Here is a 66,523-nt window from a genome sequence, read left to right as displayed (position 1 = left end):
ACTGTGGCCATTTTGAAATTTTGCAAAAGAAAAAATAAGGCAAGACCTTCATTAGGATATAAAACCTCTCCCTAGTCCCCAAGAAGTGAGCCCCAGTTCTTGAGCCGGTAGCCGACTATGTTCCCTCTTTGTCTGGCAAAGAATAAAGCTGCTTTTTCTCATGTCTCCAAAGCTCTGTCTCCATATATCTTTTTTGGCCTTACTGCACAGAGAGCCAGGATTTTGGCATCACTGTCCCTGACATATGTGAGGGTCTGGGGCAAGGGTGCAAATGGAGACCCACATATCATTTGTCTAAATAAGTAAATGGGACAAACTAAAAAATATTTAAATAAAAGATATCCTACCTTCCTACCTTGTCAAATTTAAATTCACAGCAACAAAATCAACCACAAAACTTCATTATCATTTGGATGCAGTTGCTTTTTGTTTCAAGATCATGCAGCAAGATATCTGGAAAGCATTTTCCTGGAGCCAAAACAGTGTTAACCTTAAGAGTGGATGTTGGGGCTTGTGTTGAGCCAGCATTGGGCTTCCCTAGTGGCTCAGACGGTAAAGAATCTGTCTGCAATGTGGGAGGCCTGGGTTCGATCCCTGGGTCAGGAGGATCCCCTGGAGAAGGAGATGGCAACCCGCTCCAGTACTCTTGCCTAGAAAATCCATCCCATGGATGGGGAAGCCTGGCAGGCTACAGTCCGTGGGGTTGTAGAGTCAGACAGGACTGAGCGACTTCACTTTCTTTCACTTTGGGCGCCAGAAGTGCCCTGGTGTTCTTCCCTTGCAAAGCAGCCCATGTGGCCAAACAGTCCTGCAGCTCCCTATGGCTGGTAAAACTAGGTTTATTTAGATATTCCTCTTTTCATTTCTGTGTTCATTCATTTGGAAATAGAATGATAATCACCCGTTCACATAGTTCATTCTTAACAATGTTTTCTGTAGTTTAGAGATTTCATCTGGGTCTCTTATTCAATCAACAAGAGGCTCAGCTCTTCCCAAGAGTGCAATAAGGAGTCAGCTGGTCATTTCAAGGCTGGATGTGGGGAAGGATTCGCTTCCAAACTCACTCAGCCGGCTGTCCACGGGCCTCAGGGACTTCCTGCCTATTGACTGAAGAATTAATTTTCTTGTCACAGGGGCTTCTTTGAAGGACAGCACACAATATGGCAACAATTTCCCTCCAGGGGAGTTAAAGCAGGAGAGCAAGCAAGAAGGAAGTCACAGTCTTTTTTGCAACTTAACCTCAGAAGTAAAATCCCATCACTACTTTTGTACTGTGGTAAAATATACATAACACAAAATTTACCATTAACCCCTTTTGGGTGCACAGTTCAGTGGCATTAAAGGCATTCACACTGTTGTGAAACCATCACCTCTACTCATCTGCAGAACTTTCCATCTTCCTGAATTGAAACTCTGTCCTCCTTAAACAATAATTCCCCACTTTCCCCTCTCCCGGCCCCTGATAACGACCATCCTGTTTTCTGTTTCTATGATTTTGGCTACTCTAGGCACCTCACTTAAGTGGAATCATACAATATTTTCTCTCTGTGTCCAGCTTATTTCATTTAGCAGAACATCATCAAGGTTCATCCATGTTGTAATATGTATTAGAATTTCCAAAAAAAAAAAAAAAAAAAGGAATTTCCATTCTTTTTAAGACTGAAAATAATATTCCACCGGTAAGGACATATCACATTTTGTTTATTCATTCATCTGTCGATGGACATTTGGGTTATTTCTATATTTTGGCCATGGTGAATAATGCTGCTATGAGCATGAGAGTGGCAAATACCCGTTCAAGTCCCGCTTTCAACTCTTGTGTTATGTACCCAGAAGTGGCGGAACCATGTGGCAATTATATTTTTAGTTTTTTCAGGGACTACTCTTCTGTTTTCCATAGCAGCCACACCATTTTATACTTCATCAGCACGATACAAAGAGTTGGACACGACTGAGCGACTGAGCCGTGCCGGCAGTCAGCACCGCAGAAGTGTGCCAATTTCTCCACTCCTTGGCCAACACTTGTTATTTTCCGGGACTTTTGTTTTTGTTCTTACAGTAGCCTTTCTAATGGTTGTGACACGGTATCTCACTGTGTTTTTGGTCTGCGTTTTCCTAATGATTTGTGACGTAGACCATCTTTTTTCATATACTTATTGGCCATGTGTATATCTCTCTAGAGAAATATCTGTTCAAGCACTTTGTCCATTTTTGAATTGGGTCATCTTATTGTTGTTGATTTTTAGGAGCTCTTCATATACTCTGGATATTAATCCCTTATCAGGTACGTGATGTGTAAATATTTTCTCCCATTAAATGAGTTACCTTTTTACTCTGTTATGGGTATCTTTTGGAAACCATTAGGTGGCATTTGCAGGGGTGGGGGGGAGTTGTTTCTGAGAAACTCTAGTCCTTTATGTCTTGGCACAGAGGGAATTCAGTGAGAGGCAAAGTGATAGATAAGATGGTTTATGAGAGTAGAATGCTCGTGAGGCTGACAAGTGGGTGAACGAGAGGGTGCCACACTGAGAACTTACTACAGTTTTCAAATCAAAGGAAAAGTGGGGAGAGAAAAAAGACCACTTTCTTCCTCATTCTGGAGTAGACATAATGCTTCCACCATCAGCTGCTCCTCCAGGTTGGGCAGAGGAGTTTTCTTGTCCCTGCATGGTCAAGTCAGGACTGTCAGGATACTGTGGAAATATTATTTCAGGTCTCAGTACAATGGGGGTCTTTACTTTGAAATGTCACCTTTCAGGGCTTCCCTGGTAGGTCCAGTGGTTAAGAATCCACCTGCCAATTTGGGGGGCACGGGTTTGATCCCTGGTCTGGGAAGATCCCACATGCCTCGGAGCAACTAAGCCATGTGCCGCAACTACTGAAGCCCTCGCACCTAGAACCCATGCGCCTCAAGAGAAACCACTGCGATGACCAGCCCACACACCACAATGAAGAGTAGCCCCCACTCACGGCAACCAGAGAAAGCCCAGGTGCAACAAGGAAGACCCAGCACAGACAAATATAAAATAAATAAGTGAGTGTCACCTTTCCATTAACTATTGTTTTTTATGTGTGCAGAGAGCATGTCCTGGGAATCATTAACTTTCTGAGCTCACTGGGCAGGATGTGGGTCTCATGCCACATTGTTTTACTGTTTGAGGGCACATCTCAGGCTTCTGCTGTGTGGTTTTGTTGCTAAGCAAGCCTGCTTGGTTTTGTGGTTAAGTAAATCTGTTTTCTTAAGTGATCATTAACTTACAAGGCTCACCCATGTTTTTTCTAATCACCTACTTTGTCTCTTTACTTTGTCCCTGTCACTTTGAGGTTCACCTGTTTTTAGTTTTCATAAAGTTCAATTTGCTTAGTTTTTCTTTTATTATCTGTGTCATAATCTAACATGTTTTTGCCAAATCTAATGTCGTGGAGCTCTTATTTCATGCTTCCTTAAAAGTTTTGCCTCTTTTGTTTAGGTCTTTGATGTATCTGGGTTATGTTTTGAATATGGCATAAAATGAGAGTCCAAATTCACTCTTTTGCATGTGGATATTCAGTTTCCTTGCACATTTTTTGAAAAGATTGGCCTCTCCCCATTGAATGCTTTGGTACCCTTGTTGAAAATCATGTGACTATATATTTGAGGGTTTATTTCTAGACTCTCTATTCTACTCCAGTGTTCTGTATGTCCATGTTTATGCCCTTTCCCCATTGTTTTGGTTACTGTAGCTTCGTAGTAGTTGTTATGCCCATGTCCGAATCCCCGAGCGGAAGAGAGAAGGCTTCCAAGACAATGCAACACACAAAGAAAGGGAAGTTTATTGCTGACTCGAGTCAGGGCTCTTGCCGCAACCAACGCGGTGGTGCGGGGTCAAAGAGCCCCGGGCCCAAACGGTTACCCAAATTTATAGGGTGCGCATAAGCAGTTGGTGGCTGGCTTGAGCGGATTGGTTACCTGTTTGCAAAGTAATCTTATTGGCCCAAACCTTCACGGGCTTTTTTTCAAACTTGAGCGTTTGCAGGCTTTTTTCAGCTTTCCCTGATAGGTTCCCTTTTGTTTGCTAGGCGTATATTGATTGGCTGGCTCCAGGTGGCCTGATAATCATGTTACCCCGGGAAACCAGGCCTACTCCTGATCTAGGCTGCCTGTCATGGCGCAGCCTCACAGTAGTAAAATCAGAAAATGAGACATCCAACTTTGTTATCGTGTTTTCAAGATTGTTTTGGCTATTTAGGGTCCCTAACATCTCATTACTTCTGTTATATTCTGTTTGTTGGAAGCTACTAAAAGTCACTGAGTCTGGTCAACCATCATGAGAAGGAAATCACACAAAGGATATAAATAGTTATCCCTGAGTATCTCCAGGGGATAGGAACCAGGATCCCTCTCAGATACCAACACCTGTTGATGCTCAACTGTCTTGCATAAAATGGTGTGGTAGTTGCTTATAACCTAGGCACACCTTCCTGTATACTTTAAATCATCTCTAGATTACTTATAACACCTGATACATTGTAAATATTAGGCAAGTAGTTGTAAACGCATCGTAAATATTTTAAATAGTTGCCTGTGTGTGGGCTAAAGTCCCTTCAGTCATGCGCATCTCTTTGCGATTCCATGCCCACCAGGTTGCTCTGTCCATGGGATTCTCCAGGCAAGAATACTGGAGTGGGTTAATTATACATAATAGCCTGCCTCAGAGGACCCTGCCCCTCTGCTTGACTGTAAACTAAAGTGCCTTTGTTCAGCTCAAGGAGAGATAGTTTGTCCCTGCCCACCTGTGAATAGAAGAGATTAACATATGCCTTCCAAAGGCTGGCCACTCCCTTGCAGATGTTTTGCAAGACTGAAGACCCCTTCACTTTACATTCCTACTGTCTCTCACACTCTATTCTGCCTTTTGACTTTAGTTTCCCATTGCTTCTTTCTCTCTGATCTATAAAAGAACCTGGCATTCAGACCCCGAGAAGATGGTTGCTTTGAGGCGCTAGCCTGCCATCTTCTTGGTCAGCAGGCTTTCCAAATAAATTCATTTTCCTTGCCTCAAACACCTCATCTCTCAGATTCATTGGTCTGTTTTGCAGCGAGCAGAGCAAGCTTGGACTTGGTAACTACTAGAGTGAGTTGCTATGCCATCCTCCAAGGATCTTCTTGACTCCAGGGTTGAACCAGCACCTCTTAAGTCTTCTGTATTGGCAGGCAGGTTCTTTACCACTAGTGCCACCTGGGAAGCCACATACATGTACACATTCTCATTTAATCCTGACAATAACCCTGGGAATCTCTAACTCATTAGACCTAGTTTGTACCCGGATGGTATTAAGTTTTAAACAGATGAAACTGTTAGGGGAAGCACGCTGACTGAAACCACCCACCCTGGCCAGGCCCTTTAGTAACCATTCACATGAGTTGTTCTATGACAGGAGATCCTGGTAAAGAATACAGAACTAATAAGCCACCACCAACCGGAAGAGTTCGGGAAAGGTCAAAAGGAGACATCACGTGTCTGTCCACTTCCCAGAATCCTTCTCGCTAGCATCCATCTTGGCTGAGCGATGCATGCACCACCAGGAAAGACTGAATTAGAATGACTGGCTAAAAAAAAAAAAAATGATTGGCTAAAGACAACCCGGAAACTAATCCCATCACCATAAAACCCAAGGCTGCAAGCCACTGGCAGAGCAGTTCTCCTGGGTTCCCTGACCCTCCTGCTCTCCACCCAGGTGCCCTTTCCCAATAAAACCTCTTGCTTTGTCAGCATATGTGTCTCCTCGGACAATTCATTTCCGAGTGTTAGACAGTTTCGGGCCCTGGAAGGGGTCCTCCTTCCTGCAACAAAACATTTACCTATGCATCACAGTTACAAAATGATGGGGCTGAGAAGCTGAAGTTGAATGGTTCTGTGAAGACCTACAAGGCCTTCTAGCACTAACACCAAAAAAAGATGCCCTTTTCATCATAGAGGACTGAAATGCAAAAGTAGGTAGTCAAGAGATACCTGGAGTAACAGGCAATTTTGGCCTTGGAGTACAAAATGAAACAGGGCAAAGGCTAATAGAGTTATGCCAAGAGAATGCACTGGTCATAGTAAACACTCTCTTCCAACAACACAAGAGAAGACTCTACACATGGACATCACCTGATGGTCAATACCAAAATCAGATTGATTATATTCTTTGTAGCTGAAGATGGAGAAGTTCTATACAGTCAGCAAAAACAAGACTGGGAGTTGACTGTGGCTCAGATCATGAACCCCTGATTGCCAAATTCAGACTTAAATTGAAGAAAGCAGGGAAAACCACTAGACCATTCAGTGGTTGACCTAAATCAAATCCCTTACCATTAAAGAGTGGAAGTGACAAACAGATTCAAGGGATTAGATCTGATAGACGGAGTGCCTGAAGAACTACGGGCAGAGGTTCATGACATTATACAGAAGGCTATGATAAAAACCATTCCCAAGAAAAAGAAATGCAGGAAGGCAAAATGGTTTTCTGAGGAAGCCTTACAAATAGCTGAGAAAAGAAGAAAAGCAAAAGGCAAAGGAGAAAAGGAAAGATGTATCCATCTGAATGCAGAGTTCAAAAAATAGCAAGGAGATGTAAGAAAGCCTTCCTCAGTGATCAGTGCAAAGAAATAGAGAAAAACAATAGAATGGGAAAGACTAGAGATCTCTTCAAGAAAATTATAGATACCCAGGGAACATTTCATGCAAAGATGAGCACAATAAAGGACAGAAATGGTATGGACCTAAAAGAAGCAGAAGATAGTAAGAAGAGGTCTTAATGACCCAGATAACCATGGTGGTGTGATCACTCACCTAGAGCCAAACACCCTGGAGGGTGATATCAAGTAGGTCTTAGGAAGCATAAACACATAAAGCTAGTGGAGGTGATGGAATTCCAGCTGAGCTATTTCAAATCCTAAAAGATGATGCTGTGAAAGTGCTGCACTCAATATGCCAGCAAATTTGGAAAACTCAGCAGTGGCCACAGGACTGGAAAAGGTCAGTTTTCATTCCAATCCCAAAGAAAGGCAACGCCAGAGAATGTTCAAACTACTGCACAGTTGCACCCATCTCACATGCTAGCAAAGCAATGCTCAAAATCCTCCAAGCCAGGCTTCAACAGTACGTGAACCGTGAACTTCCAGATGCTCAAGCTAGATTTAGAAAGGCAGAGGAATCAGAGATCAAATTGCCAATATCCACTGGATCATAGAAAAAGCAAGAGAATTCCAGAAAAACATCTACTTCTGCTTCATTGATTACACTAAAGCCTTTGACTGTGTGGATCACAACAAACTGTGGGAAATTCTTCAAAGAGATGAGAATACAAGACCACCTTATCTGCCTCCTGAGAAATCTGCATGCAGGTCAAGAAGCAACAGTTAGAACCAGATATGGAACAACAGACTGGTTCCTAATTGGGAAAGGAGTACATCAAGGCTGATATTGTCACCCTGCTTATTAAGGTTCTATGCAGAGTACATCATGAGAAATGCTGGACTGGATGAAGCACAGCTGGAGTCAAGATTGCCGGGAGAAATGTCAATAACCTCAGACATGCAGATGGCACCATTGTTGTGGCAGAAAGTGAAGAGGAACTAAAAAGCCTCTTGTTGAACGTGAAAGAGGAGAGTGAAAAAGTTGGCTTAAAACTCAGCATTCAGAAAACTAAGATCATGGCATCTGGTCCCATCACTTCATGGCAAATAGATGGGGAAACAATGGAAACAGAGGCAGACTTTATTCTGGGGGGCTCCAAAATCACTGCAGATGGTGACTGCAGCCATGAAATCAAAAGACACTTGCCCCTTGGAAGAAAAGTTATGACCAACCTAGACAGCATATTAAAAAGCAAAGGCATTACTTCGTCAACAAGGGTCCATCTAGTCAAGGCTATGGTTTTTCCAGTAGTCATGCATGGATGTGAGAGTTGGACTATAAAGAACGCTGAGTGCCAAAGAATTGATGCTTTTCTTTTTTCCATTTATTTTTTATTAGTTGAAGGCTAATTACTTTACAATATTGTAGTGGTTTTTGCCATACATTGACATGAATTAGCCATGGATTTACATGTGTCCCCCATCCCGATTCCCCCTCCCGCCTCCCTCCCGATCCTATCCCTCTGGGTCTTCCCAGTGCACCAGCCCTGAGCACTTGTCTCATGAATCCAACCTGGGCTGGTGATCTGTTTCACCCTTGATAGTATACTTGTTTCAATGCTATGAATTGATGCTTTTTAACTGTAGTGTTGTAGAAGACTCTTGAGAGTCCCTTGGACTGCAAGGAGATCCAAACAGTCCATCCTAAAGGAAATCAGTCCTGAATATTCATTGGAAGGACTGATGCTGAAGCTGAAGCTCCAATGATTTGGCCACCTGATGCAAAGAACTGACTCATCTGAAAAGACCCTGATGCTGGGAAAGGTTGAAGGCAGGAGGAGAAGGGGATGACAGAGGATGAGATGCTTGGATGGCATCACCAAGGCATCAAGGAACATGAGTTTTAGTAAACTCTGGGAGTTGGTGATGGACAGGGAGGCCTGGCATGCTGCAGTCCATGGGGTTGCAAAGAGTCGGACGCGACTGAACTGAACTGAGAGTCAAACTGTTCAATTCCAAACTGTTGTTTTTAGCCATTATACTCTTTATGTCCACTTGGCTGTTTCAACAGCTCAGATGAATGTGAAATGTTAGCGGTTATAATTTAGAGCTTAAATTTACCACTGGCTAAAGTCTTAGATGACTGTTCATGAGTGGGAGAATGAGCTCTTTAAGTTGCATTTAGCACTAGTCAAATGAATCCTATTTTGGTTCAGTGTCAACTTGTTAGGGAAGTTCGCTACTCACTGTGGAAAAAGACTGACAAACCCACTAACACAAACAGGTTGAAGAATTTCCTTCTTGCTCCACTGGGAACGATTTAGGTTCTCCAGGCTTCTATAAGAAGAACCTCAGCCTGATGGAAGCTTGTGCACATGACCTCGGGTGGCCTGGGTTCCCAACCAGAGATGGAGGCTGGGTCGCGGCAGTGGAAGCACCAGATCCTAGCCCCTAGACCAGTGGCCAGTGACAAGGGCACTGGCCCTTTGGCTTCACAGAGAAGAATTTCCACAAAGATGGAAAGTAGTGAAGCAAATAAAGTATTTGTCAGGAGGAAAAAGAGTACAGAATGTGTGGACAGACACGCGGGCAGGCTCCGGGAAGAATCCCTGAGTTGCTGAGTCATGCCCTCATGGCAGTTTGAATTACTTTGATGGGGCATTTCTTCCAGGTTTCCTTTGGCCAATCATTATGATTTGCCCGGTTCACAGTCCATATTTGGTGCATCTCAGGATCCTTTCCTGTGTACACACGTATCTCTTAGCCAAGATGGATTCTACCACAAAGGCCTATGGGTAGAAAATCCTCTGACATGACTCCTCTTTGACTTTCAAGGAGCCTTTTCTGCGAATGTTTGGTTGAGGGGGTCTCTAGACTTTGGAATGAGACATACGTGGTCTGTGCAGGGTTCAGCCTCCTCCCTTAGTTGCCCTGCTATTCTTGTCTTGGAGTTTCTGCCAAAAGAGAATGAATCTCCAATTGCTTTGCCCTGGGGAACCCATCTGCCTCCTGCCTCAAACCTAACTTCATGGGCAACTGCCTGGAAATATCAAATCTCTCTCAAACTTACCCAGAGTTTCTGGGTCAGGTCACACACAAGATAACTTTGAAAAGACGGATTTCTACAGAACCTCTGAGCCTGAGAGGATTCTGCTTTCAAATAACTACCCCCACTCCCACCTCCCCCCAGTCAGATTTCTGCTACTTGTGAATGGAAGACCCTCTTCCTTCCCTGAGAAATGTGTTCCTAAGACCCTCTGCTTCTCTTTATTCCCCTTCTTTTGAGACCACCTCTGCAAACTCTCAGAAAGAAAAGGATAGGTGGAGTTTTAAAGCCTAGAATAGAAAGCATGATTTCGAAGTGTTTCAGGAACACTGAGTTGTTTTTTAATGTGTTTTGAAAGGTGTTCTTGTTTTCATTACATTTTAATGAGCAAATATCATGACCTGAGTGACTCAGCTTATACAAGGCACCCACTCCCTCTATGTCTATTTCTGAGCTCCAGTTCAGTTTTTAGAACTGGACTGAATGTTGTGTGGGTGCAGAGATGAATAAGACATGGTTCTTGCCTTTAGGGAGTTTTGACAGCAGGAGTCAGAAACAAGAGCAACTGTGTACACTATATAACGCAGAACATGAAAAAGTGCTCTGAGGCAGCTACAAATAACTATAAAAAGGTTTCTGCACCTTTGCACACAGCACAGCTTTCATTTGCAGAAGCCCTTTCACTTACTTTCACAAGCACTCCGTGAGTTTCACCCCACCCCACTGGGTCAACACAACGTTCAGAGCACAAGCTCTGGAGCTCAATGGCCTGGTTTTGAATCTCAGCCCTGTTACTCAGGCAATGCACAAACCTGGGCAGGTTACTTAATGTCTTTGAGTCAGGTATCCTTGGTAAAATGGAGATGATTATCTCTATCTCACTGGGGGGAATGAGGGTTAAGGGAAGTGGTGTGTTTAAAGGGCTCAGAGTGGGACTTCACTGGCGGCCCAGTGTTAAGACTCGGCCCTTCCAATGTAAGGTGTATGGGTTCGATACCTGATCGGGGTATGCTGTGAGGCATGACCAAAAATATTAATAATGATAATAATAAAATAAAGGGCTCGGAGCCCAGGAGGTACAGAATACTTAATAATATTTACAGTTTTCTTAATAATATTAGCAGCTACAGCATTTCCGTTCTATAAGGAAGGAACTAAGGTTTAGCTGACTTGGGCAAACTGACTTACCCCAAGTCATTCAGCTACTGGTCGTGGGACAGGGCTTGAACCCAAAAATTCTGACTCCAAGCCCAATGCTCTTTCTGTTGTTCAGTAGCCCCAAAGTTATGGGAATTTAGAACCTGAGCCGGGGTCTGGGACAAGGAGCCGGGGGCCGGGGGTGGTCGTCCACTTGCCCTGCTAGAACACAAAGGCATTCACTCACTCAGGAAGTCATTCATTCACACATCAAACATTTGTTGAGTGCCTATTATGTGCCAAGCACTAAGCCAGTCCCTATTCACCTAATCTTCATGTCAGCCCTTCAAAGTGAAAGTGAAGTTGCTTAGTCGTGTCCGACTCTTTGCAACCCCATGCACTATACAGTCCACGGAATTCTCCAGCCCAGAATACTGGAGTGGGTAGCCTTTCCCTCCTCCAAGGGATCTTCCCAACCCAGGGATCGAACCCAGGTCTCCTACCTTGCAGGTGGATTCCTTACCACCTGAGCGACCAGGGAACACTTTGAAGCCAATGCATTATCCCATTTAACAAGTGAGGTAACTAAGACTCAGAATGGTGCAATGATTTGCCCGGGGTCACACAAATGAATAGAGAAGCAGAGATTTGAACCATGAACTGCCCATCCCAGAGCCTGTGCCCATTGCTTACACCAGGCTCCACTCCCAGCTTCAACACAACCTGGTCACCTCTAGGTCACCTGATCTGCACCTAGGTGAGCCTCCTTGCCCTTCACTCCCCGAGGGTAGGTCAGTAGCTGGGGAAAGGAAAATGGGAGACACTGGGAAGACACTCTAAGTCCTGGGCCAGCCAGAGGTTCTGACTGCACAGCACAGGATTGGGATTCCTGCCTTTATTCACTCACCTATTCACGCACGGCAAATAGGGTTTATTTCGGCCAACTCCAGTCGACAGTGGCAGCCTGGAGTGCTGCTCTCTAGAGGACTGTGAGCGGCATTGGGCTCAGCGGGAGTAAGGACGTCGATCATGTCTCTTTTCTTATGGGAGGATACTAGGACGCAAGCAGCCTGAAGGCAAAGGTTTTGCTTTATTCACTGCTATAACACCAGCATCTAGAATGGGCCCCAATAGGAATTAGGATCTTGATAAACATTCACTGAGGGACTTCCCTGGCAGTCCAGTGGTTCAAACTTTGCCTCCCAGTGCTGTGTGTGAGTTCGATCCCTGGTTGGGCAGCTAAGATTCCACAAATGCATTATGGTCAAAAACACAAAACAGAAAACAGAAACAGTATTCTAACAAATTCAATAAAGGCTTTAAAAATTATCTACACCAGGGCTTCCCGTGGTGGCTCCATGGTAAAGAATCTGCCTGCGAATGCAGGAGACATGGGTTCAATCCCTGATCTGGAAGGCTCTCACATGTAGCTAAGCCCCTGAGCCACAACTACTGAGCCCAGGAGCCATAGCTACTACCGAAGCCCACAAGCCCTAGAGCCCATGTTCCACAACAAGATAAGTCACTGCAATGAGAAGCCTGTACACCGCAACTAGAAAGTAGCCCCCACTCGCCACAACTAGAGAAAAAGCCATGCGGCAACAAAGACCCAGCACAGCCAAACACCATTCCAGGCACAGAGGGTGTTGCTGTTATTGTTGAGTCTCCAGGTCATGTCCGACTCTTTGTGACCCCGTGGACTGCAACACACGAAGCTCCCCTCCCTCACCATCTCCCAAGGTGTATCCAAGTTCATGTCCATTGAATCAGTGATGCCATCCAACCATCTCATTCTCTGTCATCTCCTTCTCCTTCTGCCCTCAGTCTTTCCCAGCATCAGGGTCTTTTCCAATGAGTCAGCTCTTCGAATCAGGTGGCCAAAGTATTGGAGCTTCAGCTTCAACATCAGTCTTTCTAAAGAGTATTGTGTTGATTTCCTTTTTGATTGACTGTTTTGATCTCCTTGCTCTCCAAGAGACTCTCAAGCATCTTCTCAAGCACCTCAGTTCAAAAGCATCAATTCTTCAGTGCTCTGCCTTCTTTATTGTCCAGCTCTCACATCCGTACTTGACTACTGGAAAAACCATAGCCTTGACTATATGGACCTTTGTTGGAAAAGTGATGTCTTTGCTTTTTAACACACTGTCTAGATTTATAGAAGGGACCAAAATAGACATAGATCCTTGCCTTGTGGAGTTTATACTTTAGGGAAGAGAAACAGACAAATGAAAAACTAAGTCAAATATACAGTGATGTCAGATGATGATAAGTGCTTTGAAGAAACACAAGTCGAAGTGAGGAGAAAGGAAATCCTGAAATAAGTAGATTTGCCTCCTGGCCTATAATAACCTTTGAAGATTTGAGTCCAGGGCACAAAGGATGGTAGACCTGATCTCAGCCAAATCACAGAGTGCCTTCTCCCTCCTTCCTAGAGAAGACTATGCTGTATTTTCACACACAATGTCATATGGATATATGATCCATATTGCTAAGTGTTGTGAGATTTTCTCACAAATGAGAACGTATTTATTGAAAAGTTTAGTTCTATGCCTTGACTCCTTCTAGGTCTAACCAAATCCTTTCTCCTATAGATCTTCCCTGCTAGGTAACAGGTCCTACTTCTCAATCTGTTTTTATTTTTTTTCTTACATGGTTATATCTGTCAGTCCAGTTAAGTTCAGTCACTCAGTCGTGTCTGACTCTTTGCAACCCCATGGACTGCAGCATGCCAGGCTTCCCTGTCCATCATCAACTCCCAGAGCTTACTCAAACTCATGTCCTTTGAGTCAGTAATTTCATCCAACCATCTCATCCTCTGTCACCCCCTTCTCCTCCTGCCTTCAATCTTTCCCAGCATCAGGGTCTTTCCCTATGAGTCAGTTCTTCACATCAGAGGGCCAAAGTATTGAAGTTTCAGCTTCAGCATCAGCATCTGTCAGTTAGCTGGTAGGTATTTACTTGTCTGCTTATATGTCTAGAACTGTGTACAGTGAGGCTTCAATACTTGGAGGTTGTTTTTATTTTCATTTATTCAATGAGCGCTTACTAAGTACCTACAGAAAGTCAGAGTTGGGTGGTCCACTCCATCCTCTAATGTTATAGGGGAAGCACCTGAGGCTCCAGCTTGTTCTAGGTCACACAGCCAGGATGAGGCAGAACTAGAACTTGAACTAGATCCAGTCTTGCCTCCACTGTTGCTTCTTCAACCATCCAGGTGTTCCCCACAAACTTTTGCTTTGGGACTGCTTTCCATATTTTCTCATGGGTCCTGAAAGCTACTGGGAAATTATTTATGACACGTGTTAGAGATGGTAAGAGACTTTATTTGTGGTGGGGGGGCATCATGGCAAGTGTAGGGACCACTGCAATGGACTGGTTGTTTTTTTTTTTTTTTTTGGCTGCATTAGGTCTTCATTGCTATGTGTGGGTTTTCTCTAGTTGTAGTGATTGCAGGCTACTCTTTAGTTGCAGTGTGCGGACTTCTCATTGTGGTGGTTTTTCCTGTTGTGGAGCCCGGAGTCCAGGCTCTAGAGCTCGGGCTTCAGTACTTGTGGTGCATGGGCTTTGTTGCCCGAAGGCATGTGGCATCTTCTTGGAACAGAGATAGAACCAGTGTCTCCGGCATTGACAGGCAGATTCTTAACCACTGAACCACCAGGAAAGTCGTTGCAATGGGTTTTTGCAGCAGGAGAGAGACTGGATGCAACTCTGAATACCACATGGCTGATAGGGCCCACATGGGGTCTCATTGATAAGATGGCTCGTTATGTCGACCTCGAAAACAAAGAATAAATCACAGTGATCTGTGAGACTGACCAAATTGTCCAAGTGGCATTCTGTTATCCCACTGGTACCTATCTTCTCAAAGCTGCGAGACCACCAGACTCCAGACCTCCGGCTACGTGACCATCCCTTCAGAGAATTTTTCATTGGTGGGGTATAAGAAGGACTCCGTCAGAAAGGGAGAGTGCTGGTTCTCCTTAAGAACCAGTCCCCCTCTCTTTTCCCTCCAGTAAATTTCCTTTTCTTGCCTGACTGTCCGGCTCGCTCTCTTTTTCTCTGCACTCACCTTATAATGAGCAAGTGGGGATTTATCACCAAGGGGTAGAGTGGGTGTGAGTGGATGGAGAATTACCAGGAGGAAACATCAGGAGGAAGGTGGGGGGTGGAGGTTCTTGCTAAACTGATCCAACAGGATTCCTGCTGAAGTCCAGTCAGGGTGACCAAATATCACCTGGGGATGGTGGAGGATGAGCAATACAATTAGATATGGAGGGAGATGGGACATAGAGGATGAGGGATTCTAGCTAAACCAACCTAGCAGGATTCTTGCTAACACCGGACAGCACAGAGATGAACATGAAAATCCAAAAGCTGAAGCCTAATTGAAAAGTTCCGGGGAGCCTGAGCAGAGTTTGGTCAAGGAGAGAATCTACGTTGCTACTCAGTTTCCAATTTAAAACCGTGAAATGTATGTGTGTATGTGTGTGTTAGTTGCTCGGTCCTTGTCCGACTGTTTGAAACCCCATGGACGACAGCCCACCAGGCTCCTCTGTCCGTGGACTTCTCCAGGCAAGAATACTGGAGTGAGTAGCCATTTCCTTTTCCAGGGGATCTTCCCGACCCAGGGATCAAACCTTCATCTCCTCCCTTGCAGGTGGATTCTTCACCGTCTGAGCCACCAGAGAATCCCCAAATCATGAAATAGTTTAGTCAACTTTCTTTTCTTCAAAGGTTCAAGGTAAATGTATCGATAGCTTCTTGAGTCAACCCTGAGTCAGGAGTGTCCAGCCAGTTGGACCCTTCGGCATCTGCCCAGAGTGGAAACTGCCTTTGCTGACCCTAAGGTTGCTTCATCACCAAGCCCAGCCAGTCATGTGGTAGGAAGCACCTCCCTCTGACCCATTTCCCTGGACCCCTGCACGGAGGCCCCATAGCCTCCTCTTTGTTCAAGGAGGGATTCTTTCTGCTCCTCCCCTGCCTTTGGGCTCATTCTGTCCTCAGCCTTAATTCTCCTCGCCGTCCTCCACTTCTCAGAATTGGGAAGTGAAAAGCGAGTTCTCTCCCCTCCCCCCTTCTGCAGGACATTACCCCCACCCCACCCCCTACAGGCTGCCTTCTCCTGTCCCCGCTCCTCGTGTCTTGCAGATCCCTCCGTGTCAGCACCTGGACCCTGAACGAATCTTCTGCCTTTTTGACTCCTCCATAGACCCATAAGCATAACTACTAGCTAAATGCCAGATAAAAATATAACCATTTATGAAAAAAACAAAAGCAGGTTGAAAAGCGGGACTCCTGACCTAGCAGGGAGGATCTACAGGGGAAAGGATTTGGTTAGACCTGGAAGAAGGTGATGGTGTCTGCTCAGTCGTGTCTGACTCTTGTGACCCCGTGGACTGTAGCCCGCCAGGCTCCTCTGTCCGTGGGATTTCCCAGGCAAAAATACCGGAGCAGGTTGCCATTTCCTTCTCCAGGCGATCTTCCCGACCCAGGGATCAAACCCACGTCTCTTGTGTCTCCTGCATTGGCAGGCGGGTTCTTTACCACCGTGCCATCTGGGAAGGAGTCAGGAGCATATAGAAAAGCAGAGGGAGAGGGCATTGCAGGCTGGTATGACAGCAGAACCAAAGATGTGGAAGCAGCGATATGCAGGCAGGTCAGAATTCCAGACCTGGACAGGGGGTCCTCTCAGGGGTGTTTTTTGTTTTTTTAATTGGAATATAGTTGGTTTACAATGTTATGTTAGCTTCTACTGTACAGCAAAATGAATCAGCTATATATATATATATATATATATATATACCTCCTCTCTTTTTTGGAGTTCCTTCCCACTGAGGTCAGCACAGAGCACTGAGCAGAATCCTCCGAGCTCTGCACTAGGTTCTCATCAGTCATCTGTTATATGCCTGGTATCAATAGTGTATATATGTCAATCCCAATCTCCCAGCTCATCCCGCCCCCTTCCCCCCTTTGTTGTCCATACATCTGTCCTCTACATCTCTGTCTCTATTTCTTTTTTTGCAAATAAGATGACCTACACCATTTTTCTAGATTCCAAGTGTTAACACATGATATTTGTTTTGCTCTTTCTGATTTCCTTCACTCGGTATGAGAGTCTCTAGGTCCATCCACATCTCTGCAAATGACCCACTTTTTCTCCTTTTTATGACTGAGTAACATTCCATTGTATACCACATCTTCTTTATCCCTTCCTCTGCTGAGAGGCATTTAAGTGCCTCTGTATTCTGGCTATTGGAACTAGTGCTGCAGCGAACTCTGGGGTGCATGTGTCTTTTTGAATTATGGTTTTCTCTAGGTATATGCCCAGTGCTGGGGTTGCTGGGTCATATGGTGGTTCTGTTGTCAGTTTTTAAGGAACTTCCATACTGTTCTCCACATTGGCTGTATCTATTTGCATTCCCACCAACAGTACAAGACGTTTCCCCTTTCTCCACACCCTCTCCAGCACTTATTGTCTAAGAAGGGTTTGCAGATTTCAGTTTGTGACCCATTTGTGGATGATTAAAAAGTATGTTTTTGGCTACAAATAGCATTTTAAAAATAAAACAGAGCAGATTCAAAGAGAGTAAAGGGGATTATTACTGTTACATGAAATTGATATTGTAATTTTATATGCAGTATGTAAATATTATTGTTTTCTGGGTAGTTGGTTATTTAAATAATTAAATTACTATTTAAGTACAGTTCTTCTCTTTTACTAATGCTTGCTATTAACAGCTAATGGAAAACTTGGAATATCTCAAAGACAAATATCAAGTCTCAAATTATCCAATAAATGAAGTAATGATGTTTTGACCAGCAAATTCAACCATGGGAAGGAAATATTAAGGATGGTGGTCACTTGAATCTGTGTATCAAGAATTCGGAGAGGAGGAGCACACTCTGCACATTCAACAGCCTCACCTGATCTTGGCTTATAGAGATCCACGCAGCTAATAAGTCATACAGTCTTCACCAGAGCAGGGCTCCTGGAAACAAAAGTCCTGAAGAGATGTCTGCCTCTGATTAAATCAGTTTAAGATGATCTTGCGTCATTCACCTTTATTTCCCTTGGAAAGACCCACAGAACTAAAGCATATTGGGGAATAGGAGGAAGGTCAGCTGGGTCAGTATGGTATCATGTCCTGAATGCTAATCTTTTTTTGTTTTTTAATTAATTTTCATTGCCTGTTGTTGTTGCTCAGCTGCCAAGTTGTGTCCGACTCTTTGTGACCCCATGGGCGGCAACACAGCAGGCTTCTCTGTCCTTCACTGTCTCCTGGAGTTTGTTCAAATTCATATCCATTGAGCTGGTGATGCATCTAACCATCTCACCTTCCGCTGCCCTCTTCTCTTTTTGCCTTCAATCTTTCCCAGCATCACGGTCTTTGAGTTGGCTGTTCACATCAGGTGGCCAAAGTATTGGAACTTCAACTTCAGCATCAGTCAGTCCTTCCAACGAATATTCAGGGTTGATTTCTTTTAGGATTCACTGGTTTGGTCTCCTTGCTGTCTAAGGGGCTGTTAAGAGACTTTTCCAGCACCACAATTTGAAAGCATCAATTCTTCAGCACTCAGCCTTCCTAATGGTCCAACTCTCACACCAGTATTGTCGGCAAAGTGATGTCTCTGCTTTTTAATATGTTGTCTAGGTTTGTCACAGTTTTCCTTCCAAGGAGCAAGCATCTTTTAATTTCAAGGCTGCAGTCACTGTCTGCAGTGACTTTGGAGCCCAAGAAAATAAAATCTGCTTCCATTTTTTCCCCTTCTATTTGCCATGAAGTGAAGGGACCATATGCCATGATCTTAGTTTTCTGAATGTTGAGTTTTAAGCCAGCTTTTTTACTCCCCCCTTTCACCCTTATCAAGAGGCTCTTTAGTTCCTCTTCACTTTCTACCATTAGAATGGTATCATCTGCATATCTGAAGTTGTTGATATTTCTCCCAGCCATCTTGATTCCAGCTTGTGAGTCGTCCAACCTGGCATTTCACATGATGTACTCTGCATAGAAGTTAAATAAGCAGGATGACGATGTACATTCTTGTAGTACTTCTTTCCCAATTTTGAACCAGTCGGTTATTCCATGTAAGGTTCTAACTGTTGCTTCTTGACTGGCACACAGGTTTCTCAGGAGACAGGTAAGGTGGTCTGGTATTCCCATCTCTAAGAATTTTTCACAGTTTCTTATGATCCACGCAGTCAAAGGCTTTAGCTTTGTCAATGAAGCAGAAGTAGATGTTTTCTGGAATTCTCTTGCTTTCTCTATGATCCAACAAATGTTGGCAATTTGATCTCTGGTTCCTCTGCCTTCTAAACCCAACTTGTACATCTGGAAGTTCTCAGTTCACGTACCGTTGAAGCCTAGCTTGAAGGATTTTGACCATAACTTTACTAGCATGTGAAATGAGCACAATTGTTCAGTAGTTTGAACATTCTTTGGCACTGCCCTTCTTTGGGACTGGAATGAAAACTGACCTTTTCCAGTCCTGTGGTCATTGCTGAGTTTTCCAAAATTTGCTAGCATATTGAGTGCAGCACTTTAACAGCATTATCTTGTAGCATTTTAAATGGCTCAGTTGGAATTCCATCACTTCCACTAGCTTTGTTTGTAGTAATGCTCCCTAAGGCCCACTTGACTTCACACTCCAGGGTATCTGGCTATAGGTAAGTGACCACAATATTGTGGTTATCCCGGTCATTAAGACTTCTTTCGTATAGTTCTTCTGTGTATCCTCGCCACCTCTTCTTAATCTCTTCTGCTTCTGTTAAGTCCTTAATATTTCTGTTCTTTATCGTGCCCATCCTTACATGAAATGTTTCCTTGATGCCCTCAATTTTCTTGAAGAGATCTCTAGTGTTTCCCATTTTATTGTTCTCCTCTACTTCTTTAAATTGTTCATTTAAGAAGACTTTTATTTTTTAAATCTCTTCTTACTATTCTCTGGAACTCCACTTTAGTTGTTTATATCTCTCCGTTTCTCCCTTGCTTTTGTCTTCTCTCCATCCTTTTTTAGATTTCTTTTCCCATGTAGGTCATTGCAGAGTATTGAGTAGAGTTCCCTGTGCTAAACCGTATGTCCTTATTAGCCATCTATTTTATATAGAGCAGTGTGTATACGTTGATTCCAATCTCCCAGTTTATCCCTCCACCCTGTCCCCACCTCCCATAACCATAAGTTTGTTTTCTCCATCTGTGACTCTATTTCCGTTTTGTAAATAGATTCATTTATAACCCTTTTTTTAGATCCCACATACAGATGATATCATATGACATTTGTTTTTCTCTGTCTTACTTACTTCACTCAGTCTTTAGGACTGAGGACTTTAGGACAGTCTTTAGGACTATCCATGTTGCTGCAAATGACATTATTTCATTCTTTTTTATGGCTGAGTGTAAATGTTACAAATGTACTGGGTCATAATGCAAACTGAATTTTTCATGGGTTACAGTAAAAAAAAAAAGTTAACTTTTTACCAAACCAGCCTGCTCATTTCACAGATGAGAGAACTGAGGCTGCAACTGAGGAGCAGACACAGATCTCCTCACTCTCGGTGCTCCTTCTCCACAAACCATCCCACACCTGGAGCTAAGGCAGCGGGTAGAACTCAGCTCTTAAACACTACGGCTCCCATTCTTTTTACCAACCTGGGAACACTCCTTACTTATTCATTCAACACATACTTGAGTACTGGGCGTTCATGCCAGGTACTGGGATAGTATGACGTTTATGATGGGAATGTAGGATTTACTACTCAACGCTGGTTTCTCTTGAGTTAATTTTTACATTTTTTGTTCCAGTTGGGGAAATTGGAGGACAATTATTCTGATTCTTGTTAAAACAGTGAGGAAGATTTAGTTCAGGAATATTGTGAGAGGAATGTTGTAGCAGAGGAGAGAGATGGGACTCAACTTCAAATACACTAAGTTCCCTACTTATGAACAGGTTCCATTCTGAGAGTGTGATCATAAGTCCAATTTGTTCATAAGTCCAACAGTTAGCCTAGGCACCCCACTAACACAAGCAGCTATGTAGTACTGTATTGTAATAGGTTTATGATACTTAGCACACAAACAATACATTCATTAAAAAACACACAAAAATAAGGAAAACATTTTTAATCTTACAATACCTTAAAAGATTGAAGCTGAAATTCCAATACTTTGGCCACCTGATGCAAAGAACTGACTCACTGAAAAAGAGCCTGATGCTGGGAAAGATTGAAGGCAGGAGGAGAAGGGAATGACAGAGGATGAAATGGTTGGATGGCATCACCGACTCAATGGACATGAGTTTGAGTAAAGTCCAGGAGTTGGTGATGGACAGGGAGGCCTGGCATGCTGCAGTCCATGGGGTCGTAAAGAGTTGGACTCGACTGAGCGACTGAACTGAACTGATACCTTAAAAAGTACAGTAGTACAGTACAACAGCTGCTATACGGGACTGGCACCGAGTGGACAGGGAAGAAAAGTTACCGACTGGATAAGGGAGAGGAGGTAGGAGATGGTAGAGACGAAGGATCGTCAGCAATAGGAGACCGAGGGCAAGCTGCAGTTTCCCTCACGCCCGACATCGATGGCATGGGTTCTGGCTCCTTGCTGGAACCAGCTGCATGTTTGCATCTTTGAAAGTTCGCAACTTGAAGGTTCATACATAGGGGATTCACTGTACAGCAAAGGCAGCTGGGGAGTTAAAGCCAAGGAGCAGGGTGGGGGTGCCAGTGGGTGGAAAGTTACTAGGAAAAGTCTTTGAGGGCAGGGGGATTCTTGCTAAACTGATCTAATGGGGTTCTTGCCAAAGGCTGGCCAAGGACTGAGACATCACGGTTGGGCGATGAGGAATTTGATTGGATATCAATGATGGGAGGATGATTTAGCCTGCTTGTTTGCTAGGACTGGGCTGGGCAGGCCTAAGGCAGGCTAGGGGCCAACATCAAGGCCAAGTTGAAAAGGGGACTCAGAGGAGACCATCTACAGTTTTGTGCAGGAGAGAGTCTTAGTAACAGCATCTGTATCCGCCTCATTTCTCTTGTGTTTTCACTTGTTCCTGATATATATATGTGGCTTTCCATTTTTTGCATACAGTTGATAGGTGGTATTAGTACAAGGGAAGGGCTTCTCTGGTGCCTCAGACAGTAAATCATCTGCCTACAAGGCAGGTCTCGAGACCCAGGTTCCATCCATGGACTGGGAAGATCCCCTGAAGAAGCGAATGGCAACCCACTCCGATATTCTTGCCTGGAGAATTTCATGGACAGAGGAGCCTGGTGGGCTATAGTCCGTGGGGTTGCAAAGAGTCAGACACACCTGAGTGACTAACACACACACACATTAGTGCGAGCAAAAACTGAAGTTCAAGGAAATTCAGTAACTTGATCAAGGTCACACGGCTGTTCGGTGGCAGAATCAGGAATAGGTCCACCTGCTTCAAAGTCCAGAAACAGTGGACTGCTTAACCACCGTGCTGCCCGTTGCTTCTCATGGCCAGAACCCAGCTGGAAAATGAAAATGCAGTCCTCTGCTATTGAAGACGCCAGCCACCCACAGGTCCTGGTTGGGAGCCCAGATGTCATGTGCCTGCTGTCTGAGCCCAGTGGTGAGAGACGAACGGAGGCTATTATTAAACTCTTTCTGGTTCCTGAGTCTGGCAGTCTCTGATCTGCCCTCAGGCCCTGTCGACATTGTTATTTATAGAGCCGATAGTTTCTGCTAGGGCTGGGCTGAGAGCCAGTGGAAATACCCGTGTGCTTCACCTGGGCACCAGAGCTCAAAGTTTGGCTCCAAACTCAGGTTCTATTGACAGACCCTGTAATTCATCTCTTCAGCTATCCTCTATCTCTGTTCCCAAGACCCTCCATAGGCACTGAGCCCCTCAACACCTCTGGCCTGGATCTGTGGCGGCTGAGAGAAAAACACAAAAAAGCTAGCAAGGGGGACTTCCCTAGTGGTCCATGTTCCCAATGCTGGGGGCCGAGGTTCGAGCCCTGGTCAGGAAACTAGATCCCACACACCACGCAACTAAAGATCCTGCATGCTGCAACTCAGACCCAGTGCAGCCAAATAAATAAATAAATAAAAATATTTAAAAAAAAAAAGAAAACGAAGAAAGTCTCCCTGGCTCCCTGCAGTGGGACCAGAAGGGGGCATTTTTGTCTTCTCCCTTATATATATTTTAAACTCCCAAAATGTCTGTGGTGACCATTATTACTCTTTTAGAAGGAAATGGCAACCCACTCCAGTATTCTTGCCTGGAAAATCCCATGGACAGAGGAGCCTAGTAGGCTACAGTCCATGGGGTCACAAAGAATCGGACACGACTGACTTCATTTCATTTCATTTGGGTGAGTTGACTGTTTTGAGCAGCCCCCAGCAGTCTATGACTCACCATTACCGCACTTTCCTCCCAGGTAACTGATTGATTGACGTATTGAATTTCTTTTATCCCCTTTCCTCCCATGCCTTCTTCTGCACCATGCCGCCTCCATGACTACAGGTAACCTCTCTCTCTTTTTATTTTCCCCCACAGGTAACCTCTCTTATGTACCTTTTAATTTATATTTATTTATGGCTGTACTGGCTCTTCATTGCCACGCTCGGGCTTTCTCTAGTTGCAGCAAGCAGGGGCTGCTCTCTTGTGATCTGAGTTTCTCCTTGGGGTGGATTCTCCTGTTGTGGAGCACGGGTTCCAGAGTGCACAGGTCAGTAGTTGTGGTGCTGACACATTGCCCATTGGCACGTGGAATATTCCAGAACCGGGGATGCAACCCATGTCCCCTGCGTTGGCAGGCAGATTCTCAACCACTGAACCACCTGGGAAGTCCTCTAGGGTACCTCTTTAGTCACCAAGTACCCTTGACTTTAAATGTATCCTTGTAAAATATGTTGTTGCGTGTGTGTAAGTGTGTTTTAGCTACAAAAATAGTAGGCATGCCACACATCTTATTCTGCTTCTCTTTTCTAAACTTGCATATAAATGAACCTTGTCTGTGACTTCTGTCTACTTTCATAATCAGAAAAAAGGCCCAATAAATAGTCATGGTGGGGGCTGATGGATTTCAGGGATAACTGTGAATGGATATGGAGTCACACGCCCCCTTCTTTTGAAATACAAATCCCTCGGAAAAGGGAAGAATAGGTACCCTCAGCAAGGGGATGTGTGTGCACTCATCTATGAGAAGTTACCAGTTATGCTCACTGAGACGGGCCAGAGAGGGAGAGGTTGGGACAACATGGAAATGCCAGAACCAGGAGGGTCCTCGGGCAGAAGTTGTCAATTGGAGGCACACAAGATAGATCCCGCCAAAGACATGTTGTTTGTTTAAACACGTTTGATTTTTAAAAAATCAAAGAATTCCAGATTTGAGGGATCTCTTGAAAAATCATACGGTTTGGCCACCCAACTGAACTCATTCCTTCAAGGAACAATCAGCAGGACTTCCATGGTGGTCTAGGGGTTAAGAGTCCACTTGCCAATGCAGGGGACACAGGTTCAATTCCTAGTCCAGGAACTAGGGTCCCACCTGCCTCGGGACAACCAAGCCCGTGAGCCACAACTACTGAAGCCTGCATGCCTAGAGCCTGTGCTCTACAACAAGAGAAGCCACCGCAGTGAGCAGCCCGTGCACCATAACTAGAGAGTAGCCCTCGCTCACCACAGCTAGAGAAAGGCAGTATGCACCAAGAAGACCCAGTGCAGCCAAAAATACATACATACATAAATTAAATAAAATAAAAATTTTTTTTTAAAAATCACCAAAGAAAAACGAACAGTCAGCAGAGCCGAGAACTACAGCCTCGTTTCCCCATGGCAAGGGCTCTGCAGCTGGCCACAGGCCTCCACTCTCTGACATTACACCCAGTTCTCTGCCTGCCCCCATTGTGTTCGCAATACTTGCCTTGCATCCCATCAAATTCTTAAAGGGGCCATGACCCTCCCAAACCTTAAGAACTGTATTGCAAAGATGCCGACCACCACTGCCCCTCTTACACCAGTGAAGCCTCACTAGTGGATCATGACACTTCTCCCTCATGAGCTTAAATTCAGAATCCCTTCTCAACATTATGCTCTAGGCAGCAATTACCAAAATACCAGACTTGGCCCTCAAGGTAAAATCTATTTGTCATTCCTGGAAACCCAATCATCTCATCCTCCAGAGTTGGAGACTAAGGCTCAGAGACAGGAAGTAATTTCCCCAAGGTCTGCACAGTTTGAGACCAACAAGGATTCATATTAAGCATCCCCGCCCCCCCACCCCCAACAAAGTCAATCCTAAAGGAAATCAGTCCTGAGTATTCATTGGAAGGACTGATGCTGAAGCTGAAACTCCAATACTTTGGCCACCTGATGCAAAGAATTGACTCCTTGGAAAAGACCGTGATGCTGGGAAAGACTGAGGGCAGGAGGAGAAGGGGATGACAGAGGATGAGATGGTTGGATGGCATCACTGACTCAATGTACTTGAGTTTGAACAAGGTGCGGGAGTTGGTGATAGACAGGGAGGCTGGTGTGCTGCAGTCCCTGGGGTCGCAAAGAGTCGGACATGACTGAGCAACTGAACTGACTGACTGACTTCTTTATCCATTCATCTGTCAATGGGCATTTAGTTTGTTTCCATGTCTTGGCTATTGTAAATAGTGCTGTTACGAACATAGAAGGTGCACGTATCTTTTTGAATTAGACTTTTGTGTGGATATATGCCCAGGAGTGGGATTGCTGGATCATACGGTCACTCTAAGTTTTCTGAGGAACCTCCGTATTATTTTCCATAGTGATTGTACCAACTTGCATTCCCACCAAGAGTGTAGGAAGGTTCCCTTTATCCACATCCTCTCCGGCATTTGTCATTTGTAGATTTTTAAATGATGGCCATTTTGACTGGTGTGAGATGGTACCTCACTGTAGTTTTAATTTGCATTTCCCTAATAATTAATGACGATATGTATCATTTCATGTGCCTATGGGCTATCTGCACAGCGTGTCTGGACTTTAATAAGCTCTCCTGGAGATGCCAATGAAGATAAATTTTTAGAAACATTGACTGGGACCAAGTTCCTCATTCCTGGCTGAAGAAACTGACACCAGACAAAGTGCTTTGACCAAACAAGATAGATTTGCCCCAAACAAGAGTCTAAATCCAGGTGTAGCCCAATTCCAGAACCTGCATTCAAACCACCCCACTACGTCAGAGAGTTTCACTTACTTTCAGCTTAAACTCGCTTATTAAGTGAGCTTATTAAGTGTACAAGAGTGTCTGTCTCACAGCAGGCTTGCCAACATTGCTATCAAATTTTTGCCCAATTTAATTAAGTGAGCTACTGTGTCTTAAGCATGCCCTATGCAACCACCTGGGCTTCACAGGTGGCGCTAGTGGTAAAGAATCTGCCTGCCAATGAAGGAAGAGATGCAGGTTCCATCCCTGGGTTGGGAAGATCTCCTGGAGGTGAGCATAGCGACCCACTCCAGTATTCTTGCCTGGAGAATCCCATGGACAGAGGGACATGGAAGGCCACAGTCCATTGGGTCACAGAGAGTCGGGCTTGACTGAAGCATCTTAGCACTAAAAGGGTGCCGATAGTGAAAATGTGTAAAGGTGCACTAATCCTTTTCCGTTTAATAAATGAAGATAATTGTATTTCAGGATTTTTAAAGCAGAAAACAGCAATGTTTGGAGATAGCATGTTATCCCACAAGCTTACCAGAGCATCTTGTTTTCATTTCCCAGGTTAACTCAGGTGTCATGGATATTGGAAACTGAGTCATCTAAAGGGGACAAGTGGCCTAGACATTACCAAGGCTGCTTCCCTGAGGCCTGGTAGGAAAGACACCACCCAGGGAAGGTGCTGTGATGTGCTAAGTCACCTCAGTCGTGTCCAACCCTTTGCAACCCCATGGACTGTAGCTCACCAGGCTCGTCTGTCCATGGGATTCTCCAGGCAAGAGTACTGGAGGGAAGGTTCCTCTTTGAATCAGGCCCCAAACATGGGCAGTGCTCTGGGCCCAGCTATGGGCAGAGGCATCCAGTAGATGGCAGCGTCTCACAGAACAAGGGCTGGTGAAGCCGGCTGTTCCCTAGGAAGGAGAAAACCAACTCTGGGAACCTCCCCCGCAGGTGCACTTTGCCCTCCCTGGGGTAAACAGAATGGACTTCCTGTGTGGGCCCTCCCAGCCCTGCCCGTGGTACCCAGGGGACTTGGACATCCTGGACTGACTGAGCTGGAAGGGCCCTTACCCATGACGCTGTTCGGTGCTGCCCAAGGTGTGGACAAGGACGAACAGCATCGCCTAGGACCAACACCTGGGAGTTTGTGAGGAATTCAGATTCTCAGCCTTCACTCCAGGACACATAGTCAGAAACTTGGGGTGGGGTGGGCCAGAAGTCTATGTGTTAACAAGCCCTTTAGGTGACTCTGGAAATTGTACAAGCACCGATCTTTTTTTTTTTTTAATTTTAGAATATAGTTGATTAACAATGTGTTAGTTTCAAGTATACAGCAAAGTGATTCCGTTACACACATACATGTATCCATTCTTTTTCAAATTTCTCCATTTAGGTTATAATAGAGTATTGAGCACAGTAATGAAGAAAAAGAAACAGTTTAAAGAAGAGCTCTAAAAATCTGCACAGAAGTCCCTGTGAGTATTTTGCCAAGTCCTCAGCCAACATGTGTGTTTTAAAACTAGCACTACCGTATGATCCAGCAATCCCATTCCTGGGCATATATGCGGAGAAAATCATGGTTCAAAAGGATCCATGCACTCCAGTGTTCATAGCAGCATTATTTACAATAGCCAAGACATGGAGGCCGTGTAAATGTCCATCGACAGAAGAATGGATAGAGAAGATGTGGAATGTACATACAACAGAATATGATTTGGCCATTAAAAAGAAGGAAGTAATGCCCCTTGCAGCAACACGGATGGGCCTGGGGCTTATCATCCTAAGTGAAGAAAGTCCGACAGAGACAGACAGACACCGTACATGTGGAATCTAGAAAAAACGGCACCTCTCATTTTAGAAATGGGGAAATGGAGGCCAGGCAAAGGAAGTAACTGTTACACAGCCAGGTAGCAGCAGAATCCGGATCCCCAGTGTTGTTTCCACCTTAGCCTCTAACTAGCTCCCTCCTTTTCTTCATTCATCATTCTTTTCTCATAGACCTGCCTTCAGCCTACCTTTCCACTCTCTGGGCTGCAATGGGGAGCCAGGCTTCAGGGGGGAGGGCAACCTCCCCTTTCTTCCTGATGGGATCTCCTCAAAGCCAGAGGTCCAGGAATCAGGGTCATGACAGCATCTGCTGGATCTTTCCTAGCTCATCCCTGGTGTTCCCCAATTCCCATGCCAACAGAAGTCTGATGTAGGCGGCAGGTGGCCCCCATGCCCCAACTACATCCTGTCTCTTTTTCCCTCTTGCTTAATACCCCAGTGTCTCTTCTCATCCTTACTGTCAATTACTTGCTCCTAGGAGTGCCCCCCACACGCACAAGGGATAAGTTATCAGATGAAAGGCTTTCCAGAGTGGGGTTTGCTCAGAAGGGACCTGGGCTGGGTCTAGAGCCATTTCTCCACCTCAGTGCTATTGACATGTTGAGTATGGATGTGAGAGCGGGACTATAAAGAAAGCTGAGTGCCAGAGAATTGATGCTTTTGAACCGTGGTGCTGGAGAAGACTCTTGAGAGTCCCTTGGACTGCAAGGAGATCCAACCAGTCCATCCTCAAGGAGATCAGTCCTGGGTGTTCATTGGAAGGACTGATGTTGAAGCTGAAACTCCAATATTTTAGCCACCTGAAGCAAAGAGCTGACTCATTTGAAAAAGACCCTGATGCTGGGAAAGATTGAGGGCAGGAGGAAAAGGGGACAACAGAGGATGAGATGGTGGGATGGCATCACCGACTCAACGGACTTGAGTTTGGGTAAATCCCAGAAGCTGGTGATGGACAGGGAGGCCTGGTGTGCTGTGGTCCATGGGGTCGCAAAGAGTCGGACACGACTGAGCGACGGAACTGAACTGAGCTGGGTAACCCCTGTGTCCACTGCGGGCTGTGTGCGGCGTTCTTGGCCTCCGCCCACCAGGTGTCAGTAGGAACCCTGCCAAGTGTGATATCTTCAGATATTGCCAGATGTCCCCTCTGGGCAGAGTTGCCAGATAAAAGTATAGAACAGCCAGTTACATTTCAACTTCAGATAAGAAACAATAATCTTTCAGCACATGCAGGTCTCAAATATCACCATCCTATAATTTTACTCGCTGAATCTATTAACTCCACCTCGGGGGCAAAATCTCCCTTCTTGAGAATTACTGGCCCAGATCTAACCCTTGGGGCCTGGACTGTGAGGGGCAGTAGGTGAAAAGATCTGATGAGATCATCAAAGGCCCCAGGAAGGCAAGAACTTTATCATACTCATCTGTGTATCCCTAGGGAGAAGTAGACTCTCATTAAATATTCTATCTGATGACAGGTATGAGGAACGTTTGAACCATATCAGGGTCAGGACTGGGCATTGGGTACACACTCTCTGCCCTCAGGGAACCCATGGTCCAGCAGACAGAAACTGAAAATGGTGTTTGATTTGACCCACTTAGCACTTTTAGAAGATTTGACTTTCGGGTCAACATTCTAAAACTGGAATCCACTATGTAAAAGTCATGATTTCTAGTGTCTCTTAAAAGATGTGGTACATCTTCCAAATGCTTGGAACATCTGGCAATTAGATCTGCACTCCCAGGTGGCAAGTCTTGCCTGGAGCTGAGAGATGGTCCCGCTTTTCCCCACAGTCCCCACCACAGACCCTCTAGCTCTGTACCAGCACCCTGCACCATTTACATCGGTTATCTGCCTGGTGCCTGAAGGCATTTGGATTTCAAAACTCTGGTCTGATGGGAAAGAAGCATTAGCATAGAATGTCCTGTTAGGTGATCTGTGTAAGGCTGGTACTTGATCCCCATTTTATAGATGAAGAAACTAAGGTTTAGGGAGGTTAAGTGAATTGCTCAAGATCATGACAGCAAGGCAGGGTGGGAACCCAAATCCCAGGACCCCTGGGCCTATGCCCTGGCCAGAGATCCCCCTGAGAAACAATTCAACTGCAAGGGCAAGAACACCGTGGCACCGGGAACCCAGAGGGGAAGTGGTAACAGGGACGGAAGACCAGAGCTCCCCACACTCACTCATCTCTGAGAAACCAAACGTGCAAGAAAGCTGGTTTGAGGAGAGCAGCCCCAGGAGCTCCGCCTGGGACACAGGATCGGTCCTGAGACACACGACCCCCTGGACTCAACGTCCGGCAAGGTCAGGGAGCTCAACCACGGCCAACCGTGAGTAGATTTTGTTGTTGTTTTTTTTTAGGGCTTCTTCCTCATTCTAGAAAACCTGTGTTCTCACTGTACCTCTTCCCTCCAGGGTGGTAAGAAGCTGGGTGGGCCTGCCTGGGGCCAGGGGAGTGATGTTTCTGAGGACTCCTGGAGTTTTTAAGGTCTAGTCCCTAGAAGGCTCATGGCCTGTGTGGTCTTCACCGTCAAAGCTGGGATGAGAATCAGCTCTCAGCTCCGTGTCCACCAAGGTCAGGATTCACGGTGATGCTCACAGCCTCAGAGAGCCTCGCTGTGTACCAGGGACTGCTCTAAGGACCTTCCGTGGTTTAATTTTACTTAATCCTCACAACGGTCTACCGAGGGGCTGTTGTCATTCCCCACTTTACAGATGGGGCTCGGTGACTCACCTGAAGTCACATGGGCGTTAAAGGAGAGTGCTGGGCTTGATCTTAGGCATTCTGGCTCCTCACACACTTCAGCCACTAGGCTCTCCTGCCTTACAAGGTGCAGGCTTAAATAGCAGCTCATGGGCCAGGAAAAAAAACAAACCCAAAAGACTAGGGCCAGAAGAGGTCTTGGAAATCATCTGGTGAGTCCTGGCCTCCACTGTACAGATGGGGAAACTGACACCCAGAGAGACCCAGCTTGCCCAGCTGGGGCGCCTCAGTAGTGTAGTGTGGTCTGGTCCACTCTAGACCCAGGAGGCCAGAGATCCGCTTTGCTGGAGGTTCCACTCAGTGAACAGTAGGGTTGACAAGTGTACCCCGGAGTCAGTGCTGGAGGGTGAACCCCAGCGCTGCTGCTAAATCGCTTCAGTCGTGCGGCCTCAGACAGATCATGCCACTTCTCCCCCACTCAGCTTCCTCTTCTGAGAAGTTCAGACCCGAGACCATCACTCACAGGCTCGTGGGAGGGTTGATGAGATGATGCCAGCACCGCGGTGGGCACGTGTGCTGGGCTCAGGGTGAGGCTGAGGGGGAGATTCTGACCTTCACCCCATCCACCCTGGCCCTGGACTAGAGACGAGGATGAACGAGGCTGTGGGCTGCTTTCCCCTAGAATGGGTAGCATGTAGACACCTCCAGGGCATGAAGACCAGGACTGAAGTGGAGGAGGGCCTGCGGAGGAATAGGGGGAGACCCTGGGGGGTGGCACGCCGACAACACTGGCCCCAGCTCTGTAACTACCTTCTGGCTCAGCCAGAGATGGTCCCTGACCTGCCCTGAGCCCAAGCATCCGTTTCTATCAATGACGCACGTCCTTTACCCTTTGGTGGGTTAAAGTCAGATTGAGGTGGGAAAGGGGCTTCCCTGGTGGCTCAGATGGTAAAGAATCTGCCTTCAATGCAGAAGACCCGGCTTCAACCCCTAGGTCAGGAAGATCCCCTGAGGAAAGGAATGGCAACCCACTTCAGCTTTCTTGCCTAGAAAGTTCCACGGACAGAGGAGTCAGACGTGGCTGAGCACACACACAAGGTGGAAAACGACAGCCCGGGTCAGCTGAGTGGAGCCCTAAACGCCAGTCTTTTCTCTTCCCTCCTCATCTTGTCATCTTTCTCCCTGATCTCAGATGTGCATAACATGTTCTTTTATTCATTCTTATTAAAGCACATTCAATAGGACTCCAAGCCCCCATCCTGCTGAGAAAGTCAGAAAGCAGATCTCAGGGTGAACTGAGCTATACCCTCCACTACCCCTCACCCTTAGGGTCACTTACAGAGCAGAGAGTGAAAGAAGCCCCGGGCTCCTCCTATGATGAACACCCCCTTGTCAAAGGGGTTTGATCCCCTGTAGTCCAGCCCTCTCCCCTTCCCCATTATGCCTGGAGCCCAGATTCTTTGCCAAGGCTCGAATGCCCTGTGTCTTGGGTTCACCCTCCAGGGTATGCCACCTGGCAACTGCCCCCAGAGGTCCTGCCATCTCCCCAAGGCCCTTCCAGGCCCCCAACACTCACAGGACTTGTGAGCTCCGGTGCCTCCCCTGTGTGGGGCCGTCTCTCCTTTCCCCTTGGCTTTCGACCGCAGGTGCGGCTCTTCTCTCTCCACCCATGGGACATCATCTTAACCTTCTCACTGAGCTTAGGTTTTTTTTTTAACAAAGGACAGGAAGAAGGGCTGTCTTCAAACAGCTTCTGCTTTCTGCCCCTGCCCCTGAAAAAAGTCCCTGAGCCGGGAGAGACCAAGGGCACTCTTTGAAGGGAGACAGGCTGCCTTAACTTACAGAGGAGGAAAACCAAGCCTCAAGAGCAATGGGGACACACACAAGGTCACATGGCCAAGGAAGAGACGGGCCAGTGTCAAGTCCTGTGCCGTGGGCTCCAAAGCTTGTGCTGCCGATCACTGAATCTTGTGGAGGACCCAAGTCTCCCTCGCCAATTAGTCAGACGACCTTGGCTGAGTAACATAACCTTCGCAAACCACAATCTCTTCAACTCTAAAAATGAAGCTATGGTAGGATTACCTACCCATCTCAAAGCAGTGCTTGTGTGTTTTCTGAAGTCAACTGACGCGAAGAGCCAACTGATTGGAAAAGACCCTGATGCTGGGAAAGATTGAGGGCAGGAGAAGAAGGGGACAACAGAGGATGAGATGGCTGGACAGTATCATCAACTCAACGGACATGAGTTTGAGCAAACTCTGGGAGACGGTGAAGGGCAGGGAAGCCTGGCATGCAGCAGTCCAGGGGGTCACAGAGAGTCGGACACGACTGAGTGATTGAACAACAACAGCGACGTTTACTGAGCATTCTAGTACGACATGCTGGAGCTCTGCTAGACCTGCAGATTTTTCAATTCTCACAGCAGCCTGTGGGGGAGATGCTATCGCTACCCACATTTGAGAGGTGAGAAACTGAAATTCACCCAGGCATAAAGCCTTGCCCAAATTCGCACGGCTGGTCACGTGGCAAAGTGAAGCCCTAAACCCAGGTCTGTCTGAATCCAGAACTGTGGTACACTGTGGCGAAAATCAGACAGGAGAGCAGATGTGCAAAGTGCTTCCTAAGCACTAAGGTGCAAGGTGGGGCCCAGGGTCAGCCCTCTTCCAGTAGAAAAGGACAAGACCTTTATTCTGTTTTCCCATCATATTCTGGAGAGGTAGGGTCTGCAGGGTGTCCTGCCCCCACCCTCAGGCAGCAAAGACCCCCAAAGGAAAGAAAATGGCAGACCAGGGCAGATAGATGGGGTAGGTCAGGCAGGGAGGAGCCTCCCCAGTGTCATCACACCCAGCATGGGAGAGAAAGCTGTGAGTATTCCATTGAAGCGGGTGACTGCGTGGGTGGGTCGGGCATCCTGTGGGTTTTGCTGCTTCTCTTCTCCTCCCCACCTGCTGACGCCCCCAGAGGGGAGGCCCCGGATCCGCTCACCCAGCGAGTCAGAGGCAGCCTCTCCCACCAAAGTCCCCCCGCCTTCCTCTCCCGGGGAGTTAGGGCCACCCCAAAGTTCCTCTTTGAGAATCACAGCTGCGTTCAGTGTTGCCTCTGTCAGAACAGCAATAAGTCCATCCTTTATGAGTCTTCAGGGATCTGTCTGGATCCTGGGGGATCCGACGAAGGCAAAAGCAGGGACTGGGGCTCCATGGACCATCTCTGAGTCGTCATATAACAGCCACTGGACAGGTGAGGCTGCCAAGGCTCAGACGTGGCAGGTAAATGGCAGAGACAAGAGTCAAGCCCGGGGCTGTCTTTCCACTGTTTTCCACCAGCTCATCCCAACAAGAAAGAAGCTATTCCAGAAGGTTCACAGTAGTAGAACATTTCCATTTAAAAAAAAAAAAGTGAATACTTGTTTTGCCATTTAAAAGACATTTTTCTCAGTGTGAGAACTTCTTAAGATAAATGGAAGAATTGGGAATTCCAGTGGTTAGGACTGAGCATGCTCACTGCCAGGGACCTGGGTTCGATCCCAGGTTGGGGAACTAAGATCCCACAAGCCACGTGGCACAGCCAAAAAATTTTTTTAAATAAAATAAATGGAAGAATCAAAAGCAATAGTTAGTGGTGATCAAACAGATGATACTCTCATGACTTCCAACCAGGCGGTTCATCTTTGGACCACTAGATTGGCTTTGGCTAGTACATGGTTTTACACTGATCTTCATCTTATGTTGTTGAATTTATACCTCTGATGAACCAATGATTAAAGAAAGGAATCTGGGACTTCCCTGGTGGTCCAGTGGTAAAGAAGCCATGTTGTAGTACAGGGGAGTTGGGGTTCCATCCCTGGTCGGTAAGCCAGCTTGCCACAGCTGGAGGGTCAGTGCCCCGAAACAAAGATCCTGTGTACTGCAACTAAGACCCAATGCAGCCAAATAAATAAATACATTTAAAAAAAAGAAAAAGAAAGGAAGCAAAGGGAACTCTGAGGCTGAATATACAAGGAAGTAGAAGAAGGAAGAAAAGACTCCTCCACAGATTTGCCTCCAGATTTATCATTTGCATTTATCTGATCAAATTCCTTACATGGCTTACCAGGAAAATTCTGTTACGAAATGTCATAGATGGTTAAAAAGAAAAAATAATGTGTACTTTTTATTTTCCTGTGTTGCACAGAAAAGTTATCTATACCTGCAGGCATATGCAGAGAGGTGCTTATACATAGGGACCCGAGAGCTATTTTATCTTACCATACAACAAGCATAATGTTCTTTTTAAAAGGGACAGTTCAGCTTTTTAAGCAATCAAATGAGAGAACGCAGAACCCCAGCTCATGTAAATGATCCCTCGAAGCTTTGGGGATCTCAGTTCTTGGACTAGGGATTGAACCGGGGCCCCTGGCAGTAAGAGTGCCGCGTCATAACCACTGGACCTCCAAAGAATTCCCCATTTCAGCCTATTTTAATGTCCATTTGGTCCCCCCATTAAACATCATTTTAAAATTTGTTCAGCCACCATGCATTTTCTTTGGTCATGAATGTAAAGTAAATCAAGCACATATGTCACTGTAAAGCGTGGAGAAGTAAAAATTTGTTTTTACATATTAGGCATATAAGTTAAATAAATGTTAAGGAAATTTTGGAAATAAGACACATCACAAATAGTACATTTGACTTAAAACACTTCCTTTTTCATGGACCATAGAAAATTATGACACAGTCCACATAATTCTCATTGGGGTTTGTAAAATTATACGTTGCTGTGAAATAGTTCCTGAGGCAGAAGAGATGAAAGATGATGTAGTCCAGTCACCTCATTCTATTTTATTTCTCTCTTTAAATTTTGGATATGATCCTTAAGCAACCTGGCAGAGAAAATGCGCACAAGAACAATAAACAGTAATAGCTAATACTGAACTTCCCTGGTGGTCCAGTGGTTAGGAATCTGCCTGCCAGCGCAGGGGACATGGGTTCGATCCCTGGTCTGAGAAGGTGCCACATGCTGCAGGACGACTAAGCCTGTGTGCCCCAACTGCAGAGTCTGCACTCTAGAGCCCGTGGTCCGCAACAAGAGAATCCACCACCACAAGAAGCCTGCGCACCACAACTAGAGAAAGCCCGAATGCAGCAACGAAGACCCAGAACACCCAAAAAAAAATTAGCTAACATTTATGAGGATTTATTAAGCGCCAGCCAGGCAACATGCTGTGCATTTTGTACATACCACCACCCCATTCAGTCTTCACAGCAGCCTTGAGGGGAGATAATCTCATTATCCCCATTTTACAGATGAGAACACCAAGGCTCAGGATGGTGAGGTGATTTGCCCAAGAGACCACAGATTTCACAAAAGGCAGAATCAGAACTCATATCTGTGACTCAGGACTGCCTCTTAAACCGCTATCTAATCCCTTCTTCTTCTGAACTGATTCTTACCTGCTTACCATCTCTCTTCACAGAAGTAGGAGATAGAAATCCAGGTGACCGCTCAAGTTACTGCAGGAGTCAGTCTTGTTGGATCCAATCCCAAATCCCAGGCCAGAAAGGCTAATGTGCTTTCCTCTTCATGGCCACAGAGGCCAGAAGCCAGACAGATTCCCCAAAGCACATGAACGCACTGTATCATAACGGGCTATCTTGGAGCGCCCGTAGGGGTTAACTCCCAGATCGCTGGCCTCTCCGCATCTCTCCGTGGCTTTGAGTACCCACACTGAGTGTAATTTATCACCAGCCCCTGTCCAGCCATCCTGGTGACCCTCTAGCCACTCTGTCACCACTCACAGATCTTGGAGGCCTGAAGTTCTACATACAACTCAGCCTCTTTGCTGGTGCCCGTTTCCTTAATTATACGGTGGAAGTCATACCAGTTCCCTCACTGACTTGTCCTGTAGAACGTTTGCGTTAAGTGTCAAGTGTGTAGCTTGGGGTCTGGCCCAGAGTATACAGTAAGCACTCGTTCAGTGTTACTTTCTATCTTTGTCATGATCACTGGTGTGTTTCAAGGGCTGAGCCTCCAGGGCTCTCCGCATCATCGCCCACCACTGCCGCCTCCGCTCTGGGTCCAGCCTGAATTGTAACCCCCTCCCCTACTGTTGCAACCCTAGAAACAACCAGAATCGAGATTAGGGAGGGACCCCACTCTTTGGGATCTGACCAAGTCAGGAAGAGGCAGAACAGCCTGCAAAGAAACCACAGGGGGATTCAGAATACTCACCACACGCGGTTAACCTTTTCCCACTCTCTGCTGTGCAGAGAAGCCACCGTAAAAAGCCCTCAGCGTATTTTAATGGCCTCTCTGCACCGCCGGTTACAACGCCTTGCTTGTCCTACAGAGAACATTTCACAGGTGGAAGGGGTAATCAGCCTCTTCCAAGTGCAATTAACAGTTTTAACAAAGCTCCCAACCCATCCACTCCCCTCACCATGGTTCCCAGTGACTCCTTGACCAAGCTTTCACCAGCAGCACGTACCCCCAGGGGTAAGGCGAGCCACAGACTCTTACCAGCATTGACACTGTAATGATTGGTGGTGGTGATTTAGTCTTGAGGTCGTGTCTGACTCTTTGTGACCCCATGTACTAGAGCCCACCAGGCTCCTCTGTCCGTGGGGTTCTCCAGGAAAGAATACTGGAGTGGGTTGCCATTCCTTTCTCCAGGGGATCTTCCCAACCCAGGGATTGAACCTGGGTTCAATTGAATCTGGATCTCCTGCAGCGCAGGTGGATTCTTCACCACCTGAGCCACCAGGGAAGCCCTAACGATTGAATTTCTAAAATTTTCTGTAGCAGGTTTTCTTTGAAAGAGGACGATAGAACTTTAGCTCCTACTATAAAGATGAGGATAGGGACTTTCCTGGTGGTCCAGTGGTTAAGAATCTGCCTGTCATTGCAGGGGACACGGGTTCAATCCCTGGTCAGGGAAGATTTCACATGCCTTGGGGCAACTAAGCCTGTGCACCACAACTATTGAGCCTGTGCAGAACTAGAGAGCCTGTGTACTGCGATGAAGACCCAACGTAGTCAAAAATAAATAAATGAATATGAAGATAAAAAGCACAGAATCAAAGTGATGCCCTGAATCACAGAGGTGCTCCCTGTAGGGCCAGAACTAAGAAACATGTTTCAGACAGTCTGCCAAGGTGCCCTTCTTGAGTCTCCAAACTCTGGGATCTGCTAAAGCAGGAAACAGGGAAGGCTATGTACTTACAGTATTTGAAGAACTGCTCCCCACCCGCCCACCCGCCCAAGGATAGAGGTCCCAGGAGAAAGGTGCCAGACCCCAGTGAGCAGGAGGTATGAGGCTGATGGACCTGGGCCTGGGTTCCAGTTGGGCTCTGCTCTCTGTATGACCTTAGACAAGTCACTGTATCTCCTTGTGCTTCTGTCTCCTCGTCCGTAAATGAGAGACATGAGGACAGAACCACCCTGCACGCCTCACTGCGCAGAGTGACTGAGTTTACATGCAAAGCCCAGCGCTCGGTCCCCCGTCATAAGGTACGGTGCCCCCTACGCCATGATCCCACTCTGGCAGGTATGTGCCAGGCAGGCAGGTCAGGCTCTGAAAGGTTTCTCCCAAGTCTTGCCATGGATCCTTAGCGAGGCACTTTTGAAATGTTATGCCAGGCATGCCCTTCTGGCTGATATATAGTCCATTTCTTCCCCCTTAAAAGGATCAGTTGTATCTATGCAGGGAATTTTTTTTTTTTTTTTTTAGCTTTTTCCTTATTTATTTATTTTTGGCTGTGCTGGGTCTTCATTGCTATGCTCAGCCTTTCTCTAGTTGCAGTGTGGGGGCTTCTCGTTGAGGTAGCTTCCTCTGTTGCATGGCAGAGCAGGGGCTCTAGGTACACGGGCTCAGTAGACTTTGTTGCTGACAACTTAAAAATGAAATTTAATCGACCTGTTACATGTGAAAGAGATAATGCATTTTTAATGCCAATAATTTTGGGGGGCATATCTGCCCCCCATGTGGGATTCTCCCGCATGTGGGATCCTCTCGGACCAGGGATGGAACCCACGTCCCCTGCGTTGGAAGGTGGTTTCTTGGCCACTGGATCCCCAGGGAAGATCCTGCTCTGAGCATCTTGAAGAAGGGAACCCTCCTTGGGGATTTTCACAAATGTCAGAGAACTCCTTCAACCAATTCACCTGACAAATGCTCCTTGAGCAGCTTCCATGCGCCCGGGAGTTCTAGGCCCCCGAGACACAGCAGGAAGCAAACTGGACGATGAGCCCCGGTTCTCTTGGAGCTGACTTTTCAGTGCCCTGGCCCCAACGGTGGTGTCAGAGGCCTTGGTTAGAGGAAGCAGTCCGAGGAGGGAAGGTAGAAAAGGACACCAGGGAAGAGACTGTTACCTGGAGTGTGAGAAAGACCTCCGCCCCGCTCCACGGATGGGTTCCGGCACCACGTGGAACATAGCATCCTGGCTTTGAGTTCTGACTCTGCCACTTACAAGCCGTCTGACCTTGGGCAAATTCCTCCAGCTGAACCTCACTTCCCTGATCTATAAGACGGCAAAAATAAGATAACCCATCCGCAAGACCAGTTGGCAGGATAAAAGAGAGAGGGCGTGCAGGTAAAAGGCCTCCACAGTGCTGGCCACAAAGGAAGCCCCAGGGGACAGCGACAAACCCCCTCAAACACTTTAACCACAAGGATGTATCACAACAGGCTGAATGCAGAAGCAGAGACGAGTGTCCAGCCGCTAGGCAGCATAGAGATCTGCCCCCCAAAATTATTGGCATTAAAAACACATTATTTCTTTCACACGGAACAGGTTGATTAAATATCATTTTCAAGTTGTCAGCTTTAATTTCTAAGCAGTCACTGTTTGAAAGACGTAACCCGTATCAAAGAAAGCCCTTGAGGATCTGGGCAACTTTCGAGATGGTAAAGGGGTGCTGAGCCCACAGAGTTTGAGAGCTGCGGCGCGAGGCTTTCTCACTTGAGCTCTTTCGCAACCTGACAAATCCCCTCACCCACTCCCCGCCTCCACCCTGCCCTGCCCCAGCCCACAAGGTTAATTGCACAACTCACAAATTGAAAGGACCAAATGAGAAGGCTTTTGAGATCTTACCTGGTGCAGATGGACTTTCTGAGAAGGGGACTGTTTTGCCCGAGGCTGCTACACAACAGTTCCACTCAAAATTTGGACTGGAATCCAGACTCCCGTCTCATTAGCCCAGGGCTCTCCCCATAATTGCAGTCTGATGGGTGCTGGCTGCCGCTTCTTTTTTAAAAAATATTTATTTGGCTGCGCAGGTCTTAGTTGTGGCAGGCAAGATCTTTGATCTTCATTGCAGCGTGGAGTCTTAGCCACTGGACCACCAGGGACGTCCCTATGCTGACTTCTTTGCCCCAGGCTGGTTAATAACCCACCAGGCTCCCAGGCACATCCTCAGCTTCCTGTTCACTCAGTTCCAAAAATTCTGAATGGAAATAGGGTCTTCTCTCTCTGCGCCCTTAACATCGTCCCACCTCTTGTTCCTGCCTCCCAGGAACCACCCCTCTGCACCCGCACAGCCCAAGGGCATAGCAGACATAGCCCTGTCTTCACATTCATTGCCGGCTAACAAAGAACTTGAGAAAGAGAGGAGAAAGTTACAATATGTACACACCTTATAGGTACTGTAAAACCTGCCATCGGTGGCAGGCGAACTCTGTGCCAGGCATTGTACTAAGCATGATGTTATCCCAGCTAGTTCTCTTGCTTCACCATCACCAAAGAAATACATACTATATGTTATTCCCATTTTACAGATGAGGAAACTGAGGGCAAGAAGTGAATGAAGTAAGGACTTTAATCCAAGGGCACAAAGCTAATAGTCAGTTGAACCAGGGCTGGATCTCAGCTTGTCTGGCAGATCTGTTGGGGTGAAGAGATGAGACTGGGACTTCACCAGGCCGATGGGGACAGAACTAAAATCTAGGCCAGAGGATGGTAGCAATGGAGGCATGGCTGAGTGAAACTGGTCAGTAGAGGAAAAAGACAAAAAGAGAAAAAAGATGTGATGTGCCCCTCGGAATAAAGACAAAAGACTGCCAGTGTCGGTATCACCTGGGCAGAGTCATGCATTAGATCCTGCCCCTTTATCAACTTGAGTTTGTCAGAACACACAGGCTCAAGTCCTGGGCTTGGCCTGCCACTTGCTGTAAACTGGGGGCAAAGGCCTTGCCCACTCTGAACCCATTTGCTCAAGGAATGCTACCTGCCTCATATAATGACCATGAGCCCTCCCCTGCTGTCAAAAAAAGGAAAGTGAAGTCGCTTAGTCATGTCCAATTTTTTGCCACCCCATGGACTGTAGCCTACCAGGCTCCTCTGTCCATGGGATTCTCCAGGCAAGAATACTGGAGTGGGTTGCCATTTCCTTCTCCAGGGGATCTTCCCGACCCTGGGAGCGAACCCAGGTCTCCCACATTGCAGGCAGACACTTTACCCTCTGAGCCACCAAACTGTCAAATAAAATATACTGTGAATGTGGGTCTTATGAGTCCATTCTCTGAAAAGGAAGTAGCTGGAGTGTAAGGTAGTTGAAAAGAAGACGTTGAAAAGACTCAACAAAACCGTCCTGTGGGTAGATTTCAGATTAGTTAATTTACCCAGTAATGGTCTGGAAGATGTAAAAAATGTGAACAATAAGATAGTCCTGGGTCTTCAGAGGAATGAATAAGTGCACAGATTTCTGAACCCCCGGCCAGTCTCTTAGCATCCCTGGACCCCAATTTCTTCATCTATAAAATTCGGAAAAAAACTCTGGTTTCTCTTCAGATCATATAAATCTTTCGCCTTTTAAAATTCAGAAAATAAGATCAGGTTTAAACGAGGTATCAAAGAGAGGGTGGTTGTACAGTACAAAGGCCCATCACTACTACCCTTCCATCTTCTTTTCATACGGCAGTTCAGTGACTTCTCCATAGAACTAACCAGTGCTAGAGCCAGGTTCAGTGACTCAGACGGTAACAAAAATGCCTGCAATGCAGGAGACCTGAGTTCAATTCCTGGGTCAGGAAGATCCCCTGGAGGAGGGCAAGGCAACCCAGTCCAGTATTCTTTTTCTGGAGAATTCCATGGACAGAGGAGACTGGCAGGCTATAGTCCATGGGGTTGCAAAGAGTCGGACACAACTGAGTGACTAACCCTTTCACTTTCTTTCACTTTCAGAGCCAGGTTCAAACCCTGAGTATCTGCTTCCTAACTTGGAATCCTTTTCTTTCTACTACATCACACGCACACTCTGTCTTTCAGTTGGGCAGCCAAGCTATCGCTTAATTGTTTTAAATAATTATCTCATCTGGACGTCAAGCATGCAGATATTACAGGGGGAACATTTTTGCAACTCAGCAATAAACTTGTGAACAGTTTTTTGTGTGTGTGAACAGTTTTTAAAAAAGAATGCAGGTATTAATTTCCCCAGTTACAGATGAAGAAACTGAGGCTCAGAGAGTTTGAGTAACTTGCCATAAGGTCATATAACCCATCAGTGGCAGAGCTGGGATTTGAATCCTACAATGATTCATTCCAAAGTCTTGACATTTAACCTTCACTAAAGTGGAAAGAGGCCTCAGGCTTCATGTAGCTCAATTCCTCCTGGGAGAGAGGCTAGAGATGATATAGATGGATGAGGAAGGAAGATCCAGGGAGAATGAGTATCCAGATAGCAGGAAGTAACTTCGTGGAACCCTGGGTGGGGATGATGAATGGTGTGTAGACAGCAGACTTGGAAGAGAATCCTTCAGCCCCACAAGGCAGACTCACGGGGACTGGGTTTCGTCCACAACCAATAGGCATTGAGAAAAGAACTATAGAGGAGACCTCAATAATCTTTTGCCCCAATTCTGTAAATTACAAATTCCTTCCTAAAAGGACTGGAGGTGGCCTATGTTATGAATTAGGGCAGTGGAAATAGAAGCAAAGCACTAGAAACCACTAAGAGGACCAAGAAGTAAATGAGGAACCAATCTTGAATGACCCAGCACTGCTGGCCTGTATTGCATTCAACTCGGAGCTTCCTGGCAGCTGAGGGGAAAGGGAACATGAGAATCTGAAGAAACCCTCTTTTTTTCTAATAGCCGTTCATTCATTCATTCAATAAGTTGATTTTAAGATACATAAGAGGCTACTTTTTACCAGGGCCCTGTGCTCAAGGGCTGGAAATCCAGGAGGAATATATTAGAGAAATCAGCTTGAAAAATAACCCCTTTGCAGCTCTTTGCATCTCTCCTCTTTAAAAAAAAAATTATTTATTCATTTTTGGCTACACTGGGTCTTCATTGCTGCTCACCGGCTTTCTCTATTTTCGGCGAGTGGGGGCTACTCTCTAATTCCAGTGCAGGGGCTTCTCGTTGTGATGGCTTCTCTTGCTGCAGAGCGCAGTCTCAAGAGGGCACAGGCTTTAGTAGTTGCAGCACTCGGGCCTCGGTAGTTGTGGCTTAGTTGTCCCAGGCCATGTGGAATCTCCCCGGACCAGGGATTGAACCCAGCTCCCCTGCATTGGCAGGCAGATTTTTAACTACTGGACCCCCAGGGGAGTCCTAGAGCAGTTTCTATATTCTGTCTCCCATCAACAACCTTCTCTTCTGATTCATATCATTGGAGAAACTGTAAGTTCCTTCCTCCACATGCTTTCCCACCTCCCCTGCCAAATCCATTTTAGGAATGACTATCCTGGTGGTCTGTTTATAAGGTTAAAGAGCCTGGACAGTTACCAACCTTCTAGTTAGCTTTCTGCTTTTGACCTGCTGCTTGTGGTTCCCGCCTCTTTCCGGAAGTCTGGATCTGTGCCCGAAGCACTATGGTGAGAAGCTGACAGTGAGGCTTAGGGCTCAGGAAGACTGGGGCCAATGGGCAATACCTGCTGTGGCTTTGAAACGTGGACCGGTGGCTTGGGGGCCATTGAATTGCCTTGCTTATGTAGGCTGAGTTCCATCTCCATAGGGCTGCTTTACCTAGCTCAGGCCCTTCATGAGAAGCTCTCCACCAAGAATCTACTGCAGACTCTTCTTGGCGTAAGGGGGAATAGGATACAAAGATGCTGCTGCTCCCTGACCAGATTCTATTCTCAAAATCAGAAACTCACAGTCCAGAAAGCAATACAAGGAATAGGCACAAATAATGGAAGGTAAGCAGTGATCCATGCAGTAGGACTCAATGAGTTTCATCCATGTGGACCGGTAAGAAGAAACCAGAGAATGCTTCCTGGAGGAGGTGACTTTTGATATGAGGCCTGAAAAAATAAATAAGTTTGGGCAAAGGAATATAGCCCACAGTCCAAAACTCCAGAAAAATCTGTTGCAATTGCAACCAAGTGCTACCAAGCACAGAGGGACGCTAGGAGAAGAAAGGGGTAAGGAAGGCCCCATGACACTCTTCCTATGGCTGGGTATAGTGCCAAGAGCCCAGCCAGCTGGGAAGCAAGTAGAGAGCCTGACTCTGATCTATTAGTAATGGATCATTTATGCAGCTCAAATAAGGTTGTGTTTTTTGGGGTGGTGGGGGGTGGGCGGGGAGATAGTCTGGCCTTCATGGTATAAAGTGTCCCCTAAGGATGAATGAAAAACTTTCTTTTCTCTTTTAAATTTTATTTATTTATTTATTTTTGGCTGCACTTGGTTGCCGCTCATGGGCTTTCTCTAGTTGCAGTGAGCAGGGGCTACTCTTTGTCGTAGGGCTCGGGGTTCTCATTGTGGTGACGGGCTTAGCTGCCCCACAACATGTGGGATCTTCCTGGACTGGGGATTGAACCCGTGTCCCCGGCATTGGCAGGCAGATTCTTAACCACTGGACCATCAGGGAAGTCCTGAAGAAGTTTCTAGATGCCTATGTTCTCAGACAAAAGTCGAACAAGCCCAGACTCCTGTAAGAATTCTATAAACTATTATTTCCTGCCTTTAATTAGACACATACTGTAAGCCACCATACATTTTGTAAATTTCTATTACTTGATTGCACAGTGATGTGATATGGGTAGTGTTTCTCCTGGTTTACAGAAGCTCAGGAAGGTGAAGTAACTTGCCCAACATCACACAGCCCACAGGTACAGAATTGGAATTGAATCCAGGGCTGGTTGAATCCAGAGAGGTCTGGTTGCCAAGCCTGTGTGATACTGGGATCCAACATGGTGAGTTTCCCAGAGGAGACCTAAGAAGTGACCCAGCAATCTACTTGCTTTGAAGATGAGAAAAGACCCAGATAGGGGAAAGGACCTGCCCAAAGTCACTTGGTAGCAGAACAGGGACTGGAACCCAGGCCTCCTCATTCCCAGGCAGAGATAAAAAATGATGGTTCCTGGACTTCCCCAGTGGGCCCGTGGTTAAGACTCTGCCTTCCAACGCAGGGAGTGTGCGTTCGATCCTTGGTCGAGAAACTAAGGTACTCCACGTGGTGGAGTGTGGTCTGACATTTTTAAAAAAAAAGTGTGCTGCCAGCCTACAATCTCAGCTTCTCACTGCAGGAGTAGCAGCCACCGTCAAAAGGCCAGGGCCGGCTCCCTCACCTGTGATCCCTGATGCCTTTGGGGTTTCTGCACAGCTTAGAGAGGAGCCAGCTGTGACTGTGATGTTCTTTCACTTCACACTTTCAGTTTGGGTCAGAAAAACCCCCGGGCGCATCTTTTCTGAGCAGCTTCCTGGCTCTCAAGGCTTTCTTCCCAGACACTCGGCAGGAGTCCGAACTCCAGGTCCTACACATCCACTGCAGAGGGGGCATGCTCTCTGGGGAGAGAGAGTCATGTAGTTCAGGGGCTTTGGCATTTTTCTATGGTGGGAAAAGCACTTGGTTTTTATTTCTCTTTCTTTTTTTCCCCTTTATTATTTTCAACTGAAGGATAATTACAATATTGTGTTGGTTTCTGCCATACATCAGGTGGTTTCTCTTTTCATATTACATATGTTCAAGGTCAGGTCACAAAATGGTTTTGAAAACCAAAACCTAATATTTGGAACTCCACTGACACAGCTGATTTTAAAAAAAAGGAAGAAAAAGAACCCTTTCCTCCTCCTAACAAACACACAGACGTGAACCCTCTGCTACACTTTGAAAGGACTGGTGCCCCATCATAACCTCCCCATGGACATGGTTAAAAAGCCATGGGTGGGGCGGGGGTGGCGGACGCAGCGGGGATCGTCAGCCAGTTTGGTTTTCCCAAGGAGAATGGGACAGGTCTTGTCATTGTCATTTCACAAATGAGAAGAGGGGCTCAGGAAGTTGAAGGGACTTGCCCAAAGTCACATGACCCGCCATGGCAGAGGTGGAACTGGAACAGTGGTGTCGTGCAGCAAAGCATTGAGCATCTCTCTCTGGGGCTTTCAGACCAGTCTTCGCCCTGGAGGAAGGCTGGCCTAGAAGACAGAAGCTCTGACTCCACAAGAGATTTCTCTCTGCTCAGAGGGGAGGCAGACAGGGAACTGGGTTTCCTGTGGCTCTGTGCACCCTGTTGTCGGATGTTTTCTTGTTGGGTCCTCCATCTAGAAGTCTGCATTTCCTGCCCTTACTTAATTTGGACCATAACCATAGGGTGGTGGCCACGCCAAGCCTGAGTGAGGCACGGATACTGGCCACCACCACCCGAGCATCCCCCTTCTAGGCTGGACTCTGCGTGGGGTAAGCCATTCTTTAATGGGGGCGAGGGGGATGTCTCCTAAGGGAAACAGGGGAAGAGAGTTGGAGGGAAAGGGGACTGGAGCTGCAGGGGCGCGGGGAGGAAGCACCCAGCAGTGGCAGAATGCGGGTGTGGGAGCTGATAAAGGCTTACACGTCTCTTCACTCATTCAATCCAGGGCTGAGAACTCGGCTGGCACCATTTCCGGTCTCACTCAGGGGTGGCCTTGGCAACATTCAGCAAAGGGCGTCAGTCTCAGGGAAGGACTCCTCTCCAGCTTTTCCAGGTAGGGTCACTTCTCCGCGCACAGCACAAGGGATTTGATTGCAGCTTGGGGGACGCGGACGTGCACTCGAGTTCCCATTCTGGTGCTGACTTGTCAGGTGACCTTAGAAAATTATATCCCCACCTTAGACTGTTTCCTTGATGGTAAAATGATAGAGGTGTATTAAATGAGAGATTTTCTATCTGGTCCTTGGAGCCTGAGGGCTCCACAGAGGAATCTGGGCTGCCTGGAAGAGAGGACATAGGTAACATGAATTCAGCTTTTACCTGACTTATGAATATGGGTTCCTTTGAGGGTAAAAAGCATTCTGCTCTCTAAAAAATTAAAAAACAAACAAACAAACAAACCCAAACACTGGGTTATAAGAGCTGCCACTCATTAAGCTCTTACAATGCACCAGGCACATTATTCTTAACAACTTCACCAAGCAGGTTGAATTATCCCATTTGAAGATAATAATAATAATAATAAGCACTTCCATATGTTTTATTAATTTACTTAAATCCTCACAAAAACCCATCTTACAGATGAGAAATGGGAAAACAGAGGCATTAGGATCTTGAATAAGGTCACCGGGCTAGGATTAGAACCTACCCAATGTGCTCCCCTTTCCCTTCACACTCTTACTTGGGATCTACTGCATTGGAGACAGCCCCTTTCCATCCAAATGGGTTGCATTCATTAAGAAGTTTTTGAGCATCGACCACATAGCAGGCATTGTGTAAGGCACTGAAGACCCAGAAATAATGCTCAGTCTCTAACCTCGACAAACTGTCCTCCTTCAAGTACTTTAACATCTCTGAGCCTCCATTATCTATGCAATAACAATAACCACAATTCTATCAGAGGTTGTATGGATTACATTAGATGGTGGTGGAGAAAAAGTATTTTGTATAAGTTAAATTGCATAGCATGTTGGTTGGTGCAGTTATTAATTTGGCTGGAGAAAAGACTAATCAGAGCAGATTATAATATACACAGAGTAAGTCTGGGAGAGTGGTGTGTGACTATGGTTCGAAGAAGACATCACAAGATAAAAGATGAGTCCAGAAGGAAGATGAACCGGGAAAGGAACCCCTGGGGCACAGGAGGGTAGAAAGCAGAACTAGGACTTCCCTGGAGGGTCAGTGATTAAGACTCCAAAGCACGGGGTGTGGGTTTGGAGCAGAACTATTTGAGGAATGGTTAGGCAAACAGTTGAGTCCAGCTGGGGCTGCCAATGGTTCTACTGGAGTTGAACCCCAGTTCAGTTCAGTTGCTCAGTCATGTCAGATTCTTTGCCATCCCATGGACTGCAGCACGCCAGGCTTCCCTGTCCATCACCATCTCCTGGAGTCTGTTCAAACTCATGTTCATTGAGTCGGTGAACCCCAACTCTCACACTTAAATAACTAGGTCATCCTGAGCAGGTTACAAATTAGGAACAGCTCAATAAAGTATAGAGGTCTCTTCTATACTTCTTCTACTTCTTCTAAGTATTTTTTAAAAATATTTACTAGCCTGCAGTGGGTCTTAGTTTCAGCACACAGGATCTTTCATTGCACCGCAGGTTTAGTTGCCCCTCGGCAGGAATCGAACCTGCGTCCCCTGCATTGCAAGGCAGATTCTTAAGCACTGGGTCACAAGCAAAGTCCCCTGTTTTATGTATTAATTCACTAAATCTTTATAATAAGGTTACCAACATTATTTGCATTTTATAGATAAGGAAATTGAGTCCAGGTTGCCCAAAGAGTTTATCATTCCTAAGTCTTCTTCCTCTACAAAGTGAGCATAAGCATACCTACCCTGGAGGTTAATTGTGAGGGAAGATATGAAAATGTGGCTAAGGTCTTCCCACGCAGACACCAGGAAACCACTGCTCAGAGCCACAGACATCTCTCGTCCCACCTCCCACCCCCTGAGAACCTCTAACAGGACCAGAAGTAGGGTCTCACTGGGGGAACAAAATTTAAATGGGTGCCAAAAAATTATAATAAATTCTGTTTTGAGTGTTAAGTAAAATATTTAAACTTTATAAAATACTATTGTGTTTTACTGTAGCTACTTTTCCACTTTTCAAGAATAACTACTGTTTAGTGTTTTACTATTTAATGTTTCGAGACCGAAAAACAGCCAGTAAAGAATACACAAGACATCTACAGAGAGGAACACGCTTTTTCGCTTTGCCTCAGGGAAGGTGTTGATTTCTAGTCTAGTCTGGAAAAAATCCTGCCCTCCCTCCTACTTCTCTAGTTCCTCTGCCATTATCTTCCAGTTCCCTTTATCTGCTTTTCAAAACTTCTACATTCTCCTAAGGGATTGGACTTCAGGCTCCAGTCGTGTTGGTAAGATTTACCCCCGTTGATGCGTTTAGTTCTAGTTCATTTTTTACTGCTTTATGTAGTTCTTTGTAGGCATGTACTATAATTTATCTATGTATTTTCCAGTTGATGGACTTTTGTGGTTGGTGATGCTTTTTTTGCTATTTCAAAAATGCTGAAATTGACATTCTTGAACATTTTCAGGCACGGAATTGGTGCAATCCAGGGCAGTGACTCTCTTTAGCTTCATTAGATTTTGGGGAACTGCTCACCACAGTGTTTGCGCCAACTCCCCCCATCACAGCGCTGACCATTTGCCCTCCACACCTCTCCAACACTCAGTGTTGTCAGGTTCATTTTTTGGTTGATCTGATGGTAGTGAAACTTGCCTTTCTGTGGATGCTATTGAGGTTAAATATCTGTTCAAAGGATTACTGACCATTTTCTTTCATGCCTGACATTTTTCTTATTTGGAGGCTCTCTTCTTTATCTTGAGGAATCTTACCTGAGGTCTGTCTGTTTTATGATCTTCTCAAAGAACTAGTTTCGGTCTTTGTCAGAGCTTCTTATTTTCAGTTGCTTTACTGTGTCATCAGTTTCTGCTCTTATATTTCTGCCTTCCACCTTCTCTGTATTTTTGCTGTTGCTCTTTGTCTAATTTCATGAGTTGGATGTTTAGCTTGTCGACTAAAAAAAGATGTACAACTTGAGAGTTGCAAGTTAAGTTTTATTTGCGGGGAAATGAGGATTGCAGCCCAGGAGGCAGCATCTCAGATAGCTCTGAGAATCTGCTCCGAAGCCACAGTTGGGAAAAGTCAATACATAAGGTTTTGGTGAAGGGGCAGTTGAATACCATGAAGTACTCATTCTACAAAAGGTTTTTTGCTAATCATGAGGATCTGTCACTCTGAGGGAATTTAGTGCTTCTCCAGATATGAGGAGATGCAAGGATGGAGATCATAAAACCCATTTCTGAAAACATCCAACTATCTAAAGACCTGTCCCACCAGATTCCCTGGAGCACAGAGCGCCTCACTCCACCCTGAACTCCCGCAGCTGAAGTCAACAGCTGCAGCAGTGTGAAGTTCAATCTCCATAGAAGAGGATAGCAAATGCCTTTGTTGTTCACTCGTTGGCAGTGCCTTTGGTAACTGCCAGTTTGTAGTTGACCCCTTGTGGTCATAAATCCGACCATGCTTTGGGGGCCATTTCATGACCATTTTTTCCTGCGCTGCTGGTATCGACTAAAAAAAGATGTATAGATTGAGAGTTGTGAGTTAAGTTTTGTTTGGGGGAAAATGAGGACCACAGTCCAGGAGGCAGCATCTCAGATAGCTCTGAGAGACTCCTCCAAAGTGGCAGTGGGGGAAAGTCGATATATAAGGTTTTGGTGAAAGGGGAGTTCAATACCATGGAGTATTCATTTTACAAAAGGGTTTTTGTTAGTCATGAGGATCTGATGTCACCATGAAGGGATTTAGTGCTTCTCTAGATATGAGGAGATATAAGGATTGATAAAATTGTTAAAATTGTAAAAATTGATAAAATCTGTTCCTAAAAACATCCAACTATCTAAAGACCTGTCCCACCAGATTCCCTGGAGCAGAGAGTGCCTCACTCCACGATGAACTTCCTCAGGGGTTGTTGAAGGTCAACAGCTATACCAGCAGGGGTTCAATCTCCACAGAGGCAGGTGGCAAATGCCTTTGTTGTTCATTCACTGGCAATGCTCTTGGTAAGTGACAATTTGTAGTTGACCTGGCCCCCTTGTGGTCATAAATCTGACCATACTTTGGGGGGCATTTCATGACCATTTTGTCCCGTGTTGCTAGGAAGGCTCGTTCCCAGTTCTGAAGGTGTTTGTTGATAAGACATTCAATGTGCTGTTACTGGACTAGGTCTTAATAGTCAAAGATCTCTGGACACCTGTCTTCTAGTTATGGTCCAAGAAAGTATTTCCTCTCATTGCATCTTTTCATACCTAGAGTTACACTATTATAATCATTGATTATATATCAAGCTACACATTTGATCAACTGCTTCAAGTCTAGTCATCATTTTCGTTGGAGGCTCAGTCCTACACTTATTATACAAGAAATAATAATCTTGTGAAACAAGCAAAATACAAATGGTATAGTTAATAACATTAGTGGAATTAAAAGTAAATATTTTAGCCATGAGTCTCCCACACCAAACCAGTTTCTTTTTTTTTAAGATCGTCAAGACTAGGGAATGGGTCTCTTAAAGCAGAAATCTGATTTTTCATTTGGGTCATCAAATGTGTTACATTGAAGGATTTACCAGGTATGAAAATACAGCATTCACTTTGAATTACAGTATAGACATCTCCCTGAGATGCTGTAAGGCCTTGAAGTTGTGTAGCACTTCGTTTCTCATCATAGAGAGCTCAGAATTCAATAGGCTAATAGCCCAATTACTATCATTTAAAGCTTATGAAAGCTGTTAAGGCTTAGATATGACCAATTACATCCTCCAACCCTGTTGAAGGCACACACACACACATACAAAAGCTGATAAATGGTCATACTAGTAGAACACAGATCTTTGACCCACTGGGATCATACCAATGATAGATTGGTTGGGGTTACCTCTAATTTGTTAACAAGTATGACCTTAAATTCATAGGAATTCCAGGCTACACCTTCGTATCCATCCCTGTAGATGTCAAGGCCATAAATTAGTGCTACAAATCCACTGAGTTCCATACTAATCACGCTCTTTAAGGGTAATAACAGGCATAGTTCATAAAGCACCCAGCCTTGTCTCATAATTACCAGGTTGATCATTTTTAGTATGATTTAACCATTCCCAACATAGAGGAGCCTTTAAACTTAAATGACCATAGCCTGGTGTTAACCATGTACATCCTCCCCATAATTGTGGCAGTTTTCCTTTTAATAGATGAGAAGTTAATTTTTTGAGACTTAGCTCATCACTCGATTGAGTTTAAATGACCCTAAGAGAAAACTTAAATCTATGGCCAGCATCAGAGCAGGTATTATTAATTGGCCAGGTAAGAGGATCCCATCTAGTAATATTATGAATAGATAGAATAGGACTGAACACTTATCTAAAATAAATTTCCTAGGGGGTATCCAATCAGAGCCCTAGAGAACAGAAATCCACCAAGGTAACCCAGAAGTACTAGGCACAGGTAATTGGCCACAAACCAACAATTGGATTGAGTTTTAAACTAGCATAGAATTGTGTCCATGATAGAAAACATTTGATTAATAGGTCTAAGTTCAGGGAATCAAGAAAACGTTATAAATGATCACACAAGTCAGCATCTTGGGCAAGCTGTCTGCTTCTGATGTCATCTTCTTCTTGTCCTGGTGTAGTGTAGTTTCCTCTGTTTAAACATCGTTTTAAGGTGAGTTTGAAGTCAGTAGGCCTCTCTATAGACCAGTCCAGCTTAGGGGCCTTTGGAAGTGGGAGTTAACCTGAGTCAATTTCCTTTCAATTTCATTAGGCATGAGCTAGTTAAGAGTACCTGATAGAAAGGCCCTTCCATCCAGGTTAGAGAGAGTACCTTAAATTATGTCTTCTTCCAGTCTTGTTTGCAGGTCATGTGTGAGGCATCTGATCTTCATCCAAAGACAGATTACTTACTGAGATAAGCTTCAGAAACAGCCCTAGAGTGTCCTTCAATAATTCAATTAAATTTTACATTACTATACCCTAACAGCAAAGAACTATCCAGGAAATGAGTCTTAGTAGATACAGACCTCCATTAACAAATGGGGATTTAACATTCATTGAAACATCTCTTTCTCCCTAAAGAAAGAAAGTGAAGTCACTCAGTCGTGTCCGACTCTGTGATCCCAAGGACTGTAGCCAGGCTCCTCTGTCCATGAAATTTTTCAGGCAAGAGTACTGGAGTGGGTTGCCATTTCCTTCTCCAGGGGGATCTTCCCAATCCAGGGATCGAACCTGGATCTCCCACATTGCAGGCAGACACTTTACCATCTAAGCCACCATGGAAGCCCCTTCTCCCTAAAATCACCATCATTTTTACCAAACATAACCTAATTAAGACCTGTTTGTAATATAGGTCTGGTCTCAATAAACTTGGCATGATTTATATAACCAAAATTAATCATAGACTTTTTTGCTTTGCTGAGACTTTCATAGTCTCAGACTGAACTTTTAAAATAAAATCTTTCAGGACAAGGAAAGTCATGCCAAAGGCTTATCACAGATTTTGCCTAACAGATCTAAGTAAATTCCTCCCTTCTCAAGGTCTCCAAAATCCCTTGAGATTTCTGTACCTGTTATTGAGATAACCTTCCTGACTTATCTGATAAAGTTACTGGAAACTAAGAGCTTCCAATCTCTGGAGGGTTCAGACAGAGAGAAAAGATAAATGTTTCAATTTGTTTATAAAATATAACTTTACCAAATTACTGCCATAATTAGTTTGAGGGAAGTTTTTTTTTTATTACACCTGGAAAACACAGATTCAAATCAGTAATTTTTCAGATAGAAACCATAAAAGTTATAAGCATATTTACCAGTTCATTCAGTCCTTTTGTGAAGTCAGCAGGTTTTCTATTAGAATCCTTACTCAGTTCAGAAACTGGTATTTACTCAAGAGTCCTTTTTATAAATCTTCTTGAAGAGGCAAAACTTGGTTAATGCTATGACAATAAAGAGATAGTAACTAGAATTATGCCTGATAACATTTTACCCAAGCATATCAGAATTTTAGGAACTCCATACAGTTTCTAGGATATCTATATTAGTAACATTTACCATACAATATAACCTGAGACTTATTACTCACATGACAACATTCCCCCATGTAATTCTGTATACAAAATGAGCCAAATTAGTGTAATATCTCTCTTTGGGATGTTTCAGGGGCCCTCTGAAGAATCCAGAAGTTAGCTAGAAATCTTTTTCATTAGAATGATTTAGGAAGTTTTGTCAACAAAAAGGTTTAGAACTCAGTCAGATAGAATTTTCATTGTGAAACAGTAGCTAGTCACTTAGTCAAAGTAATGATAAAAGATTTTAGAACAGATCATTTAAGAGAGAAAGAAAAACTTATTCCTGACTATGTACAAAACTCTTTCTTTATGGCTCACTTTTCACAAACCTTATCACTTCTTATATCCATTACTGTGTTCTTCCATCCTAAAAAGCCACCTGTAAGTCAGACTTACTTCCTTTTCCCTTCACAAAATGCAGTTCCATTCCTCATACCTTCTTTACTGAAAATGCACTTCCTACTTCCCTTAAGCAACCAAGAACTGACTTTTATATTAGCATTTTATAGATTGGTGACCATAAATACCAGTGATAATTTCTAAAACCTTTGCTTTCTTAGAGAGAACATTTTAGGATGGCCCCAAACATCATTCATTTTTAATCCCAGAACTCTTTAGTTTCTCTGTAAGAGGAAATTAGTGTTCAGTTGTAAATGTTTCAAAATCTTATTTTATTTGGAAATGACTTAGCTATTCAATACACTCAATACACTTCCAACACTTAATTTAGCACAACCCTTAGAAGTTCAAGTTACCCCAATCTGGACAGACTATTTTAGACAGACATTCCTAAAGAATAATTATTCTTAACATTTTTTTAGAAGTTTCTTCACTCAAGGTAATTTCCTTGTTGACAAACATGTAACAGATATAATAATATTTAACTTATATTAAACCTACGTACAATGAAAATATTCTGCTAAATTCCCAAACTCAGTTATGAATACTAGTTGTAAAAAAAAAAAGGTTGGAATAAGATTTTAAAAGGCTTTGTTCCCATTTTTCTTTTTTTCCCCTTTTGGTTTCAGAAATTAGAGATGGTCTAGAGTGATCCAGAGAGCTCTGGTCTAAAGGTATAGGAGGAGTTATTTCCTCAGGGCAAGAATTCTTAAAAAGACAATTTTTTTCCTCAAGCTTTCTCCGGAGTCTAAAGAATATTGTGACCACATTGTCAAAAATAGTATTTTTCTGTGATCATAGTTTTATAGCCAGAATTTAGACCAGATAGTGCTCAAATTGGCCCTTATAACAAGTGCAGATTGGTCTCAGCAGGGATTGTCCCTCTAGGGAAGTGGGGGTCTTAGTTTGATCAGCCCCGGGCTGTTGATTACAGGAGGAAGTCCTGGACATAAGGGAACCTTAGTTCATTTTCCTATCCTATTGTCAGTAAAGATCTAATATTTTTAGGACATTTTTCTTGTTATAGCTATAGATTGACTAGTCAAAAAAAATTTTGTCTTTCCAAGGGGTTCCCAGGGGGAGTGTGGAACCTTAGAGTGAGCAATTCCCGTATTAGCTGGAGCAGTATGTACCACATGTCTGCGCACTCAAACCAAACCAAACCAGAACTCCACCCGCCAGGAGTCACACTCTGAAAAAAAAGGCAAAGCGATGCCCAGAAATCAAAAGCCAAATGGCATAAATGCCAAACGTGACTTCCCGGTTACACTAGACCTGCGACGGCAGAGTCAGTGCTAGCAGCCTTTTTCAGTTCTGATAGTTTCAAGCAATTTCTTGTTGGTTTCCTGTGAAGAAGTTACTCTATCATTTCCTCTTTTAGATACCAGTCAAAGTAAGCCTGGCCGGCCTTTTCTAATTGTGCATGCAAAAATATCAATTTTGAAATATCAAAAGAACCCCAATTTGGCCATTTTAGGTTGAGATCTCTTTTAGTATAATTTTTTTAATTAACTAGGTTCTTGCAAGTATGAGCTCCATAGGTATTGTACATGAATCTGGCTGGCGTGTTAGTCAGAGGCTGGTTTTCTAACACCCCTCTGTTTCTGTTTTTGAGAGATTCCGTTTCCCATTTTAAGCTGAATTTGTCAGGGATAAAAATCACTAGCGAACTTGGGTAGTGGGCCCATGTGCTGCTTGTAAGATTAACTCCTCCAGGAGTCACCCCAGAGCCGTTTCAGCTCGTCTTACGTGTCTCGGATTCTGCCTCCGGCAATCGAAGACCACCGTGGCTGCTCAGGTCGCTGAATGGCCAGTTCTTATGTGCGCCCCCCGGATGAGCAAGTATTTTAATTAACGAGTGGAGTTCCCTATGGGACCACTGCACAGTATGAGGACTAGGCCTCCACCACTCCCGTAAATTTCTCAGTCACCTGAGAAAACCCAAACTGGCCGGGAGGAGTCTTGTCCCTTTTCTTCGGAGCGAAGCTCTCATCTGGTCTCCTCACTTTTATCCTGACAAATTCTATAATGGCAGTCGAACTGAGGAAAAGTGTCAGATCAGCCTCTTACTTAACCACTTAGCTAAGAGCATTCAGTCCCCTACAATGGGGCAACCTCAGCGTCTTTCAGCTGAGTCCTAGGTGTTCCTGGATTTTTTTCCCCATTCGAGCCCCCCTACCCAGTACCTTTCCACTGGGTGGGTAATTCCCCCGGCATGTTTCAGCCAGCCCCCCACCTGGTATCTTTTGCCTGGGTGGGGATTTCTCGGTATCTTTCAACCAAGCCCCACTCGTGTCTAGAACATGAGTGGGTATGCCCCGGATGTTCCATCAGGGCCCCCTGCCAGTATCTTTCCTACTGGAAGGGGGCAGGTAACCTCCTCCACCGCCAAATAAAACTCAGAATCTCAGCCAATACAGGAGATTTGAGAACTAGTAGAGACTTACCCAAATTCGTCTGCACTCCCTGAGGAGGTGGATGGACGCAACGGGACACTGCTGGTACCAAAGCTCCGGTTCCTGGTGGAGTCCAGTCGAAGGAAGGAAGTCCACTCTGGGTCCCTTCGTGGTTGCCATAACTGTTGACTAAAAAAGACATACAACTTGAGAGTTGTGAGTTAAGTTTTATTTGGGACAAAATGAGGACTGCAGCCCGGGAGGCAGCATCTCAGATAGCTCTGAGAGACTTCTCCAAAGCGGCAGCGGGGGAAAGTCAATATATAAGGTTTTGGAGAAGCGACCCCATGGACTCTATCTAGCCTACCAGGCTCCTCGGTCCATGGGATTCTGCAGGCAAGAATACTGAAGTGGGTTGTCATTTCCTTCTCCAGGGGATCTTCTGGACCGAGGGGTCGAACCCAGGGATCGAACCCAGGTCTCCCGCATTGGAGGCAGACACTTTAACCTCTGAGCCATCAGGGAAGCCCAAACTAACAGCTGAGACATCGCTAGATTCAAAGCCGAGTTAGGTTCTAGAGAAGGAGGAGTTCAATACCATGAAGCACTCATTTTGCAAAAGGTTTTTTGTTAGCTATGAGGATCTATCTGATGTCACCATGAAGGGATTTAGTACTTCTCAAGATATGAGGAGATACAAGGATTGAGATCATAAAATCCATTCCTAAAAACATCCAACTATCTAGAGACCTGTCCCACCAGATTCCCTGGAGCACAGAGCGCCTCACTCCACGCTGAACTCCCGCAGAGGTTGTTGAAGGTCAACAGCTATAGCAGCAGGGGCTCAATCGTAGAGGCAGATGGCAAATGCCTTTGTTGTTCATTCATTGGCAATGCTCTTGGTAAGTGCCCATTCTTAGTTGCCATGATGATGCCTGATTTTTTTTAAAGTTTATTGGACCATTTAAAAAGTCTTTATTGAATTTGTTACAATGTTGCTTCTATTGTTTATATCTGGCCCTTTGGCCGATAAAGCTTGTGGGATCTTAGCTTCCCAACAAGGGACTGAACCTGCCCTGCTTCATTGGAAGGTGAAGTCTTAACCACTGAACCCACCAGTGAAGTCCTGATGCCTGATTTTTAAAAGTCTAAATTACCTCCAACTAATAAAAAAAATTTAAAAAAAAAAAAAAAAGTCTAAATTAGATCATTTCCGTTTGTTGTTGTTCAGTCACTCAGTCGTGTCTGCCTCTTTGTGACCCCATGGACTGCAGCATGCCAGGCTTCTCTGTCCTTTGCCATCCCCTGAAGCTTGCTCAAATTCATGTCAGTGATGCTGACATGAGGTTAAAGCGTCTGCTCAATAGTCAGTGATGCTGTCCGACCATCTCGTCCTCTGTCATCCCCTTCTCCTCCTGCCTTCAATCTTTCCCATCATCAGAGTCTTTGCCAATGAGTTGGCTCTTCGCATCAGGTGGCCAAAGTATTGGAGTTTCAGCTTCAGCTCCAGTCCTTATAATGAATATTCAGAATTGATTTCCTTTAGGATTGACTGGTTGGATCTCCTTGCAGTTCAACAGACTCTCAAGAGTCTTCTCCAGCACCACAGTGCAATACCGTTACTCACTTCCTAAATAAAGCTTCAACTCTATTCCTCTCTCTTGGCTTATGTTACTGTCATTCACAATTTTACTTACACTCTGTTTTTATACCCTCCAAATCAGTCTCAGTCACTATTATTATTATATTATTATTGCTTTATACAGACATTTGTTTTTATTTACTCATACATTTATCCACTTATTTGTTCACAATTCCTTCTTGCCTTTCTGTCCTTCCCTCTATGGAGAATTTCCTTCTTCTGATGGCATATCCTTTAGATTTCCTTCAGTGAAGGTCTGTTAGTGAATAACTCTGTTTGTATTATTTTGAGTGACAGCTAGCTTTTTGCCATCTATCTTCTGGCTATCATTACTGCTCTTGGCCAATCTGCTTTTAAATTTCATTGTGATTCCTTTGCAGGTATTGTGTTTTTTTAATCTCTGATTGTTTTTAATTTTTTTCTCTTTGTCTTTGGTATTCTGAAGTTTTATTATAAAAGACTATTGACTTTTATTTATTTCCTGGAGAAGGGCATCGCAACCCAGTCCAGAATTCTTGCCTGGAGAATTCCATGGACAGAGGAACCTGGCAGGCTACAGTCCATGGGGTCACAAAGAATCAGGACAGGACTGAGCAACTGGCAATTTTTTTTTCTTTTTTCATTGTATAGCATAGGCAGGTATATTCAATATTCTATAATAACCTATAATGGAAAAGAATCTAGAAAAAAAGTATATATATATACATATATATGTACACACATATATACACTTAATCACTTTGTTGTATACCTGGAACTAACACAACATTATAAATCAACTACAGTAAAAAAAAAAAACAAAAACCTGCTCGAAGTTTACTGTCCAGGAGAATTTTGGGCAATTCTCTACTAGCATCTCTTTGACTATGACCTTCCCAATGCCCTCCACCAATTTCTATTCTTCTCTTCTGAAACTCCAATTAGATATATTTTAAACCTTTTCTTTCGCTCCTTCCTGTCTCTTAACCATTCTTCCATATTTCCCATCTCTCTATCTCCTTGTGCAGCCTTTTGAGAAATTTCCTCAGATCCACTTTCTAGATCAGAGCTTTTTGGCTGGCTAATCTCTTCTGCTCTTTCACCTCCTCTTAAGGCTTTCCGTTTTCAATGACTTCATTTTTCACTTCCAGAAATTCTACTTGATTCTTCTTCAAATCTGCCTAGCCTTTCATTAAGTAATCATGGTTTTGATTCCTTATTGTTTAATCATATTAAACATATTCAGATTTCCCTGGCAGTCCAGTGGTTAAGATTCCATGCTTCCAGTGCAGGAGGTATGGGTTCAATCCCTGGTCCAAGAACTAAGATTTCGTTCTGCAAGAAAAAGAAAAAGCTTATATATATATTCTATAACATAAACCAAAGAGTTATATGAAGTTCTTGGAAGTCTAATTCTGCCGTATGACATTTCTGCTAACTCTTCTTCATATTTACTTGTGCTTTTTGTAATTCTGCATCATGAGCTCAAATTCCTTGGGCCGTTATATGTGGAAATCTTGTGTGACCTGGATAAGAGAGTATATCCCTCTAGAGAAATTCACGCTTACAATATTTGGGTGCCCTGTTTGTTTTTCTCAATACTTAGGACACACTTATACTAAAGATGATTCATTACCTGACATTCAAATTTATCTGGACTCCTATATTTTATCTGGCATTTCTACTGGTGTGAAACCCAAGTCTTGTCTAACCATCCCTAAAATGTTGTTAAACCTTCAGCATCTTACTTACCAAAACTGGCAAACAAAACAAAATAAAACACAAATGCAAAAAACCCTCCACTTTATCACTCTGGATTCCATTTTTTTTTCTTGGTTTTGATTTCCTTTCAGTTTTTTTTAATATAACTTTATTTATTTTTGGTTCTTCTGGGTCTTCATTGCTCTGCAGGCTTTTCTCTAGTTGTGGAGAATGGGGCTCCTCTCTAGTTTCAGCGCATGGGCTTTTCATTGCGGCGGCTTCTCTTGCTGCGGAGCATGGGCTCTAGGGCGTGCAGGCTTCAGCAGTTGTAGCTCGCAGGCTCTAGAGCAGAGGCTCTAGTTGTGGACCATAGGCTTAGCTACTCCCCAGCATGGGGGATCTTCCCAGATCAGGGATTGAATCCATGTCTCCGGCATTGGCAGGCGGGTTCTTTACCTCTGAGCCACCAGGGAAGCCCTCCTTTCAGTTTCTGACCCTTAGAAGAGTTCCATACTTTCAAAACGAAGTCTTTAGCGTAGTTTTTTGCTTAAAGCCAAAAAGCTTGCAGGTCACTTTTATTTCTTATTTTACTTTATTGAGGTATAATTCTCATGTGACACAATACTATTTCCAGGTGTACAACATAATGATTTGATATTTGTACGTATTAGGAGATGATCACCATAATAAATCATTAACATCATTATTACACAGTTGCAGTTTCTTTCTTATGATGAGCAATTTCAAGATCTATTCTCTTAGCAACTTTCAAATACAGTATTAGTAACTATCCCCAAGACTTTTTTATAATTGAAAGCTTGTACCTTTGACTACCTTCAGGCATTTCATCCACACCACCCTCCCACCAATCCCTGCCTCTGGCAACCACCAAGCTAGTCTCTATATCTTTGAATTAGTTTTTGGGTTTTTTTTAGTTCCACATATATGTGAGATCATATGGTTTGCAGGCCATCTTGGCTTCTTGATGTACTTTCCTGGTGGCTCAGATGGTAAAGTGTCTGCCTGCAATGTGGGAGAACTGGGTTTGATCCCTGGGTGGGGAAGATCCCCTGGAGAAGGCAATGGCAACCTTGCCTGGAATACTCTTGCCTGGAAAATCCCATGGACAGGAGTCTGGTAGGTTACAGTCCATGGGGTCGCAAAGAGTCATACATGACTGACTTCACTTTTTTCACTTTTTCAACTTCTTGAATTCCCACATGCCTCTCCTAAGGCAACCAGTACAGACCTAGTACATCCTCACTAGGATGGAGAAAGGGTAAAATAGAGAGAAAGTGACAAAGTGAAAGTGTGGGCCACAAAGTCGTGTCCGACTCTTTGCAACCCCGTGGACTGTAGCCCGCCAGGCGCCTCTGTCCATGGGATTCTCCAGGCAAGAATACTGGAGTGAGTTGCCTTGCTCTTCTCCAGGGGATCTTCCCCACCCAGGGATGGAACCTAGGTCTCCCGCATCACGGGCAGATTCTTTTTTTTTTTTTAGTTCTACCACTTTATTGCTACCAACCCGTCTCCCTCCACCCTCGTGTACCCATGCTCAGTCATGTAACCCCATGGACTGCAGCCCGCCAGGCTCCTCTGTCTATGGATTTTTCCAGGCAAGAATACTGGAGTGGGTTGCCACTTCCTTCTCCAGCAGGCAGATTCTTTACAGTCTGAGACACTAGGGATGCCACAGAGAGCAGCAAATATGATCCAGCCACACGGGTGAAGAGTTTGGCTAGAGTCAGTGATCATGTGAGGTCATTGCACTGATTTAAAAAAGCTCATCTTTTCTTCTTGTGCTACAGCAAAGACTTCTTGGCAAGCCCAGCAGAAGCCCAGGGACCCACCCCATGGAGATATGCCTGAAGATAGAGGAAGCCAATGGCTCCATCGATGGCTTGAATTTCAACCCCATGAAGGAGTACATGATCCTGAGCGGTCCCCAAAAGATCGCTATCGCAGTTCTGTGCACCCTCCTGGGCCTGCTGAGTGCCCTGGAGAACCTGGTTGTTCTCTACCTCATCGTGTCCTCACACCGGCTCCGCAAGAAGCCCTCCTACCTGTTCATTGGCAGCTTGGCTGGGGCCGACTTTCTGGCCAGTGTGGTCTTTGCTTCCAGCTTTATACATTTCCACGTCTTCGATGGCGTGGATTCCAAAGCTGTCTTCCTGCTGAAGATCGGCAGCGTGACTCTGACCTTCACGGCCTCCCTAGGCAGCCTGCTGCTGACTGCCATCGACCGCTACCTCTGTCTGCGCTACCCGCCTACCTACAAAGCTCTACTCACCCGCAGGAGGGCACTGGTGACCCTGGGCATCATGTGGGTGCTCGGCGCACTGGTGTCCTACCTGCCCCTCATGGGATGGACCTGCTGTCCCAGGCCCTGCTCTGAGCTTTTCCCCCTGATCCCCAATGACTATCTGCTGAGCTGGCTCCTGTTCATTGCCGTCCTCTTCTCGGGCATCATCTACACCTACTCGCATGTCCTGTGGAAGGCCCATCAGCACGTAGCCAGCTTGGCTGAGCACCGGGACAGACATCTGTCTGGAATGGCCCGGATGAGGTTGGATGTGCGGTTGGCCAAGACCCTGGGGATGCTGCTGGCTGTGCTCTTCATATTCTGGTTCCCGGTACTGGCCCTCATGGTCTACAGCCTGGCTGCCAGGCTAAGCGACCAGGTCAGGAAGGTCTTCGCCTTCTGCTCCTTGCTCTGCCTTGTCAACTCCATGGTCAACCCCATTATCTATGCCCTGCGGAGTGGGGAGATCCGGTCCTCTGCCCACCACCGTCTGGCCCACTGGAAGAAGTGCATGAGGGGCCTTGGGCCAGAAGGAAAAGGAGACATCCCCAGGTCCTCAGTCACTGAGACAGAGGCTGACGTGAAAACCACCCCGGGGCTAGATTCCAGAGAGCTATCCTGGCCTGATGAGCTCTGATCACTGATGTGATCACTTTCACAGTGTGAAATAAGTCAAGTCAGAAGTCATTTCACTCCCTGGAGGAGGATGAGTGGCCTTGATCCTCTCATCTGACTTGAACCAGCCCTAGAGGCCTGGACACTTAGCCCTTTCCACGGAGTGTTGGTACTGACCTCTGGAAGGCAGCCTGGTCATGCCTGTCTGCATGACCTGATGACAGTCTGTTGGGCAGCCAGGCCCTGTGAAGGGTGCAAGGTGGGCAGGGGGCAGGAGGCAGGAGGCCTGGGACAGGCTCAGTGCAAGTCAGAACCACCTTCCCAATCCAACAGCTTCATGCCTGAATTCTCCAGAGACCCCAGGAGCCAGGTGGAGCTTTTATGCTCAGCAATGAGGGGCCTGGAGGAGATCTAGGAAGAATGGATCATTCTCCTGGGATCTCAGGATATCAGATGGGATAGCTGGCCAGCCCTTCTTCCTGCTTGTTAGGGGCCTCCTTGGTTCTAGAGCTATACCCGAAGGTCACCCTTCCCACAGAGGGCCAAGAATTAAAATGTGATGAGGATCAAGGATGTCTATCCACCTCTTGCAGAGGTAACTGACAAGCCTCCAGTTCAGAGCATCTTATTACTGGGGCAATGGCCCTCTCTTGACACCCTGATAATCCCCACTCACAATCACAGTGTCTCCTAGGGACCTGGGGAATACAGAGGAGGCTGGGATCGCTTGAGATGCAGAATCTTCAGAGAATTCTGTTGGTCTTGCTAAGTCCTTTTTGGTGGTACCACTGGAAGCAGGCAGTGTGCCAACCTAATCCAACTCCGAGAAAAAGGAAGATATTCACAAAGATTTTATAACTCCCCAAATTGTTCCCAGCCATCCCTCAATTCAGCCCCTTTGTCTCCTCTACCACCCGAACCCTAGAATAAATAATAAACAGAGCAGGCGGGAGGAGGGGGAAATTCCCTTACTATGTGCCAGGCATAGGGCTGATGTCCTACAGTCCATCAGCTCCAGCAAGGATTCAGCCCCATGCTTTTGAAGATCCCAGGATACCATGTTTTACATTATTAAGGAGGCTGGATTCCTACCAAAGGGGCTTAAAGCAGTAGGCAGGAAAAATTGTTGATGGCAAGGAGGATGCATAAGAATTCTGATGCAATTATTTGGGGCTACAGATGGAATAAAAGGAATTGTAATGATTGAATGTGTCTTCATTTAATATTTACAAGACAAGGTGTTCACCATTCATTCATTCATTCATTCATCCATCCATCTCACCAGTACATGCTAGGCTCTGTGCTATATCCTGGATGTCCAGCCATAAATGAGACTCTGCACCTGTCTAATGGGTCTCACATTCTACATTCTGCTGGGAATAGAGCCAATGAAGAAAGAAAGTTGATGATTACTGGTGGTACAATGAAAGGAATCATCAAGGTCATGGAAGAGAGATTAATTGAGGCAACTTTAGGTAGGTAGACCTACTATGTGCTTTGGTCATGAGTCGATTGGCATTTATTGAGATGTTACTATGTTCCAGGCACTGGGCTAAGTGCTTTTATGTATTTTAAATAATTTATGTGTTTTTTTTTTAATTTATGTGTTTTAAATTATTTGGCTGTGGTGCGTCTTAGTTGAGACACACAGGATCTTCCATCTCCATTGTGGCACTGGGGATCTCTTAGTTGCAGCATGTGGAATCTAATTCCCTGACCAGGGATTGAATCCAGGACCCCTGCATTCGGGGTGCGGAATCTTAGTGACTGGATCACTAGGGAAGTTCCTAGGCTAAGTGTTTTTAAATGAGGAATCTCAGTCTCACAATAATCTGATGAAGAGGGTTTGGTAGCCTCAGTTTACTGAAGAGGACAATCTCTAAGAGGCAAAAATCACTTGACTGAGATCACACTACTGATATGTACCCAAAGCTGGGGTTTTCAACCCAGTTCTGTTTGACTGCTAAGCCTACCCTCTTCACCACTAACTTCTTGGCCTAGCTCAGTCAAATTCTGCTTGATTCGGATAGTGATAATAAACAAGACTACAAATAATAATCAGACTTCAATAATAATAAGTTTAATAGTGACAAATATGTATAAGTGATAAATATGACTTATTAAATCTAATACTAATACTGAATTTTCATAACACCAAACTGCTGCAACCCTATCATTATGTCTCAACATACTTCATTTTACACCCTATATTAACTTCCTACAGCAACTTTCCACAAACTGAGGGGCTTATAACAACAGAAATTTATTCTTTCACAGTTCTGGACTCTAGAAACTAATCAAGTGTCAACAGGGCCATACTCTCTCCAAAGTTTCACTGGAAGGATGTTGTTGTTGTTCAGTTGCTAAGTTGTGTCCAACTCTTTTGCCATCCCATGGACTGTAGCCCGCCAGGCTCCTCTTTCCATGGGATTTCCCAGGCAAGAATACTGGAGTGGGTTGCCATTTCCTTTTCCGAGGGATCTTCCTGACCCAGGATTCAAACCTGCGTTTCTTGTATTGGCAGGTGGGTTCTTTAGCACTGAGCCTCCTGGGAAGCCCCCAGGGGGTGGACACTTCCTCGCTTTTTCCAGCTTCTGGCAGCTCCTTGTGCTCTTGGCTTGTGACAACATAAATCCTACCTCTGCCTCTGTGTCCACGTGGCCTCTCCCCACTCTTTGTTGCTGTGTGTCTTTTTTTTTTTTTTCAGTTGAGGTATAGCTGATTTCCAGTGTTATTACTACATTAGTTTCAGGTATAAAACAATGAGTCAACATTTTTCTAGACAAATAAACTCCATTAATTTATTATAAATATTGGCTATATTCCCTGTGTTGTACAATATATCCTTGTAGCTTATTTATTTTATACATAGTAGTTCAAACCTTTTAACCCCAACTCCACTTGTCCCTCCCCGCTTCTCTCTCCCCACCAGTAACTACTAGTTTGTTCTCTACATCTGTGAGTCTGTTTTTGTTTTGTTATGTTCATTTTTGTTTGTTTTTTAGATTCCACACATAAGTGATAACATATGCACTGTTTCCCTGTCTGGCTTATTTCACTTAGCATAATACCCTCCAGGTCTATCCATGTTGTTGCATGTGGCAGAAATTTATTCTTTTTCATGACTGGGTGGTATTCCATTCCACAGCCTCTTTATCCATTCATCTGTTGATGGGCATTTAGGTTGCTTCCAGTTACTGTAAATAATGCTGCTATGAACATTGGGGCTCAGGTATCCTTTCAGATTAGCATTTTCACCTTCTTCGGATATTTGCCCAGGAGAGGAATTGCTGAATCATGTGAGAGCTCTATTTTAGTTTTTTGAGGAATCTCTATTCTATTTTCCACAGTGGTTGCACAAATTTATGTTACTACCATCCGTATACAAGGATTCCCTTTTCTCCACATCCTCATCAACGTTTGTTACTTGTGTTCTTTTTGATGATAGCCATTCTGAACAGATTGAGATGATATCTCATTGCAGTTTTGATTAGCATTTTTCTAATAACTAGCGATGTTGAGCTTCTTTAAATTTGTCTGTTGGCTGTATGTCTTCTTTGGGAAAATGTCTATTCAGGTCTTCTGACTATTTTTCAATCAGGTTGTTTTGTTATATTGTGTTGTATGAACTATTTATACATTTGGGATATTAACCCCTTATTAGTCATATCATTTGCAAATATTTCCTCCCATTCAGTAGGTTGTCTTTTCATTTTGCTGATGGTTTCCTGTGCTGTGCAAAAGCTTTTAAATTTAATTGGAGCCTATTAATTTTTTATTTTGTTTCCTTTACCTTAGGAGACAGATTGTAAAAAAAATAGGGCTATGTTTTATGTCAAAGAGTGTTCTGCCTATGTTTTCTTCTATTTATTTTATTTATTTCCAGTCTTACAATTAGGTCTTTTATCTTGGTGTCTTTTTTTAAGGACACCATTCATTGGATTAAGGCATGACTTCATCTTAATTTAACAAATGACATCTCCAAAGAAAGGAACATTTACAGAATTTGAGTGGACATGAAGTTTTGGGGCACACTCTTCACCCCA

The 66,523-nt window shown here is 45.0% G+C and overlaps 1 protein-coding gene across 5 annotated transcripts; it reads left to right on the top strand.

Moving 5' to 3' along the window:
• The first annotated feature begins 29,967 nt into the window (after window positions 1–29,967).
• On the top strand, window positions 29,968–63,685 carry CNR2 (cannabinoid receptor 2). 5 transcript variants are annotated; one of them, XM_043446021.1, is made up of 3 exons: window positions 29,968–30,099; window positions 46,243–46,350; window positions 61,369–63,685. In XM_043446021.1, exon 3 carries the CDS (start codon window positions 61,414–61,416, stop codon window positions 62,497–62,499), a length of 1,086 nt encoding a protein of 361 aa, XP_043301956.1. In that variant the 5' UTR covers window positions 29,968–30,099; window positions 46,243–46,350; window positions 61,369–61,413; the 3' UTR covers window positions 62,500–63,685. The 5 variants fall into 5 exon arrangements, with proteins under 5 accessions (XP_043301956.1, XP_043301958.1, XP_043301957.1 ...); XM_043446022.1 differs by lacking the exon at window positions 29,968–30,099 and adding an exon at window positions 45,695–46,066; XM_043446023.1 differs by lacking the exon at window positions 46,243–46,350.
• Window positions 63,686–66,523: the final 2,838 nt, after the last annotated feature.

This window comes from Cervus canadensis, chromosome 24 (genome assembly GCF_019320065.1).
Source record: "Cervus canadensis isolate Bull #8, Minnesota chromosome 24, ASM1932006v1, whole genome shotgun sequence".
In the NCBI taxonomy this organism is placed as follows: domain Eukaryota; kingdom Metazoa; phylum Chordata; class Mammalia; order Artiodactyla; family Cervidae; genus Cervus; species Cervus canadensis.
The sequence above is the reverse complement of the archived record's forward strand: the minus strand, read 5'-3'. Positions and strand labels throughout refer to the sequence as shown.